The sequence below is a fragment of the Balaenoptera borealis genome, assembly GCF_965194805.1.
Source record: "Balaenoptera borealis genome assembly, chromosome: 18".
In the NCBI taxonomy this organism is placed as follows: domain Eukaryota; kingdom Metazoa; phylum Chordata; class Mammalia; order Artiodactyla; family Balaenopteridae; genus Balaenoptera; species Balaenoptera borealis.
The window spans coordinates 23,519,695-23,591,783 of record NC_138877.1 but is presented as its reverse complement, the minus strand read 5'-3'; the positions used below and the strand labels follow the sequence as shown (position 1 = coordinate 23,591,783).

Below are 72,089 nucleotides of genomic sequence, written 5' to 3'. Positions count from 1 at the left end.
CCAAAAGGTGATATATTGGCTCATGTAATAAAGAGGCTTCTTACCTCTTGGTAAGAAAAGTCTCAGGGAAGAACTCTGATTGGCCCATCTGAATCACCAGCCTAAGTCTGGACCAATTGCTGGCACTTGACTGGGCTTGACATAGCCAAGTGGCATGTGGTCATGGGAAGTGCATTTATTTCCAGAAGAAAGAAGGATTGTAGAAGGTCACTTAGGGAACATTATAAACTGACAAATGTGAAAGGAGCAAAAAAATGTTTTTACAGTGCCTCAGATCTAGTACATTAGGATTTTGGAGAAAGCATTATCTCTTTTAAAAAAAAAGACAAATTTATCAACAGAAGAGGATGCCATCACCATTAGTGGTGCATTAGCACTGATTACCCATGAAATCCTCTCTAGAATTCATAGCTACTTTCACTGGGGATATCTTATGGGTATCAAGAAGGTAGTATAGCTTAATGGCTAAGAGCATGAACTTTGGATTCTAACTGACTCAAGTTCAAATCCTCACAGGGTCAATTGTTAGCTTTGGTATTTGGGCAAGTTACTAAAAGTAAAATTGGTATAATAATGGAATTATTAGAATGGAATTATCCTTAAGCAAAATTGGTATAATCATGGAATTTACCTCTTGGGTTACTGTGAGGATTAAATGAAATGATAATGTGCTTGGTACAGTATCCAGCCCTTAGTTATAAAAATCACTAAATGTTTACTAGAGTTATTATTATTTTCACTACAACCTTCATAATAATTATTATTAACAAGAGTGCCCAGGAATTTCAAGGCTAGAGAGTTTTAGGAAAGTTGATAGTGATAATGTTCCATTCTATGATTCTCAAGTAAGAAATATCTCACTATACATACTCTCCATTGGTATCCAACCCCATCCTTTGCCTTAAGTCTGTTTAAAATCTCCCTCTTTCACCTTCCATAATTTCTCTTCTTATGCACTGAGGCATGAAACATTAAGGTACCTGGATAGAAAAAGCAAGAAAATGGTGCCCTTGATACTTGTTTTAACCTTTCCAAAGGAGACTTCACAGGTAATTGAAGTCCAGGAAACTGCAATCTTAGGAAGAATCTGTGCTCTGAGCAACAAAAGTTAACTCCTTGGAGAGATATCAAAACAAATGATGACCAACTTCTGAAACCAGTTGGCAAAGTAATGAATAACCCCACTAGACTATGTTGCAAAGGAAGGAACTGTGAGGCCCTCTAGGAGAAATTGGAGTCTTTAAGATTGTCCTTCTACCTTCTTAAGAATTCTATTATATCTTATTTTTCATAAAACTTTCCACTGAAGGCTCCAGAAAGGTGGACATCTCAACAGAGATTGGTTCCTTCCCTTCCACTGCAGCTGTAGTCTGTAGATTTATGACAGAGTATTTTCAACCAAGGAAAAGAGTTTGAGACAGGGAAATAGGTTATTACCCTTTGAGTTTGACTTCCGTGCTCTAGTGAATGTCTATGGTAGCAATTAATCAGGATTCAAAGTCTTGTTTTTTAAAATTAAAGGTTTCATAATATTTTTTCTTGCTAGTTATGACAGCAGAGAGAACAACACCTTATGTTTACATAGGACTGGTCCTTGGAAAGTGCTACAAATAATGTCATTCTCTCTCCCACCAGAATTCCTGGTGGAAGCAACATATTTTCCTCACACCACTTTTATAGATTATATAGTCTGTTAGAAGCACTGTAGAGGCCAAAACTCAGGTTTTCTTTGGATTTGAAATGTAGTATTGGGTTTCCTTTCTATTAGAAAAACAACATTTCCACACAAAAATGGGTTTTTATGCATAGTGCTTGGGGTAATCACCCTGGGAAAGAGCTCAGTTAAAATTTCTTACTTTTGGACACAGTAAAATCATCATTTTCCCATTTTCCTACAAACTTTTTATAGCCATAATGATAGCTTTTTATAGCTTTAATGATGGTGCAGTATCCCAACTATATTAAAGCTATTTGCTCATAGTAATGTTAAGTATTGCTCTCTGAAACTCTTACATGTGTCCTGGACCACAATGTATTTTTGCCTGTGAGTTGCAGTCTTAAGTGTTTGGAAGGCATGTGTCTAATCCAACATTACCTTATTTTCAGATGAGAAAAAACTAAGGCTCAGAGAAGTTGAATGCTTTACGTGGAGTCACACAGCTCATTAGCGGCATTGGAGAGACAGAAAGGTTGTCATTTTTAGTTGCTTTTATTTTTGTTTTTTGCTTATGGCATTATTCTTGTTGGACTGGTTAGAGTACCAAAGAAGCCCCTAACTGTGCAGCAGTGGCTTTAACACAATAAACATTTATTTTACTCACAGGACAGTACAACGTGGGTTTTCCTGGTCAGCGGGTGACGGATATTCTCCATGCAGAGGTTCACGGATTCCGGCCTCTTTCATTTTGTGGCTTCACCATCCTCTAGGGTAGTGGTTTTCAACCAGAAGTGATTTTTGCCCCTGGAAGACATTTGGCAATATCTGGAGATTTTTTTTTTTTTTTTTTTTTTTTATGGCCTCGTTGGGTCTTCGTTTCTATGCGAGGGCTTTCTCTAGTTGTGGCAAGCGGGGGCCACTCTTCATTGCGGTGCGCGGGCCTCTCACCACCACGGCTTCACTTGTTGCGGACCAGAGGCTCCAGATGCGCAGGCTCAGTAACTGTGGCTCACGGGCCCAGCTGCTCTGTGGCATGTGGGATCTTCCCAGACCAGGGCTCGAACCCATGTCCCCTGCATTGGCAGGCAGACTCTCAACCACTGCACCACCAGGGAAGCCCTGGAGATATTTTTGATCATCACTACTGGGGCGATACTACTGGCATCAATGAGTAGAGGCCAGGAATTCTCTTAAACATCCTACAAGGCACAGGACAGATCCTGCAACAAAGAATTTTCTGGTCCAAAATGTCAATAGTGCCAAGGTTGAGAAATACTGCCCAAGAGACATATAATCTTTTGTAACTGGCCAGCTAAACAGGGAAGAGAAAGACTCAATAAGATACAGCTGCTCACTATTCTGTGACTCTGTTTCCTTGACCTGGAAACATTAATCACTGATTTCTTCCTAAATGTAAGAGGGGCAAAGAAATGAGTCCTGGTGGGCAGCTGCTTCCAGCAACAACTCTTCTTTGTTCATTTTTGATGAACAACTGTCAACTTGTCACAGGTGGCAATGGCAAGATCTGAACTGTACGTTTGCCTGGCTGCTCGCAACATTGTTGAAGAATCAATAGGAGCCAATAAAACCAATAATATATAAATCCAGCCACACCTTCTCCTTGGGCTCCATGTCTTCCATTCGTTGTCCTAGTCAACGTATCATTAGGTATCGCAAGCACAACACAGCGAGATTTTCCCACTAAAATTCTTTCTCTCTCATCTTCCCTTTTTCAGCAATTGATGAACCCATCCTCCCCCTCACTTTCGTATATCCCCTTGCAATTGTTTAGCAAGTCTTCTCAGCTCTACCTCCAAGATACGTGCCTGCAAGTATTACTGTAACAGAGGAGAACAAACCTGACTCCATATTGAATCTATTTCTTTAGCTCTAACCTTTGTGCTCTGTTGCCTGCGCGTAGTCATGTAGGCTCTGCACCATATGTAAAAGAATATTTGCTATAGCCTGAAATATTACAGATAGCCCATTCTCAAGGCTCTGACCTTTAAAGGTATGACACTTTCTCATTCACATAGAGGTAAAAAGTTGCAGAACAGAGGATAACATTTGCTTTGTTGGAGGTTTATAGGAACATTGTGACCAGACCTAGTGGACAGCTGCAAGAACGAAGTTAGCAACAAGCGGCCACACCCCCTTCCCTTTTAGTATAAAAGAAGCCTGAATTCTAACTTGGGTAAGATGGTTCTTTGGGACACGAGTCCACCATCTTCTCGGCCTGCTGGTTTTCCAAATAGAGTTGCTATTCCTTGTCCCAACAGCCCATCTCGATTTACTGGCTGGTTGTGTGGCAAGCAATAGGAGTTTAGACTCGGTAACATTACCATAGGCCCGAACTACCACAAAAATCCCATTTTAATTGGCTTCTCTGCTACCTCTCTTATCTCACTATAGCCTGTGTATTCAAAGTAGTCTTTTTAAACTGTGAAGATTATTTCTGCACACCTGGTGCCAGCTCACTCTCTTGGGTACCTTGAAGCAGGCCCTACTGAGGGTCACGTGAAACCCATTTACTCCCCCACCATTGTTCATTGTTCCCCTGGGGTCTGCAGGCCCCTCTCATCACTCTCATAGTTCCCTGAGCCCACTCCTGGCCCTGGTCTGGTGGCCTTTACATTCACCATAGTCGTTTTCTACATACCCTTCTAGGCTCATGGGGTAGAATTGTACAATGGGAGTCAGTTTGTCTGAATGGATAGGCTAATTTGTCCAAATCCACGATCCTAATCACAGGCTACAAAGCTCATCACCACCTGGGCCATTTCCCCCTGATCTCATCCCCTGCCTTTCTCCACCTCCTCACTGCAGATACACTAGCGTACTCTCTGTCCCTCTAATGTGCCAGCTCCTCCTGGTCTTGGCGGCCTTCATGACTGGTGTTCCCTTTCCTTTCGGAACTCTTTTCCCAGATGCTTGCATACCTCCCTCTTTCTCACCATTCCAGTGCCGGGTGTCACCTCTTCAAAAGTGAGCACACACGCGACACTGCCGTTGTCTCCCCCCCACACACTTCTCTCTAAACCCATATCCCATCCTCCTGTTTCATTTTCTCAAGACTTATTGCTACTGGAGCTGATACAGAATATTCATTGGCTTATATACCATTTGTCCCCCCGCTAGAATGGAAGCTCCATGAGGGCAGGGGCTTTACCCGTCTTGTCCTCCACTGTATCCCCAGTTCTAGAAAAATACCTGGAATGTAAGGCTATCAGTATATAGTCAATACACAGTCGTCGACCCAATTAATGAACAGGAGAATACTGAAGCCCTAGAAGACTAGGAGATGGAGAATATGAGGTTTTGCTCTAGCTCTGCTATGGGTCTCACCCGTTTCACGAGAGTCTCACAAGTCACCCTCCCTCCCCCATAAAACTGTTTTCTTATCCATAAAAAGAACCAACCACAAAGGCCTCCTACAAACACAGACAGGAAAATCCTCAGACTTAGCAAAGGATTCTCTGCAGGGTCAGCAGACCACTGTCATTTGTGGGTCACTTCTGAAAGGTTTATGTACCCACAAGTGACCTCTGACATACTCTCCTTCCAGGCTACACACAGAATTGCCATTGCTAGGAAGAAGAGTTGGAGGACTAATGAGGAAAATTCCTTTATCGTCGTTATTTTTTGTCCTTCCTTTCCCGCTCCCTTCCTAATCTCTCTTCCCTTTTTCTCTGGCACATTCAGGATGTCTTCTCACCTTCAGTAACAGCCAAGACTTCTCTGCGCTTTTGGAAACTATCATGGTCCAGAAACCAGATCCCCAGCCTAGAGCGTCCCTTGAAGGTTCCGGGAGCATCCCAGGCTGGCAACCTGGCCGCTTCCCTGGACCCATGTCAGGCTGACATGCTGCTCAGCACCTGCGTGGCTGCCAGCAGCCTCACATTTCATGTCCTCTTGCCTCTTTTTTCACTGTGTTTTCAAGATTAATTTCTCCATTTCTCAATTCAGAGCTATTTATTAAGCACTGAACTGAGCTTTAAAATGGATACAAGCAGAGGCAGATTGTGATGTTAATGAAGCTACAAGGTTCACAGTCACAGGAGTTCTGTAAAATTTGCAAAAGTAAAATATTTTAACTGAAATCAATTAAGACTATTTCTTCTGCTCTGACTTCTGCTTCACCACACTCACTCTTGTGCGGGTTGGCTTGGAGTGGCCACAGCATTTGGGAATTCTGCTGAGGCAAAGGTGAGTTGGAGATAAATTTGGTTTGGATTTAACGGGATATATTTTTATGGTTCACAGTCACCTCTGCGTATTATGATTAAGTTCTTGCAAGTTACTGTGGTGTAGGAATTTCTTCTATAAATACTCCTGGAACCTATTGTGCCAACTCATCCATCATCGTGATGTGAAGGCACACAGCCAGGTGTTATATCATGATACAAATGTGCCGTGCAGAGTCTTGCCTGTGAAATCTGTGGAAAATGGAGAGTCACGGAGGTGTGAGATTATGGGAGCAGAAGCAGGTCTGTGGGAATCCCACCAATCATCAAACATGTAAAATTGTAAGCAGAGATTTCAATTCTCGTGGATGTCTCAACAAAAAGGAAGTTCTCGTTGTGTCTGTAGGGCACAAACTTCTAGTAGTACTATAAATAGCAAGTGTGTCTCTCCCTGTGTGAGTTGATACGTTGTTTATACGTTCCAACTATTTAATTCAAAGTTGAAAAAAATGTTTTTGATCAACCGTGTTAAGAGGAAAGACTGAATTATCCTCCTATTGTTTTTCTATAAAATTATTGTCATGTGAAGAGATGATCAAATAGAGTGTAGGCAAAAAAAGGGTGGGGAAAACAGTATAATAGAGGTATGCCAGGCAGTTAGTTAATAAAAACAGCATGGGATTTTTCTGGATTTTTGTCCGTGTTTGTGGTATTTGTCAGTATTTTTTAAATTATCATTTATTTTTATTTCTATCCTAATTCTGAATATTCAGTTTCCTTAAATGAGGCTCCCAGAGTTGCTAAGCTTCAAGCCCCAGGAAACTGGGCCAGCTCTTAGGTACCAGTACAGATGATGTGCTTCTGCTTATTCAGGAGCTCACGACAGACATTAAATGAGTCCCACGTAGAAAAAAATGGTAGGGAAAGAGGTGAAGAAATGATTAGAACACATTTGACACTCCCTCCATCTACTGATCCCCCCCACGCCCCTCTTTGATCCAAAAAATAATCTCCAACAAATTGGACTGTTGACAATTATGCTCTTGAGGGAAGTGAAGGGGCTGAGTTGTGATGAAAAGTTGTAGGTCAAATTCCATAGCTCTCTGCCTGCGCCTTTGCCATCACCGTAGCAAAGAAAGCCAGCACGCATGACAGGTGCTCAGCGTGACTCTTGACCACGGTGTCGTCTCAGGAATAGTGCTGACAGGTCCTAAGAGGGGACCGCTGATCTTCCTGGGCCCTTCGCTCCAAGGGCTGAGGACAGCGTGTTGGGGGCTGGAGGACCCTGAGTGCAGTCCCGGTGGCGCGTGAATGAACGTTCTCTCTGGAAACACCGCATCCTTCCTTCCTGCCCTGCCCAGACCACAGTGATTATTCAAGTTGTTTCCAACCTTTCAGTGAACCTTAGACTTGGGTGAAACAATGTACGCCAGAATTTGAACTACAGATGGAGTCCCATGCCGCCCACGTCCACCCTTCCATCCTCCACAGCGCTGTTTGCAAAGGATCCATCAAACGGAACCAGCTCACTAACTGACCATCGACTGTGGTTGCCATCCCATAAAACAAAATGAATCACATCCTGGTTTTCCTACAAAAATTAACCAGAAATGTAAAGGGATTAGAATCGGAACGGTATGTTCAGCAGCCAGCAATTAATCATTTACTACAGGGTGGGTGACCTTTTCATTGAAGGTAACAGATGTAATTAAACAGCCTCTTGCAGAGGGGTGTTGAAACTGAAATTCTCTAGGCCTGACTCATGGCTGTTCCACCTGGTTCCAGGCCACTCCCAACCTGGTGGGGAGAGCAGCTTGCCTCTCATAACAAATTCTGGGAAATCCCTGCCTCAGGCCTGCCTTGGAACCTGCTGCCAGTGTTTTCCTTTGTCACTTATTGTTTGCATGTTGGGCCAGGGAAGCCTGCAAGCAGGTACTTGAACTGGATGGAAGGAAAGCTGTAGGGATCAAATACTACGCTCGACCCCAGGGGCGGGGCAGAGGCCTAAAAAAAAAAAAAAAAGTGGCTGCAGCCGCTCTCTCAAGCTGTCATTATGGTCTTGCCGGAGCCCCTGGAATCTTGTTTCTTTCCTGTTTCAAATTTCTGGAGGTGCACCACCCAGGACAATTATTAAGGGCAATAATGTCACAGTGAGGTGGGTCAGCCTTATGTTTTATGTTTCATTCGGGCTGCACTATCGTCAGTATCCTAAAGTCCACAGCAAGTTTGGCTTTGCAAATGCCTTTTTATATGTAGATATCTTCAGAGCCCCTGCTTTGCGGAGCCGCTGCCCCTACATCTCCCTATTCCCAGGCTTCCCCGGTGAAACGAGAGACTTGAAGATGATCAGGTTAATGACTCAGCTTAATTCAGACCCAATGTTTCTCTTAAGTCTAAAATCTTTTGAATCTGATGGGAGAGGAGAAGGAAGTGAAATGGGATAGTCTAAATAATTTGTAGTTAAAGGCAAGATTTATGTGGGGGATTACTACACAGAGCTTGGTTTTGAGTGTCTTTGGATCCTGGGAGCCAAATTCTCCCCCGACTGCACACGTGTGTCTCGCATGGCTGTGTGGGCACCAGGAGGTGGAGCGGTCTCCAGCCTCCCAGGGTGCAGGGAAGCCACGCATACGAGGTCCCAAGAGACTGGGGCCCTGGCCCTGAGAGCCAGAGGAGGGTGAGGCTGTTGGCATACAAGGTAACTAGCACATGGCTCTTCACCATCAAAAGGAAGACTCTGTGATGGCGGGGGAAGAAGTAAAATAAGACGAAGCAGAACAGGAACCACAGATTCTGATAACACCTCCAGAGGGGTCAGGCCTGGGGGACTCCAGGGTGCGCCTCAGACCCTTGTGTCTTGTCTGGCCCCTCCCTTTGCCAAACAGGCAGCCTGTAGAGTGGGACCATTTGGGGAGCCACAAGTAAGAATTAGATTCTACTTAGGTCCAGCCCGGCTAAAATTAATTCTGAGAAGTTCAAAGATGGGAGCAGGAGAAAATTGAAATTCTAGCATCCTTTGCCACACACACATACATACCACACACACACAAACAGGCAAATACACACACACACAAACTGCTTTATGAAGCCAGGGGCAAACTGAATTCATGCAACACACCAGGAACAGTACCTGCCACATAGTAGATGCTATAGAAGCGCTGTTTGATTCCCTACTTTAACTATAAACACTTATTATTATTGCACCTTGACTTTGTTTTCAAAGAGCTGATTTGAACATTAAAAAGTAGCTAAGAAAATCACAGTCGTATTCTTGTTTTTCTCAGTTACCACACCTGAGTAGGCAAAGCAATGAGCTAAAGGAGACCACCATGTACCTGAGGTTAGACTCTGGTGGGCGGGGCGGGGGGGTGGTGTCCGGTGGGAGGGCAGCTGCAGACAGGGCAGCGGGAGGCATGCCGAAGACAGGAATAAGCCTGGTTGACTGCTCCTATCCGAGGATTGCTGTTTGCCTGATTCTCCACGGAAGGGGAAAGAGCCAGAGAGATCTGAGACCCAGATCTGAACCACTCACCTGTGAACTACCTCACTGTGAAAATTACTGAGTTCCTCCAAGCCACTATTTCCTCTTTTACAAATGGATATGATGAAACCACCTCCCGGGAAGAAAGAGAAGGCTAAGTGACTATGTGCTGGTCAGCTGGCTTCTGCTTCTCACAATATTGGAAGTGTTCCATTAACTGGAGTTTCTAATGAAGCAAAAGAGATTAGGAAAGAAAGCCAAATCCATACCATGGAATGACATCCTACCAATCTACTCACAGTTAACTTGAGCATAAATGAACATGTATATAATCAGTTACAATTAATATTCATACCCAACTAGAGACTAGATGGTCCTGCTGGTCTTTCTGGCCCCTTCTCGTGAGGGATCTCAGGAGAATTTTATCCAGGTGGACCTAACCCAAAGAAATACCTGCCCTGGTGCTTTCTCTGCCCTAGTCCTTTTAGGACCCTCTTCCATCTTCATCACGTGGCTATTTTAGTCTCTCGTCCGTCCTCATGTGTCCCACCAGTATCCAGCCCACACTCGTCTGCCTGGAACCATCCCTTCCATCTAAGACAAGTTTCCAATTGCGGCCAATTCTTAATGCTTTTAGTTCAGAGTTTAAGAATCATCACCTTTATCTCTATTACAATTGCTGGTCCCAAATCCATTTTCTCTTAGTAAAATGAGAATAATCTCATAGTGTTGTTAGAAAATACTTATTTTTACTCAGCAAATTCTTGCCACCTATATAGTAAAAATATTTTTAATGTTAGCTATCATCATCATCATTATTATCATCTTCATAATCCAATCGTGCTATTCTGAATTGGCCCCCAGAAGATGCCGCCCTTCAAAATCACCTGCTGCAGGTTCTCTGTACATCAGAAGATGGGTCCTCTGAATCATCCTGACTTTTGGCAGGGAGAAGACAACTTTCAAGTGAGGTTTACAAACAAACAAAACAAAACAAAAACTAATTCCCTGATGATGCAAAAGTCATTTATTTCACGGCTACTTCCTCAGTCCCACTTGAAACCTGTCCAAGTGTAGTTTTGTTGTTTATTTATTCAGTGCTACTCAGGTAGGAGCTTTTAGGGAGTTAATTTACCTCCAAGGGGCCAGCTTGGCATCTTTATCCTACATTCATGATGGAACCAACACAATCTCATTTTAACACGTTAACATTCTGCTTCTCTTTGGAATTACTTAAGTGCTAAGTTTAGGCAGCACGTAGAGGGCCAGATTCAGTTTGTCCTTGGATATGGAAACTGGTAGAAATCAACAGGGCTTCTGCGGATTGGGCATCCTCAGAGTAGGTTTGTAAATAAACTACTGCCGGGATTGTGATGTTTGGGATCAAATCCCAGACCTGATTGCAACAATGTAAAGAAAGGGACACCCCCCTGGGTTGTAATGTGACTGGCCTGGCATGAGGCTGTGGGAGTGACTCTATGCGCAGCACAGAGCCGCTGTGCTCAGCAGATGGGGGGCTCCACCCACCAGGAAGAAGTGCATTAAGAACAAGCAGGATCGTTTCCCGGATTCTGCGCTAGTCTGGTCAAGGTCTCCCCTGAGATTTTGCAGTTAGCTTTGTTTTGATTCTGTGCTCACTGAGAAACCTTCTGACTTTAGTCACCCCAGGCACCTTAATACCCAAAGGGGTGCCCTGGATCATGGAACTGAATTACTGGAATGGTAGCGCCTATCACTGTAGAGGAATACATGTGTTTTTGCAGCATAGAAGTCAATTATCCATGAGTTCAGCATGATTCAGTCCCTTCAGGTCTGGAAAGGTCCCGGTAGACTTGAAAAACAGAGGTTCTGTATCAGAAAGCTGAGAAGCAAACTCTCAATGTTTTCTTAAATGCTGTTGTGCCTCAGTTTCTTCAACTGTAAAGCAGGGGAAAATAAAAGTACTTGCTTGGTATGGTTGCTGTGAGACTTCATGATGTAATAGATGTAAATTATATGCGTGTACGTATATGAAATGACTTAACATATGGAAGTACTGAGAATGGTGCCTGCTGGTCAGGGTGTCCCCAGAAGACCTCCCCCTCTTAGAGCACGCTGCTAGAAGCAGCCAGCTGATGCCTCGCTCTCACAGACTTTCTTACATGGTCTTCAGAGTACTTACCTCTTCCAGTCACTCCACTCAGAAAACTGGCAATTTCAAATAAAACTACACAGGCTCCATGGGTGTGTAACCTGTGTAGTTATATAGGAGGGCCTATGCTTGGCTTAACGCTTGACTGTTACCATCATGAAGTTCTTAATAACTTTTGAGAACGGGACTTCACATTTTAATTTTGCACTGGGCCCTGCAAATTATGTAGCCGATCTTAGCTACAGGTGACCAAGGACGAGCCAAGTGGCCTGCGTGAGCCTCTTCCTTTTCAAGTTACCTTATCCCTGTCCTATGGATGTTATGGAGATGATAGTGAGCGAGGCAGGGTGAATACAGACACAGACCCAGCCTTGACAGTGAGCAGAGTGGAGGCTTCTCAAGCGTGTAGTGACGTGTCCAGGCTACAGGCAATGAGTCCTCTCTCAGGGGGCTCAGGAGGCTCAAGGAAAACTAAAAGAGACTCTGGGCGTGCATCCCACCCCCATCACCACCACCCCCCAAGAAAAATAACAAATGCACTTGGTAATTCGTTGTGAGATGACTTGAGTTACTCAGAGAGACAGAGAAATCAACCTGGCTTTCAGCACAGAGAGTACCCCCAGAGCAGCTGGCCACTGCTGGGAAAGTGGGGACACGATCATTTTGGTGGGGGCCTCCCAATGGAGACCACTAAGGCGGGGCGGGGGGGGGGTGGGTGGTGGGAGGAGGAAATGACTGCTTCAGACAAGCAGCTGAAGCCAGGTAGCCTCGCAGGTGACGTTGTGTCAACCACAGGAAGCCCAGGGATACCCCCCAGTGAACCAGGAGCCGGCTGAGTGTCCCTACAAGATTCTCCCAGGAATTGCCTACTTGGGTGGGATTTTCACTAAATTCAGTAATGGGAGTTAGAGGCAGAGTATTTTCAGGTGGTATTGGACACCGTCCCTCCTCTGAGTTTCCAAGATGGAGTGGTTCAAGGAAAGATGGAGAGTCTGCAAATAGTCCCATTTTTCTCGTACTTGTGCAATCTGTTCATGCAGTGAGTCTGACTTTGACACTGGAGGACAGGACCTGGTAGCCATGAAATCACTTCTCCATTCCCAGGTTAGTTCCTATCGTCTTCTGGTTTCCCCACCTGTGGCTCTGAAGGACCATGTAATTTACCAACAGTCACCAGCAGCACAGATGAGTGGACAAGCTTTCTGAAATGCTGCCTCAAATCCCCTTGCAAAGAAATCCAAAGAAATCTAAATATCCCCGTGCTCAATAAGTTCTTTGAACACTGCAGCTCACTTCGTTCTGATTTTAGAATCTAGCAATGCAGCGCAAGACATTTCTAAGCTGGGAATCTTCCGTCCTAGGGCAGGAGAACAGCAGCAGCCCCAGAGAAAATAATTTTCAAGACTGCAGAGAAAACAATGGCTGGAAATATGTTTGTTTATTGCCAACTCTTCCCATAGCCACTTACATAAGAGCTCGTGCTGAGACAGGCTGTCCTGCCCAGACTCAGGATCAGGAATTATGCTCTTTGGGATGATGACAGAAACAATGTGGGAACCACAGGGCTACGGCCAGTGACGCAGTCCAGGAAGGAAAACTGAGTGGTAGGTGGCGATTAGTCTGCTCACAATGCCGGGATGGTTTCCTTGGGTGTTTTCAAGCTTGCGGGTGGTGGCACAGTCTGCAGGAGGGGAAAGGCTCTGTGAGCAAGATATGGCCAAAGAATAGTTTCTCGTTTTCCCGTTTTGAAGATAAAACAATGGACCAAACAGTGTGTGAGCTGAAGGGCAGAGTCAAAAGTTCAGGTATCTTCTGACCTTTCAGATCCATTCGGACTTTCTGAAAGCTACATAAATAAACACTGCATCCAAATCTGGGAGCACTTAAGAAGTTTGGACAACACTGTGTACATTTTGTTCAACTGTTTACTGCAAAAATATTTATATATAAAAAATATATATATAAAGCCATTCTTGACAAAATAAACATGGAAAACTAACTCTGCCAGAAAAAAAATGCAAAAGCCTTAGATTATGTTTAAGAGTCCAAAGGGACAAATTGCCCTCCCCCACGGTGATACTGAAAAGCAGATGTGACGGCCAAGTTGCAGACCTATAATCAAGCCTGAGAAGCGGTCATGAGGCAGTCTAAACTATCCTCAATAGCTTCCCTCTGAAGGAGACGCCACAGCCTCTTTGTATAGACCGTTACAGGCTTTAAATATATATCAAAAATTTTTTCCCATATGTTTTAACTTAATGTGTAGTTTAAACATGGGCCCTTTCATCCTTGTTCCTTCCTTAATAGCCTTCATGAGTAATTGTCCACTTTGCTGCCTGCCATTCCTACCTGGCTGTGCATTTTTCTTCTACCAGACACACCTAATTCTTAGCGTCTGTCATCCGAATAAGGTTTCTGCTTGGCGCTTTGGAATGACAAGTTGAAACAAGCACAGACTAACACTCATAGGAGATATTCAATCAGCATCTTGTTGGTGGAGTTATGTTTCTCTCTCCTTACTTCAAGACTTTTCTCTTGCTTCCCTCCCCTTTCCCTTGGGCTTAACAGTGAACCTATTGAGTACTCTCTAAAGCTCTGATTTACACCAAACAAATAGTACCATTTCCATAAAGTAGAAAAACACTCCCTTTGGGAACCCAAGGTTGGCTTGAATCTATGTGAGTTTAGGGCTATGATTTATTTTAAGCAAGTTGAGGTCCAAAAGGACCAAAGGGAGAGGGACCCCATGAATCACCCATGGATCCCATCTCACTGGGCTTCACACAAGAACCTTTATTTCTCACCTGCATGATTTTCCACTCTTTCTTTCTACTCATTCTTCCCCAAACCCTCATGGACACGTTGGACTCTGAGACGAATCGTTTCTGATCTTTAGTTTACTTTTCAGAGTCTCTAAAAAACAGGAAAACTGAGAAAAGTCCTAAATGATTTAGGACTCATGGGTTACAGATGGAAGAAACACATCTTGAGCCAGTTTAAGAGAAATTTCTCTAAAAGAGAAATTTATTTGTTCATATAACCAAACCATAAAAAAGGATTGTTGGATTGAGGGACCTGAAAACACCCTGAGGATACTCACTCTCTCTTCTTTTCACTCCTGGATGATGCCATTTTCCCAGATGAGCTTCTCCAGGAGGTGGAGATGTGGCCATGGGCAAATCTCACCTCCTCACAGCTCAGGATCTGAGCAGATGGGCATTTCCTCCCCCTCCTCCCATGGATTAAAAAACAATCCCTGAGTGATGATGCTGATTGGCCCAGCCACAATGACTAAGCAAGTGAGGTATGTGATTGGCTCTCCTGGGTCATGTGTCCCATGTGACCAGGAGACAGGGTCGGTTACCAAAAGAGGTGGAAGAAGGGTGCTAGGCAGATTAAACAACAGCCACTACAGCATATGAGGACATGAGAGCTCTGTGAAACCAAATCCACTGGCAGATGACTCCTCCCTGGGCTCTTCCTCCCTTCCTCACAGTCCCATCAGTGAAGGTTAAATACTACATGTGGTCTAGGGAGGTGTCAGACTCTCCATGTGAAGACAGAACAACAGTCAACATCCTACCATCCTGATAGAGAAAAGATCAGGAAGGATAGTTTGCCTGATTTTCCCACCAACTCCAAGAATTAATTAGAAATAAAATTTGAGGTTCACAGAAAATCATAAACACAGAGAATTGGAGAATACCTAAGGGAATCTAGATGATTTTCTACCTCTGGCCAGAGCTCCACAAAGCAGAGTGATGGTGGGTGGTCAAAGGTCTTACAGAGGACTTTGCATTAGGTGTGAGGTCAGACAAGGAACCTCTTAAGGCCCTTTGTTTCGACTCTGAGAGGCCAGGAGTCTATGAAAACATCCTGACCCAAAATTCGTTGATTCCATCCTTAAATTGTCCAAGACATTCCCTTCCTTGCCTTACTCTTACTTACTGATTTTAATGACCAACAGGCCTTGAAGTCAGGGATTCCATCTACATGTCTCATGTAAACTCCCTCCTCTGGTAAATTAAGCCCACACCCTTGAAGCCTAGGAATTCTCTGGCCCTTAGAAACTAGAGAGGTCTTCCCTTGGTTCTCATCCTGTTTCTGCCAACATTTGGAGGCTTCTTTTCTATAAATTTTGGCATTTTCCTTTCCTTTGTGTCTTGACTGAATTAACCAGATCACGGCTCAGAAGGGAAGCCTAATCTAGGATATCTTCAAACTAACTTTTTCTGGTCACAGAGAATTAGAGAAATTAAGAAAACAAGACAGAGAGTTGGCCTTTGTTCTCATTTCTCTGTTCCTTTCCTGGGGTTGGCAGAATAAGGACCTCCCCCAAAGATATTCACCTCCTAATCCAGGGAACGTGAGAATATCTTGCTTTACATGGCAAAGAGGTATTAAGGTTGCTATTAAACTGAACTTAGGATAGGAAGAGTATCCCGGTGGGCCCACTGTAACCACAAGGGTCCTTAATAGTGGAAGAGGGAGGCAGGAGAGGAGGCGGGAGTGATGCAGCGCGAGAAAGACTCAACACACCGTTGCTGGCTTGAAAGATGGATGAAAGGGCCCATGAGCCAAGGAATGCAGGCAACCTGTAGAAAATGGAAAAAGCAAGAAAACAGATTCTCCTTTGGAGCCTCCAGAAAGGAATGAAGCCATGTAAACACTTGGATTTTAGCAGTGAGACTGCTAAACCCATGTCAGACTTCTGACCTACAGAACTGTAAGATAATAAATTTGTGTTGCCTAAGCCACTAAATGTGCGGTTCTTTGTTGAAGCCATAATAAGAAACCAATGCATTTCCTATTTCTTTCATGTGTGTCCTGAAAGGGTAGGTTCTTTAGGATTCCAGCTGCTGGACTGTATAGAGACAGGTTAGTTTAGTGGACAAGGAGAACAGATTTGACTCTGTTATGACTTCACCTAGTGGCTTTGGGTAAACCAGTTTCCCTGGTCCTCAGTTTCCACATCTGGAAGATGAGGTAGTTTTACTAAACGATCACAAAAGCCTTTCTCCCGTTAAGTTCAGAGATTTGATATAATTGCCCTTTTCTTAATAGTGTAAAATGCTCCGGAAGCACCTGCCAACACCTGAGCTGTCCCCCAACCCCCAGCTATCTTCACTGCTCACAGCAGAGCTTTGGATATGGAGAGAAGGTCCATGTGATCACAGCTCTCTGGGGTCTCGTGCACAGTGAGTGAGGGCAGCAGTGGTCATAGCAGGCCCAGCAGCTGCCCAGTTTGCAATCTGCCCTCAGGCAGGAAATATGTAGTGCCAAGGAAGCACCGTTGGGGCTTAGGTGCTGGAATTCTCAAAACCCAAGTGGCCTCAGAAGTCCTGCTAACGGAGGGGAGACTTGTGTTGGTTTCGAAGGAGAGATGGGCTTTGGCTAAGGCTAGTCCATGCACCAGTAGTGGTGAGAGGAAAGGCCCAGAGTGAGCTGGGCATGGTGAATAGACCAGGCTGGTGGAGGGGGAAGTTTCATAGTTGGCATAAAGTCAGAAAGACATGTCAAAACCAAACAGTGGGGGCCTTGAAAAATTCCAGGACAAGGACACGAAGACTGAGAGACCTCCTCGAGGCCCTATTGCACTTTGTACCACACTGTATGCACAAAGTTTAGTACAGTATTGGGCTCAACACAATAGGTGCTCAATATTTGTTGCATGAATGAATGAAGCATCAACACTTTTTGAGCAGGACACTGCTATAACCCAAGATGAATTTAAGGATGATAAGTAGGACCTCACTATGCAAAACAGGTTGGAGGAGGTAGAGATGGAATGTCTGGATACCAGCCAAGAGTCTGACAAACTGATTCAGACACAAGGGCCAAGCTGGGCTGTTGGGTGGTGTGAACTGAACGGAGGAGACCAATGGGCCATTAGGACTTTCCCTAAACCATTCCAGCTGGGAGGATGTCATTTTCATTCACGCACATCTCCACGGAAGAAGCCCCACCACCTCATGAATAAGAACAATGTAACAGCCCAGACGGGCCAGCACGCACTGCACAAAATCCTCAGGCTACAATTTAAGCGTCACTAACCCACATCATGTTTTCAGTGGAAATGACCACTAATCTCCTCACAATTATTCTCCCTGTAATCAAAGCTGGTTCTTAGTACACCCTTGCCTTCCCTAGACTCAACAACTCTAATTCCCCTAACTGCTTTCAGAGGTCCATTCACCGGATCTTCTAATTATTTATATTTTTCTCTTCTGAGTCCTCTCCAATTTCCCTCTCCCTGAAGCCATTTACCTGAATCTTGCTTGAGTCTCACTCATCTGATGGGCCTGCTTTTCCTCTAAGTAGTTGACAAGAGGGAGACTTGCTCTCATGGGAGCATCACAGTTAAGTTCCAAGTCCAGCCAGCCAAGGACTCAGACTGTCCTTGCCTGGAGGATTTCCCACAGGAATCAGCAAGAAGCACACCTCCAGACAGTGTCTGGCCTCAGATCCCGGGGCGGGGTGGGATCTCGCCATCCTCTTCCTCTTCATCATCCTCCCTAAGCTTCCCTATCTTTGTATTAGCCAAAGTCCATGCTGGCGGGGACAGAAGTGTAATTGATGGCCTTGAGGGATATCAAAGTGCCATGGAGCAAACCCACAGCTCGACAGCCGCACAGGTGCTTCCTGCAGCAGGGAGGGAAAGAAGTGTCTTTAGAAAGCCCTAAATAACTCTAGGCACGGATGTCAACTTGACAAATGACTCTTAAGAAACAGCCCCGTTGTTCTCTGTTGTGTGATTCATCCCAGGCGGTGCCGGGGTGGGCGGTGAGGCCCAGCAGTGAGTCCCACGTTGTCACTGGGGGCCACTCTTCGGCTCACTTCTCAGGAGGGATAGGAAGGCACTTGTATCGGTTCTCTTGGCCTCGGTCACTTTCACCTTGTTTTCCAGTGGTTTTATTTAGTGCATCCCGGATTTGTGCTGATTTGGTTTGAGGCGCATTCAGTGGAGAACGGGAACCGTGGGGTTCCTCTCTCTCAGCTTCTGGCCATCTCTCTCCCTTTGATGTTGGGACCCAGCGCTTCTTGCAATCAGAGTATCAGAGACCACAGCCTCCTCAGGACAAGACCCCCTTTCGTTTCCAAATTCTCAGTTCCTCAAAGAACTGGCTTGAGTGCTTGTCAAATGTTGCGTGGATGAGTGAAAAGATCCCACGACCAAAAGGCATGATAGGTAAATTCTGGTCTTGACTCTAAGAATATGTAGCGGGGACCTTGGCCATGTGCTCAAGGTCTCTGAGCCTTCACATCCTCATCTGTAAAATGAGAAGGCAAGCTCTTAGTTACCCTCAAACTCAGACCTGCAGAGGCTGATTGGGGCTTGCACTTGGCTCAGGAGAACAAAGGCAAGGCAAACGTGAAGTAACGACAATTGTTTTGCACACCCAGCAGCAAGAATAAACAACAGCATGTTGAAATCCAGGTAAAATGTGCATAATAATTTCAGTTAGTAGGTAGGCCTGGAGGGCCTCGCCAATGATACTAAATGCAGGTATTGTAAGTAGCGAGTGGGCTGGTGTGTGGCCTTGGGTCTTTGCCCAACAAAACACGGCATGATCAGCCCCCCTGAATTTATTGGGTGCTCTTTACCAAGGTGTCCCAGCCACCAGACTATGACATGTACATCAATTCTTCGGCTTATGGTGTTTCTTCTGTGAAACCGCACAGCAAACCCATTGTCTGGGGAAGGATGTCCCACCAACAGAGGCAATTTTGTGCATGTGAGTTGTGCAGAGGAGCCTACACAAGATGGGGTGGATGGTTTGTAATGAGATCCTGGGTGTGCCCTAAGGAGACTGGCCAGTGTGTCCCAACACAGAGCCTGTGTCTCAAAGTGGTTATCATCTGATTGATTTCCCCAGGCCAGTAGATGTGCTCTGGGTTTTAATGCCCTTGGTTTCCATCAATGACAGCTTTGTTAGTATTAACAGAAAGCAAGACAAATTCGTTTGAAATCAAGGACTCACAGATGCCTGAATATTCGTCTCTGAGTTGAAAATGGTTACAACCTTGAGAAAGAAGAGTTGAGTGAAATTGGCTTACTTATGGAAAGGCATTTTAGCAACTGGAATTAATGATCACAAAAGTTTTCAGAAGTTTTAACAACCCCAGTTTCCCCCGGGGGTCATTTTTGGTTCTTATATACAGATTACTGATGCCCCTGACCACCGAGGTGCTTGGGGCTGGTAGAAGTGGGTTAGTTAGGATTCTGGCTTACCCTTCATTTTGCCCTTCCTTTGTGTAAAGCATCTAGTTACTCTCACACCTCGGCTTGGCTTGGCTTAGGCAGGGGCTATGGTCTGAATGTGTCCCTGCCAAAATTCATATGTTGAAATCCTAAATCCAGAGGATGATGGTATTAGGAGGTAGGGCTTTGGAGAGGTGATTAGGTCACAAGGGTGGAGCCCTCATGAATGGGATTAGTGTTCTTATAAAAGAGACCCCACAGCACTCCCGAGCCCCCTCCACCACATGAGGATGCAATGAGAAGTCTGCGACCCAGAAGAGAGCCCTCATGGGAACCTGCCCATGCTGGCACCTGATCTCAGATGGCCAGCCTCCAGAACTGTGAGCCATAAATGTTTGTTGTTTATAAGCCACTCAATCTGTGGTATTTTGTCATAGCAGCCCGAACAGACTCAGACAGCAGGTCGGACAGGAAGGGGCTTTGTTTCAGCTGTGGATCTTTGCCAGAGTCTGGTATCCTCTGGGGGATAGACAGACCTTCCTGCAGAATTGAGAAAAATACAAGGAAAAAGAGATGCTCTTACACCAAGATGTCAACACCTGCACACACCTGCACAAATACATAGACACACACAAGTGCACACACGAGTGTGCCTCCATCAGTTATTAGCTGGTGAGCCTGCTTAAGTTAATTAACCTTTTCTGAGCCTTGGTTTTCTTGTTTATGAAATGAGGAAAATAAAAGAACCAAATCGTAGTGTCCTTGCTAGGATTAATAGAAATAATATCTGTAAAGCACTTAGCACAACGCCTGGAATATTCTAAGGGCTCAATAACTGATAGATAACAGTAATGCTACTACTAATAAAAATCTCCTCTTTCCTAACAAAAAATCTTCAGCCCCTCAGCACCCTGTAGAAAATCAGAGGTGATTTCGTTTGGGGTTTTCCGTAGGGTTCACTATGAAGCAGAAGAACAATGTAAGTTAGAGGCTATCCATATCTATTGTTGCAAATAAGAATTCCTGGAATAGAAACCATCTACAGCTACCTAAGTTTGAGGGGACTTGCCTTCTCATTTTATAGATGAGGATATGGGGGCAGGGACATGGACCCCCTGGCCTAAGTTTCTAAGACCCAAAACTAGCTATCATGACTCTTGGACTTGGGATCTTTTCACTTAGCCATTCATCGTTTGGCAAGCACTTAAATAAGCCAGTTCTTTGAGGAACCGGGCATCGGAAGAGGAAAGGTACCTCTGCCCTCAGGAGCCCACAGTCTTTGTTGCTATGACTGCAAGAAGCACGGGGAGCTGACATCAAAGGTAGAGCGACCTCCAGATGCTTAGAGAGAGCATCCCCACGGTTCCCATCCTCGGCTGAATGCAGCCTAAACCAGATCAGCACAAACCCAGGAAAGCAACCTGCACTGTGCATAGGACTGAACCAAGGCGTTGACACCGAGAGCTTGGCTTCGGGCCTTCGCCCCTTCTGAGTCCCTCTCTGTCTCTCTGATTATAATGAAGTTTTTGCTCTGTGGGGCAAAGAGTCTTAATTAGCAAGGGACCAAGAGTTTCATAATCTTAAAAAAGAGCCAATAGTTCTCAAACACCCTCTCACTCATACCTGTTCGAGGGGAAACAAGAGAGACGTCAATATCTGTTACTCTGGAACTCGCAGTGTAAAATCAGTTTACTAAAACAAACTCCCACCACAAAGATCCAGCCACTGGTCTAGAGGTGTGAATTTTCACGCCTGGGGCTTCCGAAGGTAAGGATGTCCTGCTGAACATGAGATCTGCAGCTTGGGAGTCGCCCCCCCCCACCCCCCCGTCTCAAACACCAGCTCCCTGGGCACAGGGATCTGCATTGGGTTTGTTCACTACTGCACCTCCAGTGCCTAGAAGAGTAGCCAGGCTTTGTAGCGAATAAATAGTTATTGAACAAATTTATTGAACGTATAAATATCTACTGAATGCGTTTCGGTGAGTTACTTGCCTCCTCTGTGCCCAGGTTCTTCATCTTGAAAAGGATATAGAATTGTTGTGAGAATGATTGGTTTCATCGTGTAAACCTCTTGAAAACAGTGCTGATTAATGTTAAATATTTCTGGGCATACGTCTTCCCGTCAATGGTGCTTTTCCTATGTTCTCATAGAGGATTGTCAGATATTCAGCAATTTAACAGCTTTATCTTATAATTATTTCAGTCAAATGATGCTATCAGGAAAGTCCTGAAAGGTTGGGGTTGTTGGTGTTTGTTTATTGTTGGGCTTGATTTTTTTTTTTTTTTTTTGTTAAAAAGTCAGATATGCACAGGGTGCCTTGGTTTTTTTTTTTTTAATTTTATTATTATTTATTTATTTATTTATTTATTTATTTATTTATGGCTGTGTTGGGTCTTCGTTTCTGTGCGAGGGCTTTCTCTAGTTGTGGCAAGCGGGGGCCACTCTTCATCGCGGTGCGCGGGCCTCTCACTGTCGCGGCCTCTCTTGTTGCGGAGCACAGGCTCCAGACGCGCAGGCTCAGCAGTTGTGGCTCACGGACCCAGTCGCTCTGCGGCATGTGGGATCTTCCCAGACCAGGGCTCGAACCCGTGTCCCCTGCATTGGCAGGCAGATTCTCAACCACTGCGCCACCAGGGAAGCCCTGCCTTGGTTTTAATCCCATTATTTTACATGAAGTATGATATTGTGTTCAGATTCAGTTGTGATACCAAAGGAGCCAGTTACATTTGGACACTTGGATCCCCTTCCTACAAAACGAGGACATGCCACCTCCTAGACACTAATGATCCCCTAGAAGCAAGCACTTCATGGAAAGAAGGCCTCCAAGAGCCTTCCAGATGGTGAGCGGATCACACCACTCTCCTGAGGTCATAGATCAGGCCTCTCACCTACACCCCTCCAGAAACTTCAGCTCGGACACAAATGAAGTAAATATGGTCTAACTTTAATAAAAAACAAGCAAACAAATACACCTGAAACTAACAAACATTGTAAATCAACTATACTTCAATAAAAAATTAAATTAAAAAAGAAAACAAACAAACAAGCAAAACAACTAGCAAAATGTGTGAATACCTTAAAACTAAGATATTGGAGCAACTTATGGACATGAGTTCATCAAGTCTTACAAAATAGTGTAAAGGCAAGTGGCATCATATTTATTTTATCAAAAAGAAGAATAGAAAAAGTAATTGAGAGCCAGAAATGGAATCCAGGCCCTGGCTCCTGGATCCCTGGCTGGGGTAACAGCACACCCACCCAAAGTTTCCTGTAAAAACCCAATACATTGAGAAAATAGTCATTCCCATATCCTACTGCTGAATAGTGCTATGGCTTGAGACATTGTGTTAATAATAATAAATGTTTGCACATAGAGAAGTAAGCAGAAATAGTGTGGATTTTGGAGTCTGAAAGACTTAAATTTAAATACCAGCAGTGTGATCTTTAACAAATCACTTATGCAATCTGAGCAGCAGTTGTGTCCTCTGTAAAATAAGGTCAAGGATAGCAACCCAGCAGTGTTGTTACAAAAGTGATAAATGATATCAGTGAGCTTCCAGCAGATTGCTTGTTTATAAACTGTGCTTAACAAAAGATGGTGGTGCCGATGGCATGGCGTTGATGATGTGGGTGATAATCTTCCCCGTTCAGAAAACACAGTCTCAAGCTAAACAAACACTTTGCCTTTCCCCCAGGAATGTGAGTACTTAAGAAAACTTGAGGTGCTAAGATTTTACAGCTTATCAGGTCAGCTTTTCAGAGGGACCAATGTATAGAAACTTAATTTGCTGTATTCACTTGACCATACCTTTAAATGGTCCAAACTGAATATTCCCATCTAAAACAGGGCTTTCCTTTCCCACCAGCTTGAGACCACAGACACACACATACACACACACACACCCCAGCAATTCATTTCTTATTTTGGTTTGGGATGGAGCCAGTTGGTAAAAGGGTTCGGAGCGTGTTTCTTGCCTCTTTGTTCTCAAGCATTTTCCGGGGCTTCCTGGCAGCTCTTGGGTCTGCAGCAAGGAGCAAAGCCCTCCAGGATTGCAAAACCAAGACAAATCCTGGACTCCGACCATTGCCTTGGGCTGGCGTAGAGCAGCTGAAAGCCTGTCCCCTCCCACCCCAAACTCCTGCCCAGAACTCTGAGCAAACACAGGGCAGGAGGCGAGCATTTGGCCTCCCAGGGCTTGTTCTTACTGGTGTTGTTTTGGAGACGGCTGTGCGGCCTCTCGCCACACCCCACACAGGACCTTTCCCCTTGATACTGAGTGGGAAAGACTGTGGAGCCTTGGTTGCCTGGTCTCCGACAAGCGCTTCTTTGGGGGAATGCGCTTGTGTGTGTGTGTGTGTGTGTGTGTGTGTGTGAAGCCCCTCGTACTTGGTCTTCAATAATGACACGTCTGATTATAGACACTGCAGATGTCCTGGTTCTGGGAGGCCCATGGGTCTCTTTCCAAATAGACGACCTAAGCAGCAGTCCAGCCCCCAGGCCTGATCCACCTTCCCCAGCCCTCCCCACCCCCTGCCAGCACTGTACCCTTGAACGCATGTGGTGATGGATGTGTCAAAAGGCAATAAATACAACCCAGTGGTCCACAGCATCGCCTTTAGCCTTTAGCCGACAAGGTCCAAATCTGGTTTTGCCATTTTGGGGAACCCTGTGACCTTGAGCCTCATGGGTAACCTCTCTTTGCCCCCGTTTCCTCAAATGTAAAGTAAGGATATTAACGCCTACTTTGCAGTGCTGATATGAAGATTCAATGAGATGGCAGGTGTAGAACCTGATTGTGAAATGCTGGTGCTCTGCGCTCCTTCTGCACACACCCAGTGGCTGGGGTTTGTCTCGGTGAGCTCCCAGCAACTCCCCCAAGAGTTCAGATGTAACAAGAGTGAATTAATATGGGTCTCTGTGGGACTTGTGATGCCGCTGGTACATTTCCAGCTTTGAGCACGGTGAGATTGATCCAATAATTAATCAATTAAAAACTGTATCCTAAATGCCAGGCATCGTTGAGGTGTTAAGTCTACGGAAATGAAAGTTGTAGACACAGGACAGGGAGAGAGGGAGATACGTTGCCCGGGTGTGGACAGCATTCAGGGTGATTGGAGCTGGAGAGGTAACGTGGCTGAAGCATCTGAGAAGGGGTGACCATGGAGAAGGGGCCTGAAGAATGAAGAGGGACTTACCCAGAAGAGAAAATGAGGAAGGGATTCTAGACGGAGTGAATACGCAAAGGTACAAAAAACAGCCAAGCAGACGCCATGTTTGGAGAAGTGTAACTAGTTCTCTGTGCTTGGAACACAATGGGGAGGAATTCTTCTGGAAAGACAGGATGGTGGTTGATCTATTCTGCTGCTGTGGCAGTCTAGCCTCGGCCACTCAGAGACCCACCAATGAGATGGTCCACTTGGCGTGTCACCCACCCTCAAAGCCTCCCTCACCCCCAGCTCCAGAGGCAAGAAGACAGTCATGGGGCAATGGTCCAGTCTTAACTCGATGTAAATGATTCTCTCAGCTCCTGTTCTGCTATGTAAAGTTTGAGTTCGGTTTCTTTACCTAAAAATGAAATTGGGGTGTTGGTGACTATTCTTCTTTTTAAAAGAACTTCATGCAAATCTCAGTTTCTCATCACCCACTGGTGATGAGAAAAATATTTGTGGGCATTGTTTAGCTAAGCGGCTGTTTAACCTACGTTTCTAGAAGATCATGTAAAGCCATTTGGTAGAAATCAATTCGACTTTTCACACGTGGTAATGAACATCTTGAGTGGATTTTTCCCACTGTCCTCGTGGCCGCATGTGATTTTTCCGTGTCACGCTCTGCTCCCTCCTGTAGGCTGATCAGCTCTCAAATGTGAACGATTGCTTCCACTTCTGATTCCTCCGAGAAGGGATCTTGCATTACAGCTCAGCCCAGCCCTCGTCCCCCATCCTCCTCTCCCGAACCCCACCAAAAAACAGAAACAGAAAAGAAAAACAGCAGCTGAAATCTATCAGAGCCTTAAGTGAAGAGTTGACGGAGCTATTACATCATCTGACCCATCAACGAGAGTGGCCTGACACAGGTGGCTTCTCTCCATTCTGGTCCTCGAAAGGCATTATCTATGTTCGGTCAGCAGTGAAATTCCCGTAGTGCCCAATCTGATCTCTGCACCTTCCGAAATCACATCTCGACTTCCTGAAGTCTCAGTATCCCAGCAGTGTTTCCTACACAAGCTGGCTGAAAATTGCCCATTAGAAAGTCTTCAGGGCATTGAGGAATCCATGGAATTGAAATGACAATTCCACTCTTCACATAAGGAAACAGCCACAGTAAATATGCAGACATGTTTCAGGCCCAAAGACACTCCCCAGCAGAAAAGAAAAAAACATTTAGCGCCCTTATTTATGGCCCAAGATCCTGGAGCTTCTTTCTCCAAGGCAACCTCAGAAATGCAGCACACGTATAGTCTGCAAAGAGTCCTGGTAAGTGGGTAGGTGGTGGGAAAAGATAACATAAGTTACAGGAAAATATTTTGAACTACATGTACAAGTATTTTTTTATCATCAAAGTGCCACTGACACCCTGGCAGTTTCACACCGAAACCTAGTCCTTCCACCAAGATAACAGTAAGAACATTTTTCGCATGAGAAAGTGAAAGGTTCAAGAAGAAAACGCCTTTTTAAACACTGACCAGCCGAAAGAGGTTTTTCTGCTTCCGATTCTCCAAACTTTCGCACAAGTTCTCCCATATTTGAGTGGTTGCCTCCTGACTCATGATTGTCCTCCCTGCTTTTATTTAAGTAATTTATTAAACACCCACCCTGCTCTGGGAACCCACCATCACATAAACAATGGCATAGACAGCTCTTTAGAAAACAGACCCAGCCCGCCCTAAAGGGAAAAACGCAATGAAAAGAATTCAGACTAAACTGTTGTAGAAACAATAGTGCAACCAATTCGCTTTCTTCCATGGAATTTTCCTTGGCTTTGATGTCAGTGGACCCGACTCTAAACTCACTTCGGAGTAAAATGCACACATCTGGAACCCCGGGAAGGTTGGTGGAAAGAAAAGAAAGTCTCTGAGATCCACATCTGGGTCAACTGCGGGGAAACAGAGGACAGTGCCCACAGGCAGCGATGTGGTCCTGCCGCTGACACGGAGCTGCAAGCCAGAGGTGATCATGAGAATACACACCTCCTTTTAATACGAAGACATCCTGGAGACAACCTGGGGAGTACCAAGAAATGGAGACTTGAACCAATTCTACCTGGTTCTTAAAAATAAGGAGTAGGAAACCTGCTTCCCTGGCTTACACATAAGGCTGAGCCAACAACTGTGTCCCATGTCCCTCCTCCTGGAAATCCAGGGTGGGCCCTGAGGCAGACACTGTGGATGGACCCTCAGGAGCCCTGTCCCATCCCCTGCCCCCTCGCTGCCTTCCACTGCAGAGGCCACAGCTTAGGGTTCCCTCTCCCTTGTAGCTAGACAGCCAGAGCACCCAGTTCTGGCCCATAGAATGAAGGAGAAGATTCCCGGATGCGGCTTCCAGAATCAGTTTTCCTTTCCTGAGCGGAAGGGACAGTCTTGGCCAGCAGGAGCCTACCGTTCTGCCTTCTTTCTGCCTTGAACCTGCCTCTTGAAGTGTGGGTGAGGGGAGCAGGCTGGTAAGACAGAGTCCTTGACTTGTGGGGTCTGACGCTCTCTCCAGGTCCATAGTGCCAGGGCTGAGTTGAATTGGACGACCCCCAGCTGGTGTCTGAGAACGGCTTGGTATGGGGAAAAAAATCCCACTCTTTGGAACTAGGTACAGAATTAGATTCTCATTTTCCTCATTTGTGAGAACAAGCCTGGGAAACCTCTGATGTCCCTTCCAGTGTTCAGATCGTTATGAGTCTATAATATGGGCATACTCCTGCCCTCCTGATAAGCCACACTTATTTCCAAAGCCCTGCTGAACTTATCTGCAGCTCCGACCCCATGGAGGCAGCAAGCTGGTGACTCAAAACATCTGCCTCTCCATCCTCCTTTCTGCCGGACAACACCTTCCCGATGCACTGGGACCTTGAGTCCCGGCATCTTAGGGAGGCTTGGGGAGAACTCCCAACCACTAGGGAAAGGGCTTGAGGGTGTGGTGGGATTGGTTTCCAAAGACGAGAAGTTTGAGTCCTTCCCCGACGACAAGTCATTTAGCTGCCCCGAGTCCAGGGTTCCTGTGTAAAAACGGGGACAACACTAAAATCTCCCCTACCCTACTTCCGGCCAAGGGGATGGAAATCATGTGAGATAGGGTACCAGGAAATCACTTGTAAAATGGTAAACTTCTCATTAGCTAGGGCTCAGCAATGCTCAGAGAGGCCTAAGTAAGCGGCTGATTCTATGCCTGGCATGTCAAAAATTCACATGCAACTCATCACATGCAATGCAGAGACTCATTTCAAGGCAGGCCTATGCCACTCCACTATCTAAACTTTCTGGTCCATTCTTGTGAGGGCTCATCCTTTATTCAAACAAGTAAACAAAATCCAAAGGCAACAAAACCACAACAAAGGGGCCAGGGGATGTGCAGGGGAATTTACCTCCTCCAAGTGCAGTTGTTTCAACACCTGCATGTTCCCTACCCACCACCTTCCAGCCAACCTCACGGACTCTGGTGCGATAGCATTTAAAAAAAAAAAAGAAAGAAAAATGCTGTGTCCTCATCAATTACCTTTCCAGTGTGGTTTGTGGTTCATCTGTTTCTTTAAATGGAGTGTATATCAATACAGGCACTGATGTTTGCACCCCCATCCAAGAATCAAATTGAAATTGCTTCAACTCAGGACTGCCCGCAGAGCAGTGTCCCATTCACTGCCCCATTCTTCAGTGTCCCATTCTGATCTCCTCTCTCCCTTGTTTGGCTGGGATCTCAGACTAAAAGGTGCTTTAGCTCCTGAGCCCCACAGGGCACCTACTGTTTGGATGTTGCAGCCTATGTCTGTCGGTTAGAATTGTTCAATGCAACTGAGTAGTCCTTTCAGAAGCCAAAGGAAAGCTGGCTATTTCCCCCTGTAAAACACTGCTCTGTCTTCTTTCCATTAGAAAAGCTATGCCCAGGGAGAATATCAAAATGATTTCATGCTGCTGGCTTCCAATACTGAGCTTTTCACCTGGAAAATAGTCTAACAGTTGGAGGCAGGAAACGTGAATCCCACCTCTCCAAGGGCAGGCTCCTTGCATAGGGAGCTGGGAGCCGTAACCACACGGAGGCTGGCTAAGCTTACAGTGGTGGAAGGAAACCCTTCTGTGCAATATAGCTTGATGTGTAGTGTGGGGCGTTACTGCCCCCCACTCCCTCACGTGATCTTGCTCTCCTGCTGTGCCACCTTCTCAGACAGGACACAGCCCCTGCCCCACAGAGGAACCCACCGTTCTCCACCCACACGCCTGTGCTTATTCAGGTCGCCCCTTGTCGAATGTCTGTTGCCTAATAGGAAGATTTGGTCGCAGCTGATTATGAACCCATTTCCCAGAGGGGCACATCGTGAGTAGGAGAAAATACACACGGTGGTCAGTGCCCAGGCTCTACACCAACTGCCTGGATTCGATCTTAATTCTGCCTCTCACTATCTCTGGAATCTTAGACAAATTTACTTTCCTTGTTCATTGCTTCAGCTCTGAATGCACACCATGTCAGTACAGACCTCACTGAGCTGTTGTGAGGGGTTAGATGAGTTCATTTGTATTAAGCACTTAGAGCTGTGCCAGGCATATAGGGAGCCCTCAATAAATGTCAGCTATTATTATTTTTTTAAATGTGGAGAGAAGAGAAAACTACCATTTTTTGAGCACCCCTCTGCGTCGGGTGTAGCGCTAAGCACTTTACATTCGTAATTTAATCTTCATAGTTACTCAAGGAGATGCAAATTATTATGTGCATTTTTACTGAGTGAGGAGGTTAAGAAACTCACCCAGGGCACAACTCAAGTGAGTAGTACCCCTGGGGTAGGATTTGAACCCAGGTCTGTCTGATGTGAAATCCTATGTGTAGGCCTGTGTGAAGAAGGCAGTATTGTTTCGAGAGGATTGTCGTTGAAGAATTCCTGCGGTGACCAGCAGCAAAGCAAACGGCAGAGAAGGGTACTTATGTGAGGGGCGTCGGCTGGGAGTTGTAAGAAGGCAGCTCAGTAACTAATGTAAGAGGAAAGCATGGCAGACATCATACATTGGCCAACCCAGTTGCCCTTTCAGTCCCCTTCCCCTATCTCACAGAATCTCAATTTTACTAGAATGACAATGCATCCATCCCTAGGAAATGAATCATGGCCCTCTCATTCTCCTTTGCTAGATACTCACATTCCTGTTCTTCCTTATAGCCAGCTACCCAGTTCAGACCATGGGGATATAAGAAAAGTTTTCTTGGGGGCTATAGGAAAAACTTTTCTTTCTAGAGCCTAATAACGAGAAGGTCTTTTGCCCTTGCTGCTTCCTTTAAGCTTGGGATGCTCATGTGATATCTGGACTGCAGCAGCCATCTTAAGGCCATGAGGCAGGAGGACAAAAAGCCATAAACACTGAGGATGGCAAAGAAGGATGGAAAAAGCATGGAAGGATAACCAAGTAACTAAACAAACTCTGAGACCAGCTCCAGACTTCTTAAGTAAATAATAAATGTAATTATGAGTTCATTCACTCATAATATTTAATCAAGTATCCTGTTCCTAACTGAAACGGAAGGTAGCCTTGAAGGAAAGAAGCTAAAGCTTTGTCTGATCAGAATTAAAATGCCTCCATCTGCCCTCTCATGACACGTGGTCTTTACCTCATTCTGCCTTATGTTTTCAAGCCTAGTTGCTTGCATAATTTGCCTCTTCCCCTTTTCATAACCACTCCCACCCCCAATATCACCCATGATACAGCTATTTGAAGGCAAGAAGTTTGAATAATTTTTTATCCACTGCCTCCTGCCCCCACCCTTACACCACTCTGTCCTGAATTGTCATGTCCATTGCAGGCAGAAAGACCAAAACACACGCACACACATGCACACACATGTGTACACGCACATACACATACACAGGACCATACATGTTCATCGATCTGAAGCAGGAATCAGTGGGCTACCAGTGCTGAACCCTTATTCAAGGTCGAAACATGCCAGAAAGAAGAGGGAGAGATGAAATTAAGTGGAAAGAGACCAAATGAAAGAAATTAAGAAGCAAAAGAAGTGGAAGAGAGAGAAAAGAAACCGACACAGTAGCTCAAGGGCTTGACATCAGTGAGATTTACTACACTAATATGCCAGGCTGCCTGCCGTAATTAGTTTCTGTAAAGCCATATCTCCTAGCTCACATTCAATTAAATCATACAGTGTTTATTTGAGAGCTTTCTTATTACGTGATGGGAGGGCTGGCAGGCCCCCAAGCTCAGCTAACACACCTGTCCTTTGCCTGGCACAATTTATGTGCCAGTCACATGGTTTTCGGGTGGTCACGCGGTGAGGGGACAAAGGGGTGAGTGTTTGTGCTGACAGAGATACAGAAAGATGCCACAGGAGACAGGTATGGCGCTGAATGATGTCATGCCCTTCATGACTTGAAAGGAAAACACGCACCAGAAATAGTTAACCCAGTGTTTGATCCTAACATTGGTTATTTTTAAATCCTTTCGTGTGGAGGAGGCAAAACCAGAGTGATGGTTTGTTTCTTAAAAATCATTTGTAAGAACGGGCTCTCAGTTTGTTAGAGAAGACGCTAATGAGTATTGAAAAGAAAAGCATCCTATTCAGGAAACTCGTCTATTTCCTGGTCACTGTACAGAGGTGCTTTTGATGGAATGCACTTACTATGCCCCTCTCCATCGGCTTAGAATGAATGAACAGCCCTGCAAAATGCTCTCAGTGTAAGACACGTGCATGTGGGGAGGCTTCTGGGAGGAGGGGGGAGCGTTGGTCAGAATGAGAAAACAGTGATTTCTGCATGACAGCACGCCCAGCTGCAAGGGAAGTTTCTTCCTCCTGAAACTGAAATCAATATTAAATTAAATCTGTGTGCTTCATCTCCACGGGTAACTTCCCAACCTCCTTTCTTGGCCAATCACGATCCTTCATCAATCCACTTGTGTGGCTTTTCTTTTTTCCTGTGTTTTCTGCCAGCAAAGTGCATGTTCCCCTAGGAGAAAAACAGCATAATGCATCAGCCGCTCCCTGTTACTAAAGAATTAGCAAGAAAATCGTCTTTGAAAGCTAAGATCTGCAGGGAAGGAGAGTAAATGATAATGTTTTAACTCTTAAACCATCCATCTCCTGCTAGCCAGTTCTGTTGCCTGGGGCAGGACTGTTAAGCGAATCTTGACCTCAAGCAGAATCTGGTCTGAAATATTACTCTGGGTTTGTGAGGATGCTTCTCTCTCCTTGTTCTTGTTCTGATGACTGATTATTTGCTATTGTCTTGATCTTCCAATTCCCTAATTTCACTTGCTTGAATCTTTCTAGGAGACAGTGATATTTTGTGGCGCTTGTATTTGAGAACATGACATAAAATAACAATTTTAAAAGCCCTCCAAGACTTGAAACAACGGAATGAAATTCAGTGCAATTTTCCCCCCAGGATTTTCTTTTTTGCTTTTTAAATCATTGTTATTTTTCTGCCAATGGGTGATCCTTACATTTCCATAACTATCCTGAAACCCCAGCTTTGCTTCTTCCTTGGCTTAACTTCTGCTTCTTTACCCAGAAGCACGAATGCATCTCAGTTATAAAAAGATTCATAGTCAAAGGCAAACAAACAAGCCGCTGAAGAAATATGACATCACTTAAACTCTAGCAGAAGAATTTTGTTAAGTAAAAATGCACAACCTATAGCACCCGAGGGAAAAACCCTTAACATTACTGAGCCCCAACTAGAAGGCAGACACCTTAAATTAACCCAGACAACAACCTGCAATGCAGTTGTTGTACTTTCTAAGTGAAGAAGCTGGGATTTGGGAAGGTGAAGTCATTTGTCCAAAGTAACCCAGGGACAAGCCAAGACTGAACCCTTGTCAATGTAACTCCCAGATCTGACACATAGACATATTGTGGGCCATCCAACCAGAGCAACAGCTGATTATAAGAGCCCTGGGAGGGACTGACATGAATCAATGTCGAGATGTAAATTTCAACAGCACAGGACTTATGTCTAGGCTGTGGGCACCCAGCACAATGAACATCCTTCGTGACTATTGAATGTCACCCAGAAGAAGAAGGGGAGATTACCACCCCTAGGGGATAGACCAGCACTTACTATTTAATACTAAAATGGCATCTTGCTTCATGTGGTCCTGTCCAATGGCACCAAAAGGTCTCAGGTGACTTAATAGTCCTTGACTAGTCCTTTGAGTCTGTGATCCTAGGTCAAGAAAACCTTGACCTATATCCTCCTAGAAAACAAGAAATTGGGCCTATGACTAGAATAAGTCTGTCTACTTCATTATTTGACTTTGGAAGAAGCAGAAAATTCAAGTCCATGCCTGGTTCTCAGTTTGAGAAACACCCATATGTCAATTACACTTTGATTTTTCTCAAAATCAGCCTCACATGTCATTCCAGCGCTGACCAGGGGACAGTCGATGTATTCCAGCACACTTAGCCCAGGGGAGGGTGACTCTTGCCCATCTCCTGATTATGGTATTCTCTATTCCATCCCAAAGCGTGGTGCCGATTAAGAGCACAGACACTGGAGCCAGACACCTGGGTTCCATTCCTGGCTGTGTGACTTTGCACGATCATGTAGTACCTCTGTACTCCGGCTGTGAAATGAAGAAGAGATAAGAATGCCTTATCCTAGGTTGTTGTGAGGGTTCAATTAGGTACTATCTGTGAACTTCTTAGAACAGTTAGTCAAGGTCCTATATATGATAGCCATTTCTAAAATAATTGTTAACATTGCTCCTGATGAAATTTGGAAAAGTCAGCCTCCAGAAATCCTTCCTTAAACCCACCCAGCCCTTAAAAGGGCAGAAGGGATTGAGGAAGTCAAGACCCTAGGGCAGTTGCTCTGGAAGTCTAGGCTGTGCAGAAGAAAATGAGGAGCCCTGGACTGGACATCGTCACCTGAGAACAATTCCCTCCATCACAGAACCTCCCTAGACCTCTGCTTTCACACCTGCTATGGGCTAAATTGTGTCCCACTAAAATCCATATGATAAAGCCCTAACCCCCAAAGTGATGGTATATGGACATAAGACTTTTGGGAGGTAATCAAGGTTAGATGAGGTCATGAGAGTGGGGCCCTCATGATGGGATTAGTGTCCTTGTAAGAAGAGGCACTAGAAATCTCTCTGTCTCTCTCCCTTCCATGTGAAAATACAGCCAGAAGATAGCCGTCTACAAGCCAGAAAGAGAGTTCTCACTAGAAACCAAACATGCTGGCACCTTGATCTTGGACTTGTAGCGTCCAGAACTGTGAGAAAGTAAATTTCTGTTGTTCAAGCCACCCGGTCTGTGGTATTTTGTTATGGCAGCTGAGTAGACTAAGACACCACCTGAATCTGAAAGCAGCAGATTTACAGCTCAGCTCCTTCCTCACATGCTGGCAGAGAGATGGGTTTCCACATAAGGTGAGGCTCCTGCATAAGATTCCATTGCAGAAAGGGTTCCAAGGCTGATAATTATTTTAAAGCCACCATAATATATGATTGCAAATATCCCAGCCACACTAGCAGTGTTTCTGTGAAATCCATATATAAGAACTCTTAATTCCACTGGTCTTATAACAGAAAGTAGTTCTTATCACATAGAATTACACATAGTAGTTCACATAACTTAATTTTCCATAAAACTGATGTTTTTCCCTTTCTTATTTTATCAATTTGGTAGTAAATCTTCCTGAAACACACTACATACTTCACCTCCTTAAAAAACATATGTGTCTATATACATATATATTTAGCTTTTCTTGATGATGTATTGGTGGCATTCTGAACACCAATAGAGCAAGATCTTTGGTGGCTTCCAGGATATGCAATATTCTTTGCCTCCAGAATCACTTGGGGGTGGTAAATGACCCCGAGCTACGGGTATTTCTCAAACTGAGAACACAGGCACAGACGTGAAGTTTCTGTTTCTTCCAATTTCCTATTCGATGTTATTCTCCGTGTTGAATGTGATCCATTGCCCCAGAATCTTGCATATTGCTTTAGTTCACATGGTTTTCAGGGAGAAGCCCTCAGAATGGCTTCCTGTCAGTTACATAGAATACAATGCACAGGCCCTGGGAGACTAGCTGTCTGTCCCCAGTGGCTCTTAAACCTGTCCTTGGCTCTAGTCTTGTACCTGGAGGGTTCCCCTCCCCGCCGTGATGGGGTGCTGGCCGTCTAACTGCAGGCTCTGGGCACTACTGCAGAGGGACCTGCTCAGAGGGCCCGCAGCACTCAGAGATCTCACAACTGATGACACAGTGAGTAAGAAGCAACTGATCGCCCACACTCTAAACATGAAACACTTGTGATGGACGTGACCGGGGTGAACCCTTGGGAGTGTGATGACTCAGTGCGGGAGCCCAGCACAAAAGAGGGTCCTGACGATCAGAGCGGTCAGAAACGTCTCTGCTGAAGTCACACATCGAGGGCACGTAAAGAGCAATAAACAAATGTGTTCTGAGGAGATGGAGAGATGAAGGGACGACCCGAGGAGGCTCTGGGAAGCCTTGTGACAACACGCCGTGGCTGCTACCCAAGCAGTGACTCAGCGCTCCTGACTGGGACCCTTCCCGCACCGAAGTGGATACTGCGGCGGATCCCTTTCGCCCACTTGACAAGGCCCAGTTCAGAAGAACTGTCTAAACGGTGGTCTCCATGACAACGGGCTGACTCGCAGAATGCCAGAGTCAGGAGGCAACAACCACGCCGGAAACAGACCTGTAATTTGTTCCTGATGCACACGAAATGCGGCGCCCCAGGCAGGACAGCAAAGGAGAGGCGAGGGGCAATCCTTCAGAGCAGCTCTGTTCCCCCGCAGCCCTTTGCAGGGAAATCCCGTCTCCGTTTTCCTTCACACACCTCCCGGGGCTGATGGCTTTTCGCAGTTGGCCTTGGAGATGGCTTATACTTAGGGTTCCGACCTGATGTTTCTTCCCTGCTGTAAACGTCAGAAAGATGGCCCTGCTGTGTCTCAACAGAGTCGAACGCTCATAAAATGTCCATTGTTTCACCATCTCCTTCTCCGCCTCCAAGAGAACATTATGAATAGGGAAACTACCTTATCTCCTTTTATTTTCATTTTGATTCCTATACTTCTGTTTGGGGAAAAAAAATTTTTTAAGTGACTTTCGGTTGGAACAGCGAATTCATTCGGTGAGACTCTGTCTCAATTTCTCTCCTTCTCTCTCTAAAATTATTCACTTTGTTGCCCCAGAGACATAAAAATTCACAGCTCTCTCATGGCAGCGTTTCTTTTTTTCCTCTCTGTGGGCAAAATTGCATGGGGTTTTTAAAACTTTAAACATTGAGAAAATGACCATTTCTTAAATCCAGTATTTTGTCATTCATCTTCTGTTTACTCAGCCTAGAGCCTCAAGGTCAGGTTAAAATTAAAATCACACTAAATTGCTCTGGTTTGTTTTCCCAGTTCCAGGAATATCTTCTTAGTCAGTCCTGCATCAGGATGTGATTTTGAAAATATATTAAAACCAATCATTTATTTATCCATTCATTTAGTACATTCTATTGAGGGTCTTCCCCTTGCAGACAGTGTGCTGGGTGCTACATGAAGAGACGAACAGACACCATCTTTGCCCTTTCGGGGATCAAAATAAGGGGGCTGACCGAGAAAGCAATTATAGTACCTGGAAAATGCTGTGATATTTGCAACAGGTTCTGAGGGAGCAGAGGAGAAGCCCCTAATTCAGGGCTGGGAGGGAAGGGAGAAAGGGATGTAAAAGGGAGAGGGAATAATCCAGGTAGTCCCCCAAGAGATGGAATTGTATGCCAAGCCAAGACCTAAGGGACAAATGGGACTTAGAGCAGTTTCGTACCCAGAGACGTGCCCACCTAGTTCAGTGAATGTTGTACTGAGTCAAGGGCTATGAGTACAAAGTATTCTAAGAAGGAATAATATACACAGAGGCACAGAGGCATGACAGAGCACAGAACGTTTGAATCCTAGAGCCATAATGATGAGGAAGAACTTAGGAAGAGCTGCCCGCAAGGTCACGGTTAGACCCTCCACCTAAGATGCCTGGGAGGGGCCACAACGCCAGACAAAGGAGCAGGTCATAGCCACAAGCGATGGCCAAGAACTGTCCTTGAGGCAGACTTGTCTTCCAGACTCCCAAAAAGCTGCCTTTCAGCTGCCTACATTTTGAGAGGGCACTTGCATTTGATGCCAGTCAAAATCCAAGGAGTGTAAGTTGAGAGACGTCCACTGGAGAAACTCCTATACTTTGCTGGTCTGACAGATGGTGACACCCCGGGGCTGCTGTTTTTGGACGTGGGGCCAAGCTGCCTGAGGGCAGTGGGAAAGAGACGATGTGGTGTGACTGCTGAGTGCAGGGCAGAAGCTGTCCGTACACACGGGGGGGGGTGGGGGCGGGCTCCCAGGTGACGAGCTGCAGTTCAAGTTTGAGCTTCAAGATAGTCACATAAATTAGAACCCAATATAAGGAAGAAGGCGTTTTCCCTATGTCATGTGAAAGAGCACCATTCAGGGCGATGTCAGTAGAAGGTGAGGGCCACTTGAGGGTGGGGCTCACACCCTTGGCCCACGTGTCCAAGGATGCTTTGAACTATCACCCACTGTATTTTCCCAGTGACTGTTTGTTGCCCACAATTCCACAGCTCATCTGCCATTAAAATTGGACCATGCTGTTGAAACAGACATCCCAGAAAGGGGATACGCCAACTGGAGTTAAGACACCATTGCTTCTGCTGTGAATTTCAAACTGTATTTCACTCTAAAGGCAACAGAATTTGTAAGACTGTTAAGAAAACATGGTTTCATCAGGACTCTCAAAGTTTTTTGTTTTTTTGTGTGTTTTTTTCTATTGGTTTCTTTTTTTGTTTTTAACATACAAAGAACCAAAAGCTTTGTGAGCTGGCCATACATAGAAAGGCATGAAGGAAGGAAGAGTGTGATGTGAGGGTGATTCCAACCACACAGGAAGAAGAGGACCCCAGATGGGACTATGGCTTCCCTCCCCCCGAGCCTCCCATCCTCCCACACCAGACCTGTGGGCTCAGAACCATGTCAGGTGGTGTTGGACCGAAACTGCAGACCAGTCAACCTGGCTCAACGGTGGACTCATGCTGCCCATAGAGGGGTCCATGAGGGGGGCCTCCCAGTGCCCTGCATTCCCCTGCAGGGGGTCGCCAAGCCCTCCAAGGAGAGCACGATCATCTGGGGTGCTGAGGGAAGCCCATCCCGGAGAAGGCAGGTAATGGGTAATACTTGAATAGATGAATAAATGGACAGATGAATGGATGGATGAATAAATGGATAGATGGATAGACGGATGGACAGACGGACAGATGGCTTTGCATCAGAGTCAGAAACACAAGTCCAAAGAGAAAGCTGTGTCAGAAATAAAAGGTAATTGCGAGGTACTAAGGAGAAAAAGGTTGTCAGATGACTTTCGTTCAATGCTTTGCTCATTGCTGAGACCTAGAGTTATTGAAGCAGACAGCCCTATGGTAGCTCCCCTTGGAGAGGCAGGGGAGTGGGGAAGGGGTGGTCTAAAGGCATCTAACAAAGGAAGCTTCTAGTCACTTGACCGTGATTCTCTCCTAGTGAGGATAAAATTAATAGAGTATAATTGTATCTATTTTTATGTGACCCCTCTGCCATAATAACCATGGGTTGAGAGGACCATGAGAAGTATCATCTTCAGTGCTTCCCTGGTGGTGCAGTGGTTGAGAGTCTGCCTGCCAATGCAGGGGACACGGGTTTGAGCCCTGGTCTGGGAAGATCCCACATGCCGCGGAGCAACTAGGCCCGTGAGCCACAATTGCTGAGCCTGTGCATCTGGAGCCTCTGCTCCGCAACAAGAGAGGCCGCGATAGTGAGAGGCCCACGCACCGCGATGAAGAGTGGCCCCCGCTTGCTGCAACTAGAGAAAGCCCTCGCACAGAAACGAAGACCCAACACAGCAATTAAAAAAAAAAAAAAAAAAAAAAGTATCATCTTCAAATCCAGAAAGCAGTGTCACATGGAAAGTACCCAAACATAAAGTTCTTTTTAAAAAGGCTATTGTTGTTGTATCCTCCAAACCCTTACCTGTTATGACCTTTTGGGTGTTTGTTTACCTAAAAACTCTATTTACATCCACCCAGGAATTCCCAATTGTAAAGGTTGTAATAATGCTCTCCAAATCCCTAGTCAGATTTCATTTAAATGGAATGATCCGAATGACACCATCCTCTCTGTGTTTACCCCACACACTCTGCCAAATTTCAGTATTCTTGCCAGAAGGCTAATAGACTGTTTTCGTGATTTCATCCTGAGGTTCTCATGGCATTCCTCATATTCCAGTGTTTCCAAAGAACAGCCCCACACACCGGACCAGATTTCGTTAAAGAGTAGCACAGGAAGAAATTGGCCTCATCCACTTCAAGATGGCCTCAGGTACCCAAAGTCATTCATTGAAGTAAAATCCAGAGTAACCAAAATTGTGCTCAGAAGAGAATTGTTTAGTACGGCTGAAATGAAACAAACAAGGCTTGCCCAGACGTCCCTTTTTTTTTTTCAGTACACGTAAAATTTCGTCCTAAAAAAATAAAAATACAAAAATTAAAATAGCTTATCTCTTAATAGCCACCAAGAATATGCACATTTGACCTTCCCTTGATGATTAAGAGTCTTGCTGGACAAGCACCCATGAGCACTGTCCAGTAACAACATCCCACCTGGTCAGTTATGAGTCAAGGTCGACTGGCAGAAGAGTGTGGTTGCCAAGAACATACATTCTGAAGCCAGATAGCTTGGTTCACTCCTGGATTTGCCCCTCACTAGCTGTGTGATCATGAGCATCTCTCTACCTCAGTTTTTCTATCTGTAAGATGGAAGATTAAGAGCAGTGCCCACCTCCCAAAGCTGTTATGAGGATTAAATGAGTTGATGTGTGCAACATGCTTAGCACAGTACCTGGTTACTTGGTTTGCCATTGTCACGACCTCTAGGGGTTTCAGGGATTCCCTGTGAGAGAGAGATGAGGGACACTTCCACCCTTGGCTCAGGTGAATCCCGGTCTCCTCCACATCCCTTCACCCTGAGCTCTGAAGCTTGGCTGTCAGCTTTCCTCTTGCTCCACCCCCAACTCTCCAAGCCCCTGCGGTCCTGAAGATGTAGATGCTGGAACCTGGACTGGATATCACTTGACCTCATAGCAAGCCCTGGAAATTGCATTTGTAAAATAAATCCTGCCAACCAAGTAGCCAAGGGTAGGTTTGCAAACATATTCTGCTACCCGAGAAATATCACGTGTATTTATTTGCCTTCAACCCAATTCTAAGCAATAATTCCAAAATTTAATCTCAGTACCTATCAGGGCTTCCAAATCTACCAGCATCATACAAAGAGCGAACATGGTCTCTTGAAGTTCTAGGGACTGGTACTTCCTTGCCTGTGCTGGGGCTGAGCAAGCCAGTTGCTGCTGGGGCCAGGAGCCCCATTTCCTGGGCTTTAGCCCCCTGGGAACTCTAGGCAACCATTTCTGTCCAAGGTGTCAATGCTGATCTGGGGTGTGGGCAGAGAAGGGGTGAGGGCGCCGTGATGTAGCAGACCCAGCAATCTCCACCAGCTCCCCAGTCTCGGGATAGCTCCCCTTTCCTCTCACATTCACACACCCCACAGATCTTCACCTCTCTCTTCTGCCCTAGGAACTCACAATCAAGTGACCCTAAAAGACCTGTCTCTCTTCTCAGAATGAGAAAGGTGGGATAAAATGAATAAAACACAACAGTGTCCCATTTAACTACATTCTTCCATCCCTGCACAAACAAAGCACAAATTAATATCTTCATACCTTACCCTGACACACAGGCTTCGTGTGTTGCTTGCTAATCTTTCTCATGAATACTAAATGCAGCGACGTAATTCCGGTGAATTGAGGGTCCTGGTTAGAAAGGTTCTACTAATCATGATTTCCAGTGCTTTGTGCACGGGTAAGAACACCAACTGCTTATATGGTTTGGCTGGTGGAAAAAGCTGCTCTTGTTCATTAAAGGACAAAAAACATCATCGATGTCCAGTTTGGGAGCAGATATACCAGAAATGTACGTGTTTGTTTGTACACCTGGATGCAACTCCCCCAGATGTGCAATTTCATCAGAGCAGCTTTTGCTGACCTCTCCCCTCCTGTCCTAGTAGCAGACTGCGAAGAATCCAGCCCCCCTGGGTCATTGCTCAGCAAGGACAGGGGCCACTCTGCCAGCATTCAGAGTCAGAGGGGCTCCTGCCCCCTGCCCTGACACTACACACACACACACACACACACACACACACACACACACGTACATCTGTCCTGAGTCGATGGTGGGGAGACCAGGGCAGAGAGGAGGAGAACAGGGAACACGAGCAGAGAGAGATCTGGACGTGTTCATCCCACATTATCTAATAATATTAGGGCTCCAGTTCACAGACCTTAATAATCAACCAAAATATTCATGTGTATTTTGATCCTCCTAATGACCCTGGGAAACAGAATTGAGTTTCCTGACTGATGAGGAATCCACAAAAGGCTAAGTGATTTCCTTGCCCCAGATCACTCAGATAGAAAGTGAGAGCACCGCCCAGACACATGGCTATCTCAGCTCCCAGGTCCAGATGATTCTTTCCACTAATGACTGTGCTTCTCCCGCATAGAACTCATCCCAGTTGAGAAAACACATCCCTATCTGTTACATCATTTAAACTTCTCCCAAAAGCCTAGAAGGAAAGCAGTATTATCACTTCCTGGGTAACAAAATGTCAAACTGGTGATTTGCCCGAGGTAATAGAAACAGTAAACAAAAGAAGCATCTTTGGTCCTCAAATCCTTGGCTCCTTCTCCTACCTCCTTGCTGTCTTTTCATGAGGCTTTGGCTCTATTCTTTTGTCATTTGGCAGCCAAAAGCATAATCCCCCAGAATCAGGATGACCACTTAGCATCAAATATGGGTTTACTATGTGCCAGGCCCTGTGCGCACATTGAGGATACAAACGTCAACCAGAGATGGTCCACACTGGGGTTTTAGAACCAGCGGGGGAAACGGACTCACGAACCAATAATACACTACAAGCCATGGGTGCTGTAATAGAGGCATGCACGGGTGCTCTGGGTATTCAAGGTGGAAGAGATTCATTCTACCCACCCAGGAAGAGGGCGGAGGTGATACCGAAAGCTCTCCACGGTATTATCCAAACACGAGAAGCAACGTACACACAACGTAAGAGCTGAAAGGACAAAAACAGTTCTACCTCCAGCAGTTCATTGAGAGTAATGAAAATTGTAAGGGTAGAAAAGAAAAAAGAGAGACAGATAAGCTAGACTGCTGATTTTTTTTCTATTCTTGACACTTTAATTGAAATTGTCCTGAGTCACGCTTATAACCCTTGACATTTCTTGGTTCCGTGACAGGTAAAAATCCTCCACCGCCACGTTGTTTATCTAAATACGTCCCGGAATTTGTGCCTTGGTTGCCACTGTATCCTGTGCAAGGAAAATGAAAAGGCCAAATTTAGTAGCAGATGACAAGCATCAGGTCCAGGCGTTTCCGAGAAGCTTATGAAATCCTCTCTCTTGTTTATTCTAACTCTAAATCTCCCTTCCCAAAGCCCGTCTTTCTCACGAGGCTGAGATGTGTGCTTATCCTGGGGCTGCTACTTCCTGCAGCTTTGAAAGGAGGAAATCAGACGTGCCTGCCTCGGGGTGCCCACTGGGAGGCTTCCCAGCCCAGGGCGGTTTGAAAGGCTGGCAGCATCATTTCCCTGAACTGAGTTCCCAAAACAACACAGTGATGAGAAAAGAAAACCAAAACGGCATAGGCCGTTATGTGTTTACACAGCACCCTGGTGTTCCCCGGTAGGTGGCCTTCTGCATAAAGACCAGAGACAGATGCCTACAAGGTCACAGAACAGCCCCTTTCTAAAGGCCAGGTGCATTTTCCAAACAGGACACCACATGCCTAGAGACAGTAACCTAAGGAGAATGGCTGAATGCTTCCCAGCTCAGGAAGAAAGATTAGCGAAAACAAATTACAAAATTAAAAAAAAAAAAAAAAAAAGATTAGAAAGCTGCCTCCAGATCGTTACTTCCCAATCGTGTCCAGATATTAATATTTTTAAACATAAGGCCAGTAATCTTTTTGATACTCATCTATTAATAAAATAATATTTTTCCTATGGCACTTGAAAATCCTTTGCATTTTGAATTTCTTTTAAAGATATGGATTTTTTGGGTAATATTCTTTTGTAGCATTTGCTGAGCTGGGACCCAGGCAGCAACATTTTCTCCCCCACTCTCTAGAAGCGATCACTCCCTTTTTCTCACCCTTTTACTGGCCTCTGCAGGGTTATACCCACACAGGCCAGCAATCCAATATCCATCTTGTCAGCCCCCAGGAGCTATTTTGGGTTTGGCCTTCTGTTAATCCACTTTTCCTGCCAATGCAGCCTCAGCCCTTCGACACTCCTGGGACTCTTCTCTAAGGAAACTTTTGAAAAATACAGGCTCCCCATAGGGCAGGAGTCAGTGCCCATCTGAGCTCAGAGGGCTCCCAGGAGGTGCTAAGTACCATCCTAGTGTCTCTGGGGAGAGACAGGAAAGGCAGAGCTGGCCTCCTCAACCTCACCTCTCACTGCTCTCCACTCCCTCCCCCTCTCTTCCCTCAGCCTTTGGTCCAATCCTGCAATATCCTGAGTGCATGAAGCTGTATCTTATCTTTTGCTGGAACTCTTCTGCATTTGTCTAATTCCTGCAGGTCCTTCCAGCCTCTTCCTCATCCCCAAGATGGTTCAGCTTCTCCTCTCTGATGCCAGATAGACTCCACCCCAGCAGGCCCATTCCCCACCAAGCAGAGCTGACCTCTCTACTTGTCTGTCCTCCAACCCCTCGGGCCAGACGATGAACCCCTTGAGGGTAACCACTGTGCTTTGTCAACCGCTGCAGCCTAAGAGGCAGGCACATGGTTGATGTGCCTTTGCTGAATTGAATTGAATTGATCTAGAAAACAAACATGCTGGCAGAGCAAGAGAAGAGACTGGGAGAAGGACCAGAGGAAAAGAAAAAGAAGCACTGGTTGGAAAGTGAGAAGGCACCTCCAGACACCACCTCCATGATCATGCTTGACTCTGGATATGGACAAACGCCAAGCTGATAATGAATCAGATGGAAACGAGGGTGGCACCGCTCACCTCTGCTGCCCAGACATGGGGTTCCCAAGTCCAGTGCCTCCAGGGACCAAGTGAGGTAGCATCAAAGTGAGGAAGTGGGTCAGGTATTAAACAGCAGGGAGTGATGGAACCACGGAAGCACTGTGACGAGAGCCTCACAGGACAAAACACTCAAATCCAAATACCGTTAAGGCAGACAGAGAAAGACAAATATCATATGATATCGCATATATATGGAATGTTTAATAAATGATACAAATGAACTTACATATAAAGCATAAATAGACCCACAGGTGTAGAAAACAAACTTATGGTTACCGAAGGGGAGGGATAAATTAGGAGTTTGAAATTAACATATACACACTATATATAAAATAGATAAACAACAAGGACCTACTGTATAGCACAGAGATTTTATAATAGCCTATAAGGGAAAAGAATATTAAAAAGTTATATATATATAATATATATATGAATATATATATTCACCTATATATATGAATATATATAACATATATATGAATATATATGTTATATATATATGAATCACTTTGCTGTATACCTGAAACTAACTCAACATCATCAATCAATTATACTTCAATTTAAAATAAAATTGGTAAAAAAAAAAAAAAAAGAATCCAAATATGTGGACCAAGTAGAGTCAACCTACAGATCTGATCTGGGCTCAGATGGCCAGAGCAAGAAGCCCAGTGTTCTGCATTGCAAAGGACCCCTAGCCAAGAAACAGGACCTATCCCCACCCCCTTTTCTTGGTATTTTACTTGTTTAAATTAAAATCCACTTGAAGTTGTTATTTATAACACTATCCTAACTACATAGAACTACCAGTTAACATGTTGCCTCCGTAGAAATTGTATTTCAAGTTCTAACTCTGAATGTCAGGAATGCCCTAGCATCCTATCTTTCGTGATGACAGCATGCATGGTATCAACATCGGAGGTATGGAACTCCATCGGGGAGGCAAGGAGCAAACTCCTGGGCACAGGAAGCTTGTGTTCTCTCCATATCTCCGTATTTATCTATTTCCCCTCACATTCGACACTCCATATATGCCAAAATATCTACAGGAGCCCCGTTATCCCCATGTCTTTGCCCACTGTGTGTCATTCTCTGCTCTTTGCCTCACCTTCACCTGGCTACCTCCTTTTCATCTTTGGGGCCTCCACTTTCCTGGACCCCTCCCCAGCTAGGTTAACTGAGAAAATACATCAATGAAAGAACTGATTCATGAAACCAAGTGGATAAAGCAACTTTCCAGCTAAATCTCTGGTCAGGTATTCTCAAAGGAATCACATACCACACTGTCCTATTAAGGGACAGAGACAAATCTTGACTCTGAAATTCCCAAACCAGTCATCTTCCATGCATATTTCTTCTTCACAATAACATCCATGGTTATTGATGTGATCATATTTCTTTTACAAAAAAAGTAAATAGAAGATCAGAGATATTGAACAGCTTGTCCAACATCACAGAGCCAGTAAGTGGCTGAGCCCCAAACTCCATCCCATGTCCATGGAGTGTAACACCTGCGCTTTCTCAGCACATCAGGCCCCCCAGAGGGTTGGAGCTCATTGATACCTGAGGATAAGTGTGGGGCTGCCACCACTCCTGGCTTTGGGGCTCCAGGCTCACATGGCTGAGCTCTTAGAAGACATCAACTCCCAGATCAGATTTTGGGTCACAGCTGTTCTGATGAGCCGAGTTGGTCTTTAACCTCAGGTGGAAGCTTTGCATCGCTAGGCTGGGATTCCGGGGAGCGCTAGGTGTTCCCTCCCCGCAGCTGCCCCACACCTGCCTCTCCCATTCCCCATTCTCACTGAGCACTTGTAAAACCATTCAAGGACAACAAGAAGCCACATGCCCAAATCGTCCCAATGAAAATATTAGAGGAATATTTGGAATCATATTTTGGTAAATATAAGTATGAATGAGAGACAGACAGACAGAGACAGAAAGAAACAGAAAGAGAAAGCAGAGTTATACACAGCAGGCTCTTAAGACATACTACTTGGAATAATAATGACGCACATCGCCAAAGAAGAGAACAAGATGGATGGAACTCTCTGGCGTCTATGTACCTTATAAAAATACTATTGATTAAAACAATCCTTAAAGTTGTGTAGTATTAAGTGACAAGTAGTTTACAATACTGTGAGTCAACTACCGCATATTCTGTTCTATTTTAACATTGCAAACTAAGATGATTCAGGCTGACCATGTCATTTTCCAAACGGATTTAAAATCAAATCTTCATGTAGGAAAAGAGAGAGAATCACTAGACTGCAACTCAAAATGGCAGTTAGACTTTACGAGATTCCATCTCAGGGTCTATAAAACCCTGAGGCAGCTGCGTGGAAAGGACCCAGGGCTGCTCTCACTGACTGATGTGGTCTTTGAAAATGTGCCAGCAAGAGAGAGAAGCCAGACCTTTTATAGAACTCAGCAGTTCTGCACAGCGACATACGAAATGGACGAGGGCTGTCCTGTTGAATTTGCAAATGTGAAATTTACCGCACTTGTGAGAACAGTTCCGGGTACAGCGTATGCCACTTCCCAGTTCATCAAGTTTGTTCTGGAGAAGAAGCAATTTTGTGTTGACCCGATATCGGGCAGAAGGCTCACAGTGAAGCAAGTAGCATAAATGCCAAATTCGGTGGCGTTTTCATGGAAGCAATGGCACCACAGCAGTGGGAAAGAGAGGGATTGTCTCCACCAAGCTGTCCACAAAGACATAAACTGTAAACCATGGGTTTCCAGATACACTACCATGGCTCAAAACAAGAAGTCTTTTGTAAGAGAAATATTTACACCTGCGAAGCCATGGTCCCAGAAAGAAATGCCTTAAATGAAACTTTATGCCTTTTTAGTGTTGCTGTTTCAGAGTCCCCAAATACTCCATCACTGTTTTCTTTTTTTTTTTTTTTTCTCTCCCATGAACTCACCAACCCTTTGCGAGTTTAGGGGAAATTGAATTGCTGCCCATTCTGCAGCTGCTAAGGAAAATACCCCACGCTGAGTGAAAGAAGCCAGCCACAAAAGACCACATGTTGTATGATTCCATCTATATGAAATGTCCAGGATAGGCAGATCCATTGAGACAGAAAGTAGATTATTGATTAATTAGAGCTGAGGTGGAGGGGATGAGGGTAGGAGGGTGACAGCTAAAGGGTCTGGGTTTTCTTTTTGGAGTGATGAAAATGTGCTAAAATTAATTGTGGTGATGGTTACACAACTCTGTGAACATACTAAAAACCACTGAGTTTTATGCTTTCAATAGGTGAATTGTATGGTATGTGAATTATAAAGCTGTTGAAAGGAAGGAAGGAAGGGAGGGAAGGAGGGAGGAGGGAGGGAAGAAGGAAGGGAGGGAGGGAGGGAGGGTGGGACAGGGAGGGGAAAATACAGCAGCCCCAGGCAGGAGTGGTATATACTGTGGAATGCAGTAAGGCATGGTACCCCATTGCCTCTGCTTGGCTTGGAGTATAAGCCTCTTGCAAATCTATACCCTGCACCCTCACTCTCCTACAACACATCTATACACACACCAAAATGTACACTCCAGCCATCCCAAACAATTTACATTTCCACCCAAACTCCATGAAGCTTTGAGCTTTTTCACAACCTCTTCTCTACCTTGAATGCTCACCCACCCCCATGGAACTTTCCCACCAAAGGAACTCGCATTCATCCTTCAAGAGGGGTTTCAGTGTCACGCCCTCCGGGTGTCTCCCCTGACCTCCCCTGGTGGTCAGGGGGCTCCTCCTCTTCGCCTCTGGAGGGCTAGTATATAGTATGGCATTGTATTATATGGTTGGGCATTTGTCACAATGCACTGCCACCTATGTATTTATTTATTTATTTTTAACATCTTTATTGGAGTATAATTGCTTTACAATGGTGTGTTAGTTGCTGCTGTATAACAAAGTGAATCAGCTATACATATACATATATCCACATATCTCCTCCCTCTTGTGTCTCCCTCCCACCCTCCCTATCCCACCCCTCTAGGTGGTCACAAAGCACCGAGCTGATCTCCCTGTGCTATGCAGCTGCTTCCCACTAGCTTTCTATTTTACATTTGGTAGTGTATATATGTCCATGCCACTCTCTCACTTCGTCCCAGCTTACCCTTCCCCCTCCCCGTGTCCTCAAGTCCATTCTCTACACCTGCATCTTTATTCCTGCCCTGCCCCTAGGTTCTTCAGAACCTTTTTTTTTTTTTTTAGATTACATATATATATGTTAGCATACAGTATTTATTTTTCTCTTTCTGGCTTGCTTCACTCTGTATGACAGTCTCTAGCTCTATCCACCTCACTACAAATAACTCAATTTCGTGTCTTTTTATGGCTGAGTAATATTCCATTGTATATATGTGCCACATCTTCTTTATCCATTCATCTGTCAATGGACACTTAGGCTCCTTCCATGTCCTGGCTATTGTAAATAGAGCTGCAATGAACATTGTGGTACATGACTCTTTTTGAATTATGGCTTTCTCAGGGTATATGTCCAGTAGTGGGATTGAGGGGTTGTATGGTAGTTCTATTTTTAGTTTTCTAAGGAACCTCCATACTGTTCTCCATAGTGGCTGTATCAATTTCCATTCCCACCAACAGTGCAAGAGCGTTCCCTTTTCTCCACACCCTCTTCAGGGTTTATTGTTTGTAGATATTTTGGTGATGGCCATTCTGACTGGTGTGAGGTGATACCTCATTGCAGTTTTGATTTGCTTTTCTCTAATGATTAGTGATGTTGAGCATACTTTCATGTGTTTGTTGGCAATCTGTATATCTTCTTTGGAGACATGTCTATTTAGGTCTTCTGCCCATTTTTGGATTGGGTTGTTTGTTTTTTGATACTGAGCTGCATGAGCTGCTTGTAAATTTTGGAGATTAATCCTTTGTCAGTTGCTTCATTTGCAAATATATTCTCCCATTCTGAGGGTTGTCTTTTCCTCTTGTTTATGGTTTCCTTTGCTGTGCAAAAGCTTTTAAGTTTCATTAGGTCCCATTTGTTTATTTTTTTTTATTTCCATTTCTCTAGGAGGTGGGTCAAAAAGGATCTTACTGTGATTTATGTCATAGAGTGTTCTGCCTGTGCTTTCCTCTAAGAGTTTTATAGTGTCTGACCTTACATTTTGAGGTCTTTATCCATTTGGAGTTTATTTTTGTGTATGGTGTTAAGGAGTGTTCTAATTTCATTCTTTTACATGTAGCTGTCCACTTTTCCCAGCACCACTTATTGAAGAGGCTGTCTTTTCTCCATTGTATACTCTTGCCTCATTTATCAAAGATAAGGTGACCACATGTGCGTGGGTTTATCTCTGGGCTTTCTATCCTGTTCCATTGATCTATATTTCTGGTTTTGTACTGCAACTTATTTAGATGCACATGGCATCCCCAGTGAGACCACCAACCCATGAAGGACAAATACTACTTATTCATCTTGGCATGGCCCAAACCTGGAACAGTGACTGTCATATAGAAGGTATCTGGTAAATATTTGTCAAGTGAATGAATAACATGGAGACCTCCGTGAGGCAGGTCATGGAAAGTTAACCAGAAGTAGCTCCTAACTCCTGTTGACAGCAGAAACATTCATGGTTTCTCAAAGAAAGCATCAGGGTGCCCAAGTCCTCTCCAAAGTGGGAATCCATTTTCAACTTGGCTTCTGTTCAGGAAGTGACTTCCTGTACAGAGAACCCCTCCTACTGTCAGACAGGGTCTGCATCTCATGGGAGAGAGCAAAGGTAGGGCAGAGTGTCTGGTTAGAGAGAGACGGGGAGAGCTGTGAAAGCAAGAAGAACGTCAAGCACGTCTTGGGGGAATCAGCACAGTAAGAAAGCAGCAGTTTGGAGTCCTAGGGAAGCCAAACCGCTTGATGAGAATGGTGCTTAAGGTGAAATCTGAGCCTTCACTAACATTAAGTCTCGAAGTTTCTGTACATAAAACAAGCATCCTGAACAAAAGAAGCAGGTAAACCTAGCTTCCAACGAGAAAGGACAAGAAGGGTGTGAAACGTAGAAGAGAGTCAACTAAGCCCGAGAGAAGAGGTTAGGCAATCAGAGCCCCCGGTTTCTTTGTGAACACAAACTGGAAGCTATCAATTATATTCTAGAGTTGTATGTATCGATGTTGGAGAGAATGGGTAGAACTCCTAAACACAAGTTAGTCCATCCTCAATAAGTCACTGTATTGACCTCATAAAGTCTTGAGTTAGACCTCCCTCTAGGTCTGATCAAACACAGGTAGGGCCGGTTTACCCTCCATGTAACGGGCTTCTCACGCCAGGAGCTGTAGGAGCTTCTACAGAGAAGAAAGCATCTTGGACCCTAAGGGTTAACTTAAGCTTCTTATAAATTAACCTTTTTATACAGCTATTTGTAAGTATACCAACATTAGCATAGATATAAACACTTTACGGTTAGAGCTCAAATATAACTGAAAAGCAACGGAAGTTTACAAATTAAATGGAAACAAAACCTCAGAGGTCGACAAAATGAAAATTAACCACATTACGTTAATGGCACCAGTAATGTTTTGCTGAAACTGATTCATAGCACAAATACGAGGCTGGTGTTGTTATGATATTGGCATTTTTGAGTGTAGCAGGCCCGTGCTACCCTGTGCTATGGGATGACTCAATTCTCCCACCCCTTTCCTCAGTTTAATTTGGTGCTACAGCTCCATCCATGCCAAGCTTCAAGATGTCACTTGCCTTTCACTGGAGTGATGACAATCCGAAATGTGGGTGCTGGAATTACGCCAGCAAACTAGTGAGAAGTTGATCGTCTTGATGCTCCAACTATTCAATTAAATGTATAATTTTAAATTATATTTATATCATAAAAGTTAGACTACTATAAATTATAAAATTTGCATAGAGAACCTGTGGATTCTGGTTTGAGAAACATTCTGTTAGATCAACCACCAACCCAGGCGACATTTCCCTATCTGTCCGACCAGTCTGATCACACTTTGTGTCCAAGGAAAGATATACCCACCCCAGTCTCCAGGAATCTTGATGAGATAGCAGTTCCCTGCCCAGGACATTGTCACTATTTAGAGTAAAATACAGAGATTGGAGGTGGATACCTTCACACTGAGTTCTCCTCCGGAAGTCATGGACACAGGGAAGAACTCCCAGGAAGGCAAAGGGCAGAGAACCTTCGTTCCAACTCTCTCTCCTCAAAAAATCCTCCCCCGGGGCAGCTTCCCTCCCAGCTGAGATCATCACCTCTTTTGACCCCATTCCCTGGCTAGCCACACGTGGCTGCGTCTCCAGGAAGTTCAAGCAACCAGTTAACAAAGCTCCATTGTTATACAACTGGCTCATCTTGCCTTATTTTTGTTTGTTTCTTCTGTTGTTGTTGTTTTGTTTTGTTTTTTTAAATAACTTTATTTATTTATTTTTGCCTGTGTTGGGTCTTCATTTCTGTGCGAGGGCTTTCTCCAGTTGCGGCGAGCAGGGGCCACTCTTCATCGCGGTGCGCGGGCCTCTCACTGTCGCGGCCTCTCTTGTTGCGGAGCACAGGCTCCAGACGCGCAGGCTCAGTAGTTGTGGCGCACGGGCCTAGTTGCTCCGTGGCATGTGGGATCTTCCCAGACCAGGGCTCGAACCCGTGTCCCCTGCATTGGCAGGCAGACTCTCAACCACTGCGCCACCAGGGAAGCCCTGTTGTTGTTTTATTTGTGGTAAAATACACATAACAAAATCGAGCATCTTAACCATTTTTCGGTCTACCATTCAGATGTGTTAAGTACCTTCACATTGTTGTGCAATGTCTCCAGAATCTCATCTTGCAAAACTGAAACTCTGTTCCCATTAAACAACTTTCCATTTCCCCCTCCTCCCAGCCTCTGGCGACCACTGTTCTACTTTCTGTCTCTATGAGTTTGACTACACTAGGTACCTCACATAAGTGGGCTCATATGCATTTGTCCTTTTGTGACTGGCTTATTTCACTTAGCATAATGTCTTCAAGATTCATCCACACTGTAGTATATGTCATAATGTCCTTCCTTTTCATAGTTGAATAACACATATACACACTACATTTTGTTTATCTATTCATTCATGTCCACGGGTGGGCATTTGAGTGGCTTCCACCTTTTGGCTAGCGTGCAAGTGTGAATTTGCGAATAGTACTGCCACGAACATGGCTGTGCCTTATTTTGTTTTTTTACTGCATTGGCTGGGCCTTTTGGTTCTACCATACTAACCTCTAAATTGTTTAGATTTCCCAATCTCCTTTTGAGCCTGAAGAGAACGCGCCTCTGAGATCTGGTGCTTTTTTTTCCTCCAGTGTACGATTTCATATGCTTTCTGCTTCCAGGCGTGGACACAAAGCTTCATGGATGACAGATTGTAATGGGCTGGAAGCCAGAACATCCTGCAAGAACGTGTAAACATGTGCGTAGACAATGATGTTTGATTCAGCTCCGAGAGGAGGAGAATTAGGTGGGGTGGGTCCTAATGTGTCATCCTCAGCCACCAGCCACAGGGCTTCACTTTACTGTGGAAATATCCTGGTGTGACCTCAGAAGGACCCCGCCATGGAGCTGCGGCTCTTTCCTCACCAGCCTCCCAGTTCAGGGATTTCACAAAGACTTCAGTGGAAGCTACCTCCCTTGTAAGTGACCAAGTCACCCAAAGTTAGCTGAAATTGTAGGAGGATATGTCATCCCATCATGACATCTTTCCTGTGAGTGACACATGAAATGTGCTATCACTTATGGATGATCACTTAGAGTGCTACCCCCCAATAGCTGCCTGAGTGGGGACACACACACACATACACACATAAACACACACACACACACACAAGCACACACCCCACAGAAATCTGGCAGGTAGTGTCTACAGCCTGCTGACCTGAAATCCATCACCCCAGACTCAGAGGCCAGGCAGAAGCTCACCTTAATAGGGATCTATGTTCTATTGGTCACATTTATGGGGCATATTCATTCCTCCCAAGCGGTCTCATGAGAAGATAGGGTGCGTCTCTCCCACATCACATGAGGACTTATGTTTCACAAGAGGGGAAAACCTCAGAGGCGACTTCTTCCCTCGGGGTCAACAGCTGCCCAAGGAGGCCTGGGCTTTTCCCTGCTGCCTAGTGAGGTCACGTCTCCATGCAGACCTGGTACCAAGTGGAAGAAAGAACCCATAGGAGGCTGAAGGGTGAAAGCTGGAGGAGTCAGCTCTGTTAGCAAACATCTTAGATGGTACCCACCTGCTGAGAGGAGGAAGCAAAGGGCAGAGGATTGAACACTGGGCTGAGAGCCTTAACAGAAACCCCAGATTCTAGGACGGGCTGCTTCCTCCTTTTACCTACATTGTGAAACTGATGTGAGGGTCACACACGATTTGTGAAAATATTTTGTAATTGGTAGAATGCTTTACAAGTAGAAGGCATCATTGCTTTATTTAAAAAAAATAAATTCAATAAAAAATAATTTGCTGCTTTGAAGCATTTTGTTCACCATTTTAATGGCCGCAAGGTAGGATTTGGTCTTAGGAATGAACACATGATTACCCAAACCACCAGCTACATCCCCCCTGGCCTGAATGATGTCTGGGATCAAAGGGCTGCTTTAAGATCAAAAGGCTCTGCAATCCAGAAACCAAGCCCGGCTCTGCCTCCCCCTGGTGATCCCAGAGAGGACCAGCTCCACGAAACAGCGAGTATTCCCTCCTCTTCGTTCCCCAACGAGCCTGGTCTCCATTTTTATTTCCTTCCAAATCCGGGAAGCAACGAATGCACACAGCACTCCCGGTAAAATGTCAGGAGGAAGGAGGGCAGACAGATGACCTGGTGGGCGCAGAAGGGCATGCTCTTTGCCTCCTACATGTCTCTCAAAATGGTGAATGGAAATCTCAGGAACAGGAAATCTGTCTTCTAGAAGGAAATACAAGTGCGCCTTTCCTGTTTTGTCCTGAACCTCTAATGACAAAAATTCTCCTAAAAATAAGTTCGCCTAGGATCTCTGACTGTAATACATTTCCAGCCCTTCCTCCACCACAGTGGTCCCTTCTTCTCTCAGGAAAATGAAAATCTTAGTACTTTCTTCCAATTATTCATTCGTTTCCCATCTGCTAAGTCGTACCTTCTCCTCCTTTGCAGATTATAAACCACTACATTCACTTGGCAACTGAATTCTACCCCACTATTGAATCAGGAAGGGTAGCAACAATCCAGAAACCTCCACTCTGAAGAACACCAGTCCCAAGTTTCTGGAACCCCAGGGGAGCCTTGTACATTTTACAGATGCATCCACTTCAAGGGTGCTTCTTCTCTCTGGTAAGCACCTCCACTCCCCTTCTAAGCCTCTTGCCAGGCTCTTGAAGTCCCTGACACCGGCTCCAAGCCACCGTCCCCGGGTCTGCTCTGTGCCGCTGACCCTGGTCACATCCAGACTGCAGAGCTCTGGCACCGGCAGCCATACCAAGGCTGCTTTGTTCTCAGGATGCTGAAGCCAGGCTGAGATGTACCTGACCCGGAAGAGCTCCCTTGCCCAGGCCAGGTGACCCTGACTCGGGAGCTCAAAAACCAGTCTGACCCAAATGCCTAACCGGAACCTAACCATGAGGAAACAATCAGGAAAATCCACACTGAGGATTTGTAAAGCACCAGGCCTGGACCCTTCAAAAATCTCCATGTGATGGAAAACCATAAAAGGTTTGGGAAACTGTTCTAGACTAAATGGGACCAAAGAGACATGACAACCAAAGACAATGGATGGTCCTGCATTAGGTCTTAGGATTTAAAAAAGGATGAAAAAGCTGTAAAACACCTTAGTGGGAACATTGAGGAAATCTGAATGTGAGCTACATATTATATAATAGTGTTGTATGAACTTTAAATTTCTGAATGTGAAGGTTGTATTGTACTTACAAAGAACGATAAGTATTTGGAGACAAAAGTTCATGATGTCTACAACTAACTCTCAAGTGGTTTAGCAAAAAATAAAACACCTGTGTATGCTACACACACATAGAGAGAGAGAGGAAGGAAATGCTATGTTAATATTAGTGAATCTAAGTGAAGGGCAGGTATATGGTGCACCATTCTTGAAACTTTTTGACGATTTCAAATTGTTCATAATAACAAATTGAGGTTCATAATGCCAAGCAGAGGAGACAGACGTTGTTGCATTCTCTACCATTCATATATCTCTCATCGCTCTCTAAGAAGTGCACGCACTAAACTTTCTCCAGTTTAGTGAGGGGAAAAAAAACTCACACAAAACAAATCATGAAACAGATATGGGGGGTGGGGTGTTGGCTGGCCAGTAAGCCATTTATTCTGCAGATAAACTCTGAATTCCAATTTGAACATAACTAAGACCCTACCACAGTGGTAAAGAATGGAATTCATTCATTGTCTCCATTTAGATGTGTCTTCATTGATTGACACAGGGTGAAAAAAGATGGTGCTGTACAAATTACCAGAACCCAGAAGTCCAAAAGAGAACCCAGGGCCCAAACATATCTTCTCTAAAGACTGTGGCCAGTCCATGCTTGCTGCAGGATACAATTTATTCTTCCACTGGGGCCAACCCTTTTCTTGGTGGCTCTGGGGTGACACAATATCCGAAGAAAACAACTTTCAGTATAGGTAGAGCTGAGATTTCCCAAGTCCACTCTCAGGGATTAACTCAGATTCCTCTTTCTGCATAAATTTCTTCTTACTCTGCACTTTATTATTTTTTTAATTGAACTATAGTTGCTGTACAATATTATGTAAGTTACAGGTGTACAATATAGTGTTTCACCACTTTTAAAGGTTATGCTCCATTTATAGTTATTATAAAATATTGGCTACATTCCCCGTGTTGTACAATATATCCTTGCAGCTTATTTTATACGTAATAGCTTGTACTTTTTACTCCCCTACCCCTATATTTCCCCTCCCCCCCTTCCCTGTCCCCACTGGTAACCACTAGTTTGTTCTCTGTATCTGGGAGTCTGCTTCTTTGTTGTTATATTCACTAGTTTGTTGTATTTTTTAGATTCCACGTATAAGTGATATCATACAGTGTTTGTCATTCTCTGTCTTAGCATAACGCCCTCCAAGTCCATCCATGTTACTGCAAATGGCAGCATTTTGTTCTCTTTTTATGGCTGCTTACTCTGCTCTTTAAAAGCACTTCTGTTTGTACCTCTATTACAACTAAGGCAACTGGACCTTCTGACACAACTCTCCTTCAAAATCTGTGTCTGTGGTCAGAGCTTGGTGAGACCCCATGGTCCCACATTTGACCTGGAAAATGCAGTTGCTGTAATGGCAGGAATTATTACATGGTTCCTTGTATTCTAGTTATTTGTGTGCAAGTCTTTCTCCCCCAGTAGAATGTAGAGTCCCTCCAGGGAAAGGAAAATGTGTTGGTCTTCTTTCTAGCCCCTGTTTTTCTCTTCACGGGTGATTCCAGTCGCTGTCACGGTGGCCTTCCTCGCCCATATGTTGACGATGTTCACAAGTCACTCCACCTCTCTTAGGAGTTTCAGATTATAGGGCCAACTCCCTTTTTCAGGCCCTCCAAGCCCTCCATATTCAAGCAATCGCAGCTGAACTCACAGCCTTCCCCCACTTCCTCGAAATTCTGTTCTCCCTCCTGTATAAGCTTCATGCACCCATTCAGCCAAGCCTCAACCTAATTCACCATGCCTCCTCCTTTATCCCCCACCCCCACCCTTTAGCCAATCCATCACTAAATCCAATTGCTTCTTTTGTTTCCTGAATGGCCCTTAGACTTGTCCCCTCCTCCCCACCTCATCTACCACCCCTTTCCTAGCTCGGGAACTTAGCATCTCTTGCCTGGACTATTGAACAAGACTCCCAACTGACTCCCTGCTCCCAGTCTTGAAACCTCTTGCCTGGATCCGTCTTCTACTCTGCAGTTCAACATCTAATCACGTTCACCTGCAACGTGAAACCACCCTACGGCTTCCCAACGTGACAGAATAGAGTTCTTTGCTTGGCCTCCTGGGTCCCGTATGAAGCAGCCTCTACCCTCTTATTTCCTCTTCTGCTCCTCCCTGTCTCACACTTTATGCTCTAATTGTGCTAAAGCATTTGTAGCTCCCAATATGCGTTCTGTTGTTTCAAGTTTCTGTGCTGTTGCTCTTTCCTCAGCCTGGAGTTTTTGGCCCATCTTTTTCTTTGACATAACTACCCTTTACTCATCTTTCAACACTCAGCCTCAACCACTTCTTGAAGCCTTCCCAGAAGCTCCAGATTGGGCAAAGTGCTCCCTTGGCCATGACTATATTATATGAAAATCCATGTTTAAGTCTGACTCCCCAACAAAAATTGCAAGCTCTTCATGGAAGGGACAGTGCCCTATTTTTTTTGCCCTCGAAGCAGCTAGCACGGTGCTTGGAAAACAGTAAATGTTTTTCAAAAAGCACTAGCTACTCCCCTCCCCATGGTGACTAGTGTGAAATCAGGTTGCAATAGATACCCAGGGGATGTTTTTAGGACTTGTTTTCTGGGATGGAAGGCGAGGAGGAGCACAGTAGACTTTTCATCAGAATCCCAGCTGGTAAGAGAGGTATGAAGCCTGATTGCATCTTCTAAACACTTTTTTCAAATGTGGCTCCATTCCAAGAATCATGACATGACAGTGGATAAGTCTGTGGCAAACAGACATTAAGGAGACAGTGCCAAACACCTGATCGAAATATCAGGGACCAGGCTGTGAGGTGTGAAACAAAGGTGGCTCAAGCAAGAACCCTCTAAAAAAAAAGCAAGGACCCTTTATCCTTTGCTGTCTGCCAAACTGTCCCCTTCACCACTAGCCTGGCCTTTCTCCTTCTCAGTCCTCTGAAGTTAGAACCTGCCATGCGTATGTATTTTGAGACCTCACCATTTTGTTTGCCCATCCTCTCTTTTGCCATAGTGCCTGCGATCCCCTTTTCCTCACTCTCCAAATTCCGATTCCCTACAATTAATAGCACTGTACTTCTACCCATTTTGAAGTATCTATGAAACTTTTTCTCATCACGTCTTTGTTAGAATGCCCACACCCTCTTCGTGTTTCATCATTCTAGGACCCAAAATCATTGCCCATTTAATATACACTTTGTTCACCTGTCTGTGTCTCCTACTGAGACTATAAACTCCTTGAGGCCAAGATCTAGGGTTCAGGTGTGCCTTTGTGTCAACAGGCCTGGCCCAGTGTCTGGTGCTATACATGGTTTATACAGCTGACTGATGGAATGTTCTCATATAAAGAAAGCAGGGTCCTGAGAGAGAAAAGATGATACACTGGTGGTGGAGGAGGGGAATTAATTGGGAGCCAAGTGGATGCATGAAGCCTTCTGTGAGTTGAGGTGATGAGGGCTAGCAGCAGTATCAGGGCACTGGGGTCAGCTGGAAGTGGGTAGGAATAGAGAATGGGATTAATAATTTCCACTAGACTCTGAAAAATACTTTTCAGTGGTGGTTCCTATGCCCCAGGCCCTGCACCTGCCAGCTCAGGAATCTTCCTGGGAGTTCCAGAAAATGCTAAAATCTAGAGGAATCACACATGCAAATGTGATATTTGTGTTTGGACCTCTCAGTTTGGTCTCCCCCATTATACTGGAAACCCCACACCAGCTAAGATCACAGTTTTCATTTGCCTTTAATTCTGGCAGCCCCTCCAGAATGCTGCCTTACCTACAGCAGGTGGCCAGAGAATGTTTGGTGGTTTGCAGACCTTGTTCTTTGACATTGAAATAATCTTTAAACTTGGGAGTGGCTTCAAATGAGTTTTGACTAAGTCTTACGCAAACAGTCCGGGTCAGATTTTATTCATTTAATTTTTAATTCACATTCTGCCACCCGCAGGAATGTCACAGCCTCTTACTGGACGGGCTTCTAAAAGTCAGGAGCACATCCACGTGAGAAAGAGTATTGAGTGAACCGTGGTGAGTACCAGGCTATCAAAGTGTCCCAGTGGCGCTTCCCAACAGGGGGCTTGTTTTTCATCCTAATTCGTTGCACAATTTAAATCCAACTCTTTTCACACTCACAACTATCACTTCCTCATTCTTAAATCAGTTGGGGATCAAGCTAATTAATACAACAGAACTGCAGTCTTCTCATCTAAAACAAACACCCTAAATGAACCAAGAGAGCTGAAGTAAGAGAGTCCAGACTTGCCCAGAGGAGCTCATATGCTCAACAGTAAAAAGCAAAGGAACCTGTAAGAGATATACAGATGCAAAGATATATTTCTAACACATATAACATGATAGCCAACATTTCTTGAATATCTGTTAGGTGCCAGGCACTTCTTAGACATTATCTCATTCAATTATACATAACCCGACAAGATAAACATGATTAACCCCATTTCACAAATAAGAAAATTGGACTCTCAAAGAAGCCAAGTATTTTGGCCAAGATGTCTCAGCTGGAAAGTAAAGGAGCCAGGATGTGAAACTAAGTCTTTCTGGTTTCAATTCAGTGCTGGGTCAGCTGTACCAACCCTTTCCTACACATACAGCAAACCGAGAAACCCACAAAGAGTGCTGTATCCCCCAGGTGCAGTCAGAAAACAGAAACTTCACCAGTGATTTTAACAGAGGGAATTTAATATGGAGAATTGGTGAAACAGGTGTTGAGGAACTAGAAAGGCAAACAGGGAACCCTACGTAACAAAAGCTTGTAAATATAGGAAGTAGCTAAGGAAACATCTAGGGCTAGAGGAACAGAGAGGATGCTGGGGTCCTCAGACCCTAGAAGCTTGGAGAAGGGGCCCTGGGAGCTATGACTCAGGCTTCTGAGGAGGGGGCACTGCCCCACTGGTGCTGGTACCTCAGAGCACAAGTGATGCGGCTGCTTCCAGAAGTACTGAAAGAGGCTGGAAACAGCAACCAATTGGAACCAAAGCTGCTTCCGGTTGAAAGGTCACTGCTGGGGCAATACTGACAGAAAAAGGGAGCAAACACAAAGGGCAAGTCCTTCTCCCCTCCTTGCAACACCAGATCTCCCTGTAGTGTCACTAATTGGCAGAGGAGACGTGTGGTTAGCAGAGGCCCAGACCCAGCCCAACACAGCAGAAGACAGGAGTGTGTGTTTGGAGCTGAGAGAGAATGGCATCCTAAACAGCCTAAGTGGGTTACGTGTCAGCACCAGTGCAAGAGGTTTGGAGTAAGGAAGGTATTTGTCACTGTAATAACATCAGCTGCCATTACTGAGCATCTACTATACGACATCCCCTGTGTTCCATCCTTTCCACACATTGATTCCCTTTCTCCCCACAACCTACCAGGTAGATACTATTGCCTTACCAATTTCAGAGGTGCTGAAGCTATATTTAGAGAAGGGCCTTTCAAAAGGTTAGGAAGAGGAGGGACCACAATTCAAAACCAGGTCTGCCTCGATGCTAAGACCCTGCCATAACCACCCGTATTTGTTTGCTGGCGCTGCCATAACAGATTGCCACAAACTCGGTGGCTTACAACGAAAAACTTTATTCCCTTGTAGTTCTGGAGGCCAGAAGACCAAAATCAAGAGCATGCTCCCTCTGAAATCTTGCAGAGAAAATCCTTCCTTTGCCTCTTCCGGCTTCTGATGGCTCCAGGCGTTCATCAGCTTGTGGACGCATCACTCCAATCTCTGCTTCCATCTTCACGAGGACTTCTTCCCTCTGTGTGTCTGTGTCTTCTCTTTTGTCTCTTATGAGGACAATTGTCGCTGGATTTAGGGCCCACACAGGTAATCTAGGATAATCTCACTGAAAGATCTTTAACTTAATTAAACATCTGCAAAGATGTATTTTCCAAATAAGTTCACATCCACAGGTTCCGGGTACTAGGATGTGGATATATCTTTTCTGGAGGGGCCACAATTCAACCACTATACCAGGTAAAATTACTTCTTTACTTTTGAAAATCATGTCAGCAAATCCATTTAAAATGAAATCTGTATTCTTGTAGTATTTTCAGATTTATTTATTTATTTATTTTTTGGCTGCACAACACGACATATGGGATCTTAGTTCCCTGACCAGGGATCAAACCCACACCCCCTGCAGTGGACGCGTGGAATCTTAACCACTGGACTGCTAGGGAAGTCCTCAGATTTTAAAACAATGTTCTGTGTTGCATGTAGTACTTTTAATACTTGGTGTTCCTGCCCCTTTAAGCTTTCTCTCTTCCTAAAGACAAACATGCGGTGACATCTTCTGCAGCTCCTGTCATCTGGAACAGCCATCCTGACTGCCTTTGCCACATCAACTCATGATCTCATTTCAAGTCTCATCTGGAAATATCCTCCCTCCTCTCGTTTCTCCTTGACTGCTGTCTTTGACTTGACTCCCATTAGCACTCACACTGTGCAATCCCAGAATTCAGCACATCTGGCCAAAGGAGTATTATCTCAGATGAGGGGGTTTCATCAATCACAGAGTGGAAGACTCCCAAAGCTTCCATCACTTGTCCCAACAGAAGCCCACCCTCCTTCCCCATCCAGGTCTGCCTCAATGCTAAGACCCAGCCTTGGGAATGGAACTTTCCAATGACAATTTCTCTTCTTGGTTGGAAGGACTGACTGATCGATTTTGCAATTCACCTGGTTGAAAACACAGTCTGGAAATTTATGTACCTTGGAGATGTGCTTCTTAGGTGTGCATGAAGGGCAAAAAGATTTCTCAAAGCAAACAGACATTAGGAGAGAAAGGTATATTGTGCCTTTTTGTTAAATAAAATATGTGAGCTGAGGGCCCCCTAATGCATCAAGTTTAATGAAATGCATTTCACGTGTCTGATTTGAAAGAATAGAAAAGACGTGATGTTTTTCCCATGGAAATATGTCAGACCCATCTATGTTAGGGTTTGACCTATTTGCCAGTGAATATTTCCAGCATACCAAGTACTATATCCTTTGAATTTAATTCTGAAGCTCATAAATTTTTCCTTCCTAGAAGAAAAGGAGATGAATGTTAGAAAACAAAATTTTGAAACTCATCAGAGTTTTCTGTGTTCAAGTGTCTCAATATCAACCTCATCACTATCTGTTTGAAATTTAATTTTCAAAAAATATTTCCTGTCTCCACAGACATGGATATTGACATTACTGCATTGCTCCTTCCTCTTTCCTCACAAAATTCTTGGGAATATTTCTTCTTCTGGTGGAATGTGTTTTGGGCATTCATCAGGATAATGCCTCAGCATTTCATTTGTTTTCCTCAAGCTCTTCCTTATCTGTAGGTTAATATTTTGCTTTTTGTAAAGGCAGTAGATGGAAAAAATGAATTATTTCATACATATCACCTCTCTCCTTCCTTTTAACCAAGAAAGGACCAAACTCTGTCCCATCCCTCACTCTTCTACTTGGTATATTGACGGAAAATCATTATGCCTTCAGTTCCTCTTCTCAAGTCATTTGGGATAATTAGAATACCTAATACTTACCAGGTATGTCTCCCTGATAATGTTACTCTATAACTGGGTCTATTTTGGGTTGGGGTAGGGAGGGAAGATGAAGGTTTATATACAAGAAAGTCACAAAGAGGAAGGCCTTCATGAGGAATCCTAGCCCAACAGGGGACCATGGCTCCAAATAGTTCCCTGCTTCATCACGCAAAGCTAGAACACATCCCAAGCTCCATCAATATATTCACCTGAGATGTTAATTCGTAAAGTAAGCCATGAGCTCTACAGTTTGTTAAAAGTAGGGGAAGGATATTTTTCTAGTTTCGTTTTTCAGAGATCATAGACCACGGGGGCATCTGGTCCTCTTACAAGGACCTCAGATCCTGTATGAAGTAGCAGTTGACCAGATAAGAACTTCTGCTCTCAACTTACCCCCAGAGGAAGCACAGTCTAGAGCAGAACTAAAGTTCCCAATCGAATTTACATTCAGCCTTCCTTTTTTCAAGGACAGCAACTATCCAAGATTTCACAGTCCTCATATAGTTCATTCAAGAGGCAATTTCCCAGACTGAAGGTAGAAATTCTAGGTCTTCTTTGTTAATTGCCCCTGTTTCCTGCTCACAACCTAACTGCCTCTTCCACAGGAAGTGTCTTGTCTACAGCTCCAGCCAAACCAACCTGGCACTTCTGGAGCTGAGGACAAGTTGTATGAATGTACAGTTTGTGAATTCTGTGGCTTGGTGGTACAAGGAAAGTGAAAAAATACGAAAGAAAAGAGAGAGGGAAAATACTCTGTCTTCCTCACCTGGACCAAACTTCCATTCCTTATGGTTTTGCCACCTGAAATTCCTCTCTGTCTTCTCCACCTGCGGAAATCTTACCACCCCTTCAAGGCTGTCCAACAAACTCCTGTTGACAGAATTAATGATGGTAAGATGTGTAAGCCCCAAGTTTTTAGAAAACATTGAAGGTTTCTGAGAAAAGGCACGAGGGTGTGGGTGTATATTTGTTGGCGGGAAAGTAGGGCAGGGTGGTACAAAAATACATTTTATTTAGGCTTTTGTTATGTTTGAAGGATTCCAATGTTTCATACAGGCATCTCTGATCAGACACACAGAGATAAAAAGGTCATGTGAAGATGTAGACAGAGATTGGAGTGATGCAGCTACAAGTCAAGGAACACCAAGGATTGCCAGGAGCCACCAGAAGTCAGGAGAGCGGCACAGAACAGATTCTCCCTCAGACCCTCCAGGAAGAACCAACCTTGCCTTGATTTCAGACTTCTAGCCTCCAGAACTGTGAGAGAGTAAGTTTCTGTTATTTTAAGCCATGAAGTGTGTGGTTATTTATTATGGAAGCCCTAGGAATCTAATACAGATTTTTGCCTAGAGGGTAAAGGTGTGTCTGGTATAATGAGTTTCAAGGAATGTGAATTTATCATGATCTCTAATGGATTTAATAAAATTTTTTGGCAAAAATTTATAGAACACTAATTGTGTGCCGGTCCCTGTTCTCTTGCTGTTTTTAGGCCTGTGGAAGCCATAAACCAATGCTAGTGAATGCCTAGTTACAAAAGAGATGAGTTCTCTGAAGGAAAGAGCAGGTGCTATGAGAATATAGAAGGACACCAACCTCTAGAGAGGAGTCAGCAAGAATTCTTTGAGGACGTGACTCAATGAGCAGGACTCAGGGACAATAGTCCTATGGCCCTTTGCTTCCTGCTAAACACTGCATATGGCGCTGGGGGGTTTTCCAGTCAAAGTGAATGCACCTCTCCATGCTTTAAATAATGTTTTGTGAGCTTCCTGATACCTTGAAGATTTACTAAATGGAGTTTGGGATTTACTAATTTGAGCAACAGACAATGGAAAGAGGGCTCATACATTCTTTTAGGCAGTAGATTCGTCTTCTCCTGTATCTTCATCTTCCTTCAATGCTAAGTGCTTTCCTGGGATATTAAGAGATGTGTTGGGCACAGGGGGTGGAGAGATGGGGTTCCCCGCTCCAGTAAATTTTAGAAGAACTGTATTAAACGAAAAGAAATGAATTTCTTTTCTGTAAGGCTTTTTGTAGGCTTTAATATGTCAGTTTGAATTGTGAAGCTCCACATGGGTGATATAATATGCCACATCCCTGAAACCTTTGGATCAGAATCCTTTTATCACAGAGCAGCTCCCGGAACTAGTGTTTGTGTAACCCATTTTGAAGAACGCTGCCTCAGGGCAACTATCACTTGCTCTGATTGATTTCCATTTTCCTTCTCTTCTCTTTCTTCCAGGGTGCCTTCCAACAACTCCCAGAACAGAGCTGGGCACCCCACACCTAGAAGACCCTGTCCAGGACCACTAGACCCCCAGGTCGGTCCTCACTGGAACATGAGGGAATGTGGCTACATCCACAAATGAAAGACATCACCTAAGTGGTAAATGTAAAAGGAAAAGTCCAGGAAGGACCTTGGTTGAAAGACTCCCCCTCTCTCTTTCTGACTGCTCACTCCTCCACACACCCTGAACCATGTAGAGACTCTCGTAAGTAGAACATCCACAAAGGTATTAGTAGAAACATCTGTAACAAATAGGGTCTGATGACTGGACACTCCCTTTGCATAAGACAAACCAACCTCCAAGCAGAATGGCCGTGAATGACACTTGTGTTCTATGTGGTCCACAGTCTTTTGGCATTATTTTGCTGCATTCTGGAATATACAATTAAAAGCATTGAGGCTGAAGAAGCAAAAAGCAGTTCCATAACTTAGCAATAGATACATACGATGATGTGTCACGGATCCATTTCAGTTCCCCGAACAGTCTCCTGAATGTCCTCATTTCCATATACACTCCATCAGTGACTTGCTCTCTTAGGCTCTCGAACAAGTCATATAACTTCCTGGTGCTGCAGGTTCTCCATTTTCAACTGAGAGAAATAACTTCACCGCTGTTGTATGTTCAAGGCACAGATGGTAAAGTGCTGTGAAATACTCGAGTAAATGGTATGTCTACCAACCTAGCCAAACCAAAGATAGCATTAGTCAGAAGTCCCCCTGAAGAGTAGAGATTGTTGCAACTTCTTGCATTAAAGCTCGGACAACGCAGGCCTCCTCACAGAGAACACGTTACCTGTTTAAGAGTAATTTGACTTTGCAGGAAAGAAGTGGCCTTTAGGTTTGAATCTCGGAGGCTCGCATAAAGCCAGGTGACTCTGGGCAACTCACTCTTCTTTAAAATGGGAATAAAGACATGTACCTTGCAGAGTATTTGCAAGGAGTAGAGATAAACATGCAGAACCCTTGGAACATAGTAGACGGCCAATAAATAGAGGCTGTTATACTTCCCCTGTATTTACTGCATCCTATTTGCAAGCGAATCCCACCCTCCACTGCTCCCCCTCCTCCATTAACTCAAGGCTTTATACCTATGGGGAAGCCATCATAGAAGCCAGCCAGGGTCACCAGAAGCTGCCTGTTGGCCTTTACCTTCTGTGTGCTTTGTTCATTCATTCATTCCGCAAGTATTTCTTGAGCACCTACCACATGCCAAACCCTAGATCTTGTCCCCTGTTGCTTTCCAGCGTCACCAATGTCCACTGTTAACCAGACCTGCTTGACCCCTCACATTCTCCTTTGTTCATTGTTCCCAGGTGCATGCTCAACCCTGAACCTCCCTCAGGCCGCCTGGGACAGTCGTGCTCTACACAAGTCTTGCGGCAGCACCCTCAGCCTAGTTCTTCCTTCCTGCTCATTCTCTGTGCCTACGTGCACCTAGAGGATCTTTCTGAGCTTACGATAATAAGCAAAACTAATACAGTAACATCCTAGAACCAGACTGGAGACCATAGTGAGGGGAGAAAATGTTCCTCCTGAGTATATAAGGCTCAGCTCTGCCCCTCGTGCAGGACAACATTCTGCCTGGGGGGCAACATTATTAATCACTATAGTGACGATATGTTTGTCTTTTCCTTTAATGCTCAAGGGAATCTTGTGGAAAATGTTATCATTTCCATTTTATCAATAAAGAAAGAGAGCCAGAAGAATTAAATAATTTGCCCAAGGTCACAGAGCCAATGAATGGCCGCGTTAGGACCAAAACTCAGTTCTCCTGACTCCCATGCCTGTATCCTCATGAGGCAGGTGATCCAGCAGCACGGCCTAATAGAACTTTCTGTGATGATGGAAATGTTCCATATCTGCAGTGTCTAATATGGTAGCTTCCAGCTAAAGTGGCTATTGAGCATGTGAAATGTGGCTAGTGCAACTGAGGACTTAGATTTGATTTGATTTGATTTGATTTTAATTAATTTAAATTTAAATAGCTATGTGTGACTAGTGGCTACCATATTGCACAATGCAGGTAGGGCCTTAGTGCTAAACCTGAGTTGCACAGAGAGGAGTTCCGAGTCGCCCTTGTCTTTCCATAGGTACCATGCCCTAGAGCCATCCTTCTCCATTCCAAGCCCCACACCCAAGTGAACCTACTCATAAAGAATCATGGAGTGTCCCCAGAACCCTTGATGAGGGTGCTGACCCTAGGCATGGTCAGAGCCCACAGACTTCCCAAATGGTTTGATGAGAGCTGGGACAAAAAAGGGCCCGCCCACCTACTGATCACTTGCACCTCCCATGAAGCCACAATTTTCCCCATCAGTTTCAGTACCTCCAGGTCATGCCTTTGAAGACGAAAGGAAATTGATTACTATTAAGCCATTATCACCCTTGGAAATTAATTAGTTGAGCAGTAACCTCCCAGGATTGAGAGACAGGCTTAGAGATAGAAAGAAAAAGGAACTGTCATCTCCTAGGACAGAAGCACAGACGAGAGGCCCCCAGTGGAATCCAGTCTAAACTCTTATTTTATTTTGGCCAATGTAAACTGTAACACAAAAGGTTAAATTAACTGGATGTCCAATATTTAAACATACTAAAATTTCAGATGAAAACTGGTTTTCCCATACTCCTAGAACCTTGGGCCATCTTGCGATGCCCTGTTTCATTAGTATGACTAGCACCGATCACCCGGCGCAGTAGCAGGGGCCCTGTTGAGACGCACAAGAAGCTGTCCAGTTCTCTGCAGCCCCTACCACTGGCTCCCCACGACATCTTTCTTCACTCACTAGGTTGACCTGGTTGATATCTGTAGGCATTTGCAATTTGATCCCAAAGTAGGTGTGCAGGCCTGGGCAAGGTGTCTCTGCAAAGGGCTGGGATAACAAAACAGGGCTCGCTTGGTGTCTGGAGGCCCAGGGGGTGCATGTTGGGAGAGGATATAGAAAAGGGGCCCCCAGAGGGAGAGAGGGAGGGAGCTGGAGCACACGCAAATGAAACACCACCACCTCCGCACTCCGCCTCCTACCTCACCTGCATTGCTTTGTGCCAGACGTTTCCTGGAACGTCTTGATCTCCAGCCCCCAGAGCTTTTCACTTCTACTTTCTTCCAGTACCTAGAACAATGCCAACCACGCAGAAAGAACTCAAGAAATGTGAGTCATTCACGATAAAATGCACTCAAGTCAGATGCCTCTGTCAGACTCCCCCGTTACTGCTGCAACCTGTCATTCTCCCCACTGAGTGCTTCTGTGTACTCTCTCCTTCTTGAACTCACGCTGAATATCTGTAGTTAATCCTCACTGAGGTGGGTCTCTTCATTCCAGACCTCCACCCACGTGACTGGTCCAACCAAGCAATGGCACAACAGAAGATGCAATTCCCTCGTGTCTCTTGACATGGTCCTGGAAGCAGGGTCAAAAATGAGTACCCGAGCTGTGACCCATTATATGACTTTAACACTTTTTCTCTTTCTCCTTTTGTCGTTCCATCTGTTCACTCGAGATTTTCTCCAGATAGAGAGGAAGGAATCTGGAAATGTCACTAGCCCATAAGCTGTGTGGAAACAGGAACTATGCGTTTTCATTGTACTCCTAATGCTAGAAGAGTCTACGGCACAGAATAGGGGTTCTCCAGATAAATTTCTGAGTTAGCACAAGTGTGAACAGAAAAATAAGGAAACCCAAGACTACGGAGGGATCAAGGACACAGGCTCAAAACACTGCTGTACCTTTTTCCACCTATGTTAGCTAATTCACATAATCTATCTGAGCTTCTCTTTCCTGATCTATGAAAATTAACTAGTAATATATAACCTGTTGTTGACTGGTATAATCCTTAGTCAGTCAGAATGTCACTTAGCAGCAAAAAGCATAAAGATTTTTAAGAATGTTGACTCAGTGATCCTGATCCTAGGAGCTCATTTTAAGGAATGAATTCAGCAGAAACAACACTTATGTTTATTAGGAATTATAGTCAGTAATGAAATATTTAATATTACCTAACTATTCACACTAAGGAAATGATTACCCACGTATAGTATTAAAACATGACAGATGATTTTTCATCAATAAAAATTAATGTATGTGAAGACTATTTAAACACACAGAATCTATCATCCTTAATGCCACTAGAGTATTCCTTTAAATATAAAATCTCTTCATATTGCTACCCTGCTTAAAATGATTCAATGGTTGAGAACTCAGGGATGGGACTGCTTAGTTAATGTTTATGTATAAAAGAAACTGCCAAACCATTTTCCAAAGTGGATGTACCATTTTATTTTCATGTCAGCAGTGTCTGAGAGGTCCAGTTCCTCCACATCCTCGCCAGCACTTGTTATGGTCAGTCTTTTTAATTTTAGACAAGCTAATAGGTATTTACTAGTATGCTGTCGTGGTTTTAATTTACATTTCTTTATGATTAATGATGCTAAACATCTTTTCATGTGCTTATCATATATTTGTATAGTTATTTACCCAAGAGAAATAGAAACTCATGTCTACAAAAAGATTTGTATATGAACGATTACAGCAACCTTAGACAATAGTTCAAAACTGGAAACCCAAATACCTGTCAACAGATGAATGGATAAACAAATTGTGATATACTCATACAATGGAATACTACCTAGCAATAAAAAGGAATGAACTTCTGATACACCCAAGAACATGGATGAATTTCAAAGACATACTGAGGTAAAAGAGAGCATACCGTATGATTCTATCAATATGAAATTTTAGCATAGGCAGAATTAATCTATTATGACTGAAAACAGATAAGTGGCTATCTGGAGCTGGGAATGGAAGAGGGGACTGCAGAGGAGCACAGGAAACTTTTGGGGTAGATGGAAAAATGTACTATATCTTTATTGGGGCAGTAGTTACACAGGTATATATGTCTGTCAAAACTCACCAAACTACACACTTAAAATGGGTGTATTTTAGAAAGGGAAAAACCTACAACTAAGAATGCTCTACTCAGCAAGGCTTTCATTCAGATCTGATGGAGCGACCAAAAGTTTTACAGACAAGCAAAAGATAAAAGAGTTCAGCACCACCACTTTACAAGAAATGTTAAAGGGACTTCTCTAAGCGAAAAGAAAAGGCCACAAATAGAAACATGAAAATTACAAAAGGAAAAAGCTCATTGGTAAAGGCAAATATACAGTTAAGTAGTGAATCAACCATGTTTAAAGCTAGTAGGAAGGTTAAAAGACAAAAGTAGTAAAATCATCTACATCCACAGTAAGTAGTTAAGGGATACACAAAACAAAAAGATGGAAAATATCATGTCAGAAACCGTAAACATGGAGTGGGAGCAGGGGTGTAAAAATGCAGGATTATCAAAATGTGTTTGAACTTAAGAGATCAGCAACTTAAAATAATCATATGTATGGCTATATATAAATCTTACAGTAACCACAAACCAAAAATCTGTAGTACATATATACACAGAAAAAAGAAAGGAATCCAAACATAACACTAAAGGTAGTCTTCAAATCACAAGGGAAGAGGACAAAAGAAGAAAAACATCCCCAAAACAATTAACAAAATGGCAATAAGTACATACCTATCAATAATTACTTTAAATGTAAATGGACTATATGCTCCAATCAAAAGACACAGAGTGGCTGAATGGATACAAAAACAAGACCCATATATATGCTGCCAACAAGACACTCACTTCAGATCTAAAGACACACAACCTGAAAGTAAGAGGATGGAAAAAGGTATTCCATGCAAATGGAAATTAAAAGAAAACCAGGTTAGCAATACTTATGTCAGACAAAACCCATAAGACTTTAAAACAAAGACTGTAACGAGAGACAAAGACATTACATAATGATTAAGTGATCAATCCAAAAAGAAGGTATAAAAATTGTAAACATACAAGCACCCAACATAGGAGCACCTAAATACATAAAACAAATATTAACAGACATAAAGGGAGAAACTGACAGTAATACGATAATAGTAGGGGTCTTTAACACCCCACTTACATCAATGGACAGGTCATCCAGACAGAAAAGCAACAAAGTAACACAGGACTTAAATGACACATTAAAACAAAATGGCTTAATATTAATAGAACATTCTATCCAAAAGCAACAGAATACACATTCTTTTCAAATATACGTGGAACATTCTCCAGGATAGATCACATACTAGGCCAAATGCCCATCAACAGATGAATGGATAAAGATATATAATGGAATATTACTCAGCCATAAAAAAAGAATGAAATCTTGCCATTTGTGACAACATGAATGAACCTAGAAGGTATTATGCTAGGTAAAATAAGTCAGACAGAGAAAGACAAATACTGTATGATTTCACTTATATGTGGAATCTAAAAAACAAATGAACAAACAACAAAACAGAAACAGAGTTATAGATACAGAATACAAACAGATGGTTGCCAGAAGGGAGGGGGTTAGGGGGAGGAAAGAAATAGGTGAAGGAGATTAAGAGGTAGAAACTTCCAGTTGCACAATAAATGAGTTATGCGTATAAAATGTACAGTGTGGGGAATATAGTCAATAGCCATGTAATATCTTTGTATGGTGACATATAGTAACTAGACTTATTGCGCTGATCATTTTGAAATGTGTAGAAATGCCAAATCACTGTGCTGTGTAAAAGGAAGTAACATAGTGTTGTAGGTCAATTATGCTTCAGAAACAAACAAACAAACAAACAAACTCATTGAAAAAGACATCAGGGAGTTCCCTGGTGGCCTAGTGGTTAGGATTCCAGGTTTTCACTGCCATGGCCCAGGGTTCAATCTCTAGTCAGAAAACTGAGATCCCATAAGCCAGGTGGCCAAAAATAAAGAAAGAAAGAAAATAAAAATTTAAAAGAGAGATCAGATTTGTGGTTACCAGAGGTGGGGATGGTGGGAGGGGGGATTGGATGAAGGCAGTCAAAAGGCACAAGCTTCCAGTTCTAAGCTAAATAAGTACTAGGGATGTAATGTACAGCATGATAAATATAATTAACACTGTTGTATGTTATATATGAACATTGTCAAGAGGGTAAATCCTAAGGGTTCTCATAACAGGGAAAACTTTTTTTATTTCTGTTTCTTTAATTTGGTAACTATATGAGATGATGGATGCTCACTAAATTTATTGTGATAATCATTTTCTGATGTATGTAAGTCAGATCATTATGCTGTATACCTCAAATTTTTACAGTGCCTCATGTCAATTGTATCTCAATAAAACGGAGGAAAAAAATAAAATGGGTGTGTCTTATTGTATTTTAAATGTACCTTAATAAAGTTCATTTAAAAAGAAAAAAGTATTCAATTGCTCCTCGTTACTTCGGAATAAAGTAAAAAAAAATATTAGTATTACACACAAGGTCTTTGATGCTATGACCCCTTTCTATTTCTCCAACTT

General features: G+C 44.3%; 1 long non-coding RNA gene across 1 annotated transcript; it reads right to left on the bottom strand.

The window, feature by feature from the left end:
• Nucleotides 1–12,876: 12,876 nt before the first annotated feature.
• On the bottom strand, nt 12,877–21,468 carry LOC309615520. The gene is made up of 3 exons (XR_014236902.1): nt 14,554–21,468; nt 14,258–14,382; nt 12,877–13,134 (listed from the first exon to the last, which is right to left on the bottom strand). It is a non-coding gene; the product is annotated as an uncharacterized lncRNA (long non-coding RNA).
• Between the last annotated feature and the right edge of the window lie 50,621 nt (nt 21,469–72,089).